Consider the following 72,089-nt stretch of genomic DNA (forward strand, 5'->3'; position numbering starts at 1 on the left):
GCAGCACTGTCATTTTGAGTTGCAGGAGCTGGCCATGGAGTAGGAGCCAGTTGAAGAATGCAAGTATCTATAGTGTAGAGAAAAATAGCATGTAATCTTATTAAGTGTAGGTGCAGCATTGAATTTGTGGGTTAAAAAGCTGTTGGATTCAGATGTTGATTTGTGTCTCTGCCTAGGCAACGTTAGCCAATCCCCGGGTTTAATATATGATGGGAGTTTTGTTTTTTTCTCACAATCCACCACAAACCCCACTCTTAAACCAATATATAGCTGAAACCCACAAGACAGTATTCCAGAGTGTATTGTTTTGAGCCTAACACGACCCTTTGCATGATGTGTTACACTGGCCACCTTCATTTGCACAAAGGCATAAACAAAGTACACGCATTAAATTAATCTATGAGCTAATATTGTTTTAGTTATTGTTTTTTTTTCCCCTTTTAACTAGGGATGTGCACCGGCGACTTTTGAGGTCTCGTGTTTTGTGTTTTGGATCCGGATTTTCGTTATTTTTGGGGTTCGGATTTGTCTCGCAAAACACTTGACGAAAGGTCTCGGTTCGGATTTAAGGTTTTGGATTCGGATTTTTTTTGAAAAAAACATAAAAAGTTTAAAAATCAAGTTTTTGGGCTTATTTTCACTCCTAGGCTATTATTAACCTCAATAACATTCAATAACAAGCATTTCCACTAATTTACAGTGTATTCTGAACACCTCACAATATAGTTATTAGTCCAAAACGTTGCAACAAGGTATCTTTCTGGACTGCGTAGAGGAGTGGGTCACCACAATATATATTAAAAACCCTGAACTTTTATGATTCGCACCAATAAATGTACCTGGACTGCGTAGAGGAGTGGGTCACCACAATATATATTAAAAACCCTGAACTTTTATGAATCGCACCAATAAATGTACCTGGACTGCGTAGAGGAGTGGGTCACCACAATATATATTAAAAACCCTGAACTTTTATGATTTGCACCAATAAATGTACCTGGGCTGCCTAGAGGAGTGGGTCACCACAATATATATTAAAAACCCTGAACTTTTATGAATCGCACCAATAAATGTACCTGGACTGCGTAGAGGAGTGGGTCACCACAATATATATAATAAGAAAACCATCAACTTGTTTGATTCGCACCAATAAATGTACCTGGACTTCGTAGAGGAGTGGGTCACCCCAATATATTAAAAACCCTGAACTTTTATGAATCGCACCAATAAATGTACCTGGACTGCGTAGAGGAGTGGGTCACCACAATATATATAATAAGAAAACCATCAACTTGTTTGATTCGCACCAATAAATGTACCTGGACTGCGTAGAGGAGTGGGTCACCACAATATATTAAAAACCCTGAACTTTTATGAATCGCACCAATAAATGTACCTGGACTGCCTAGAGGAGTGGGCACTGGGCACCACAATAAAATATATAAAAAACCTTCAACAGGTCTGCATTACACTACACATACGGCTGCTCCTCCATCCTCTCCATCATATACATGTTGGAGTTTTAGCGTGTGACAACCTCTTGTTTTTGATAATGTCAGTGCATTTTGAATATTTTTCAATTTGCCCCACACCACTGAATGAACTTTATCTATGATACGCATCTATCTATCTTGACTGCGTAGTGTGGTGGCCCCGGTACACAATTTGGTACCGAGGCCACAATATAATTAAAAAACCCTCCACGTGTCAGAATTCCACCAAACAAGTATCTGGACTGCGTAGTGGGGTGGCCCCGGTACCCAATTTGATACCGGGGCCACAAAACCTCCTCCAAACATGGTACAGACAATTCGTCATTGAGATCCCATCAAGTATGTTAAAGACAGACAGGGTCGAAGTGTTATTGGTTGACTTTGTAAACCAAAAAACTGTCCCTGTTGCACATAGTCGTGCAATGAAGACTGACTTTTTCATTTAAAGGCACCATCTTTCAAGTGTAGTGTTTGTAAGTCTAAGTCATATTATACTTTTGGTAAAATTGGTTTATTTTGTTCCTCTTTATGGTAACTACTAATAGAATTAAAGTATTAAATAGAAGCGGCAGTTCCTCTTTATGGTAATTAGTAATAGAATTAAAGTATTAAATAGAATTAAAGTATGAAATAGAATTAAAGTATTAAATAGAATTAAAGTGTTAAATAGAGTGGTATAGAGTTGTAGTGTGGTATAGATAGAGTGGTCCCCACAATATAATAATAAAACCCTCAACTGGTCTGAATTCCACCAAACAAGTATCTGGACTGCGTAGTGTGGTGGCCCCGGTACACAATTTGGTACCGAGGCCACAATATAATTAAAAAATTGGGCATCAACTGTCACCGTTGTTTAATATCTGATACACCTAAATATGGACTGCACAGTGGAGTGGCCCCGGTAGTAAATTTGGTGCCGGGGCCACAATACCTCCTCCAACTTCCAAGTGTAGTGTTTATAAAGACAGACAGCGTCGAAGTGTTATTAGTTGACTTTCTTAACCCTAAAATTGTCCCTGTTGCAAATATTCGTGCAATGGACAGTTACTTTTTTATTGAAAGACTCAAGCTTTCAAGTGTAGTGTTTATAAAATATAAACAACAATACAGTAGTTTTAGAGCACGTCAATACCTCTTGTTTTAAATTATGACACGGCATTTTACTTTTGGTTTAATTTCTTGAATTTTTTTAAATTTGGTTTTACTTTTTGAACATGGCAAACGACTGTTGATTGGTCATATAATGCAAAAAAAAAAGTTCCAAGATGGAATTGTCCTTGGGCCCTCACACCCACCCTTATGTTGTTGAAATAGGACATGCACACTTTAACAAACCAATCATTTCAGCGACAGGGCCTACCAAACAACTTTGGCTGAAATGATTGGTTTGTTTGGGCCCCCACACCAAAAAAGCTATTCATCTCTCCCTGTACAGACTAAACAGGCTCTACTGAGGCAAGATGTCGTCCTCATCCTCAACCTCTGATTCCTCTCCCCCTACAGTGTGTACTTCCTCCTCATCACACATTATCAATTCGTCCCCGCTGGACTCCACAACCACAGGTCCCTCTGTAGTATCTGGAGGGCAGTGCTGTACTTCATTGAGGAATTGATTATTCATTTTTATAAACATCATTTTTTCAACGTTATGAGGAAGCAACCTCCTTCTCCGCTCACTGACCAGGTTCCCCGCTGCACTAAAAACTCTTTCCGAGTACACACTGGAGGGGGGACAACTCAGGTAAAATAGAGCCAGTTTGTACAGGGGCTTCCAAACTGCCTTTTTTTCCTGCCAGTAACAATATGGACTGTCTGACATGTCTACTTGGATGGTGTCAGCAAAGTAATCATCCACAATTTTTTCTATTGTGACAGCATCCAATGCAGCGAGAGTAGACATGTCTGCAATGGTTGGCAGGTCCTTCAGTCCGGACCAGATGTTATCAGCATCCCCGCCAGTGCCTCTTTTGGGAAAACTGAGCTTTTTCCTCGCAGCCATAGATGTGGAAGAAAATGAGGGTGGAGCTGTTGGCATGTCACGGTCCTCTTCAGAGGACAATCTCCTGACCAGCAGGTCTTTGCACCGCTGTAGACTTGTGTCCGCCGGAAACAGAGACACAACATACGCTTTAAACCGAGGATCGAGCACGGTGGCCAGAATGTATTCCTCTGACTTTAAAAGAGTGACCACCCTCGGATCCTGGCAAAGCGTACGAAGGGCTACATCCACAAGAGCTACATGCTTGGTGTAATCGCAATGGCTTACCAGCTCCTCCCTCACTTTCTCCAGCTGCTTCTGCAACAGCCTGATCAGGGGAATGACCTGACTCAAGCTGGCAGTGTCGGAACTGACTTCTCGTGTGGCAAGTTCAAATGGCTGCAGAACCTTGCACAACACGGAAATCAGTCTCCACTGCGCTTGACTGAGGCGCATCCCCACTCCTTTGCCTATGTCGTAGGTGGCTGTGTAGGCCTGAATGGCCTTTTGCTGCTCCTCCATCCTCTGCAGCATATAGAGGGTGGAGTTCCAGCGCGTCACAACCTCTTGTTTGAGGTGATGGCAGGGCAGGTTCATGCTTTTTTGATGTGCCTCTAGTCTGCGGTAGGCACTGGCTGAATGCCGAAAGTGTCCAGCAATTTTGCGCGCCACCGCAAGCATCTCCTGCACACCCCTGTTACTCTTGAGGTAATGCTGTACCACCAAATTAATGGTGTGGGCAAAACATGGGACGTGCTGGAAATTGCCCATATTTAATGCCCGCACAATGTTACTGGCATTGTCTGACACCACAAATCCCCATGAGAGTCTAAGTGGGGTAAGCCACTGGGAGATAATTTCCCTCATTTTCTCTAATATGTTGTCAGCGTTGTGCCTCTTATTAAAGCCTGTAATACACAATGTTGCCTGCCTTTGCATGAGCAGCCATTTTGTAGATGCTGCTACTGATGCAGCTGTTGCTGTTGCTGTGGAAGGGGATGCATCTACCCAGTGGGCTGTCACAGTCATATAGTCCTTCGTTTGCCCAGAACCACTTGTCCACATGTCCGTGGTTAAGTGGACAGTGGGTACAACCGCATTTTTAAGAGCACTGAGGACACTTGATCGTACTTCTCTGTACATTTTTGGTATCGCCTGCCTAGTGAAGTGGAATCTCGACGGGATTTGGTACCGGGGACACAATACCTCCATCAACCCTCTAAATCCCACTCCACTGATGGCGGACACCGGGCGCACGTCTAACACCAACATTGCAGTTACAGCCGCAGTTATACGCTTTGCAATAGGGTGACTACTATTGTATTTTGTGGTCATGGCAAACGACTGTTGGACGGTCAATTGTTTTGTGAAAGACTTAGCGGTCTTACGACTTCCCCTCTGGGAAGATGACCGACTAACAGCAGCAACAGCAGCAGTGGCAGTAGTAGGCGTACCGCTGCAGGATTCCTCGGATGAATCCCGTATTGAGGAGGACTCAGTCTGGCTGCTGACTTGGGCTGCAGGACTGAATCTGATGGAGATTGTGGAGGAAGTTGACGAGGAGGGTGTTGCTGGTGTGTATCCAACTGGACCACGGGATTTACGTGTCCCTGTACCGATGAGGGTCCTAGCCCCAGTTCCTGAACTAACCACTGAACTATGAAGGTTATTCAGGTGACGTATAAGGGAGGATGTTCCTAGGTGGGCAAGATCCTTACCCCTGCTTATTTGAGCTTTACATAAGCTACATATGGCCATACATTGGTTGTCTGGATTTGGATAAAAATAACTCCAGACCGAAGAGGTGCATTTTTTGGTCTTCTGACCAGGCATGACGATGGGCTTTTTCATCCCATGGACATCAGCTGTTTCCCCCCCTGGTGCCTCATTTACAATAACCACATCACCATCCTCATCATCAAGTTCCTCCACAGCGCCAGCTACATCATCAATAGCCTCCTCCCGAGCCACCTCTTCCCGTACAGTGATGAGAAGGTCAGGCTTGACAACCACCAACATCCTTGGACTCGCCTTGTGGATTTGTGATAATTTCTCTTTAGAAGGCAGAGTTGTTTGCTGTTTTGTTGCTGACAGCATAACTCTCTTCAATTTTTTGTAGGGGGGGAGGAGGAGGAGGGCTAAGATCCGTGGGTGAAGCTGAACCACTAGTCATGAACACGGGCCAGGGCCTAAGCCGTTCCTTGCCACTCCGTGTCGTAAATGGCATATTGGCAACTTTACGTTTCTCCTCAGATGATTTTAAGTTTCTCTTTTTGCTACTTTTTCTTAACTTGGGCTTTTTGGATTTTACATGCCCGGTACTACGAGATTGGGCATCGGGCTTGGAAGACGACGTTGATGGCATTTCATCGTCTATGTCATGACTAGTGGCAGCAGCTTCAGCATTAGGAGGAAGTGGGTCTTGATCTTTCCCTACTTTATCCTCCAAATTTTTGGTCTCCATTATATGTAGCACAAGATACTGCAGAATGTGTGAACTTGGTAATATTGCAGTACCAATGGACTTATACTGCTGTATTGGTTTTGCAAATTTGGTTATAATTATTATATTTATTTTTTTTTTAAAATTTTTTATTTTTTTTTACTTTTTTTTTATTTTTAAAAAACTTGGGAATAATGGGGAAATAACTATGCCCTTAAAAGCACAGAGCACAGGACACATCACCACTGGACTGAACAGGACACGGCACAGGACCCAGCAGCACTACGGAACTCAGCAGGACAGAGCACAGGACACAGCACCACTGGACTGATACTGCAGAATGTGTGAACTTTGTAATATTGCAGTACCAATGGACTTATACTGCTGGATTGGTTTTGCAAATTTGGTTATAATTATTATATATTTATTTTTTTTTAAAATTTTTTATTTTTTTTTACTTTTTTTTTATTTTTTAAAAACTTGGGAATAATGGGGAAATGACTATGCCCTTAGAAGCACAGAGCACAGGACACAGCACCACTGGACTAAACAGGACACGGCACAGGACCCAGCAGCACTACGGAACTCAGCAGGACAGAGCACAGGACACAGCACCACTGGACTGATACTGCAGAATGTGTGAACTTTGTAATATTGCAGTACCAATGGACTTATACTGCTGGATTGGTTTTGCAAATTTGGTTATAATTATTATATATTTATTTTTTTTTTTTAATTTTTTTTTTTTTTTTACTTTTTTTTTATTTTTTAAAAACTTGGGAATAATGGGGAAATAACTATGCCCTTAGAAGCACAGAGCACAGGACACAGCACCACTGGACTGAACAGGACATGGCACAGGACCCAGCAGCACTACGGAACTCAGCAGGACAGAGCACAGGACACAGCACCACTGGACTGATACTGCAGAATGTGTAAACTTTGTAATATTGCAGTACCACTGGACTTTTACTGCTGAATGTGTGAACTTGGTAATATTGCAGTACCAATGGGCTTATACTGCAGGATTGGTTGTGCAAATTTTGTGGTAATTAAAAAAAATTAAAGTAGTTTTTGGTATTTTTTTAAAAAACTTTTTTTTATTTTTTTAAACACAGGGGAATATTGGGGAAATAACTATGCCCTTAGAAGCACAGAGCACAGGACACAGCACCACTGGACTGAACAGGACACAGCACAGGACCCAGCAGCACCACTGACCTCAGAAGGACAGAGCACAGCACACAGCACCACTGGACTGATACTGCAGAACACAGCACAGCACAGCACAGCACAGCACAGCACAGCACAGCACAGCACAGAACTAAACAGCACAGCACAGAACTAAACAGCACAGCACGAGATCTACCAGGACAGAGGACCACCTAACACACCCTCCCTCTACCCTGATCAATGCCCGAGTGAAGATGGCGACGACTAGCGGGGAATTTATAGGATCCGAGTATCGCGAGATCCGACAACGGGATTATGAGTCAGAGCCTCAGTTTCAGATTTGAATTTGGCGCCAATACCCGGATCTGTCTCGGATCCGACTCGGATCCGCAACGTTCGGGTGGGCTCGGATTTCATAAATCCGAGTGCGCTCATCCCTACTTTTAACAGCAAAAGATGTCAGGCAGTTTGGAATTCTGCATTTACTGTCTTATCACACATTGAAGTATTTGGAAAATGCTACAACCCTGCCTATGTGGTTCTTCACTTTGGCCTGATTTTTTTGTCATCACCCAAGGAACTTTATGTCAAATATCACTGGCCCCAGGACAATAAAACCTTTGTTTGCTCTACTTTAACAGGTGCACACCTTCATGTACCCCACAATAAGGGACAGCCAGCTCTAAATGTTGGTTTATTTGTAAGAAATGCCACAATTAAGCATCCATGATACTCACTATTAATAGTTGCAGTGTACACTTATGTTACACACTTGTCCCTGTGGCTGAAACAATTTGAGTGCCCTAAACTAGGGTTTGCTGTTTTCTATGTACCTTGGAGTTTGGCGGTATTTTCTTGTTGAGTGGGGGGATGCTTGGGTATGTGTATGATTACACTTTCCCCCAAATTACCCACAATAATACAGAGGCTTTCACTTTGCCAACACGCTGCAGAGCCATTTGTATAGGAAATATATTTGAACAAACTTGGAAATTAGTGCTTTAAGTTATGTAGACTCAGTGTACTGATGTAACAGTATACTCACAAACTGCAATATGCTAGAATTTGTCATTAAAACATATCAATTATACAATAAACGACAAGCAAACAGTTATAATTGTGATTGTAATTTTAGTAGCATTACAATAAATGTAAATTAAATTTATTCCAACAACAGAAGCATATGGAAACTTTTTTTTTGTTTTTACCCACGCTTTGGTTTGCATACAAGTGCCTGGCTTTGAGTCACCCATAATGTGGAGGGCTCGGAGCAAGCATCAGAGCTCTCTTGGTCAACAGGGTGTGACCAACGGCGTGACGAAGAGGAAGGAGGATTGGAAGGGGATAGTGGGGATGCAGAATCAGTGGCAGAATCAGTGGCACATCCGGCTGCGATTTCACCACCAGCGCTCCGTCGTCCATCTGCAACGTCGCTGGAGCTACCTACATCGACGCCAACCCCAGCTTTTGGCGGAGCTCAGAGAGGAGATAAGATGTGAGTTCTCTATTAATTCTATAAAATAAAGAAATACAAACAATTGCTTTATTCTTAAGAATAGTTTCAAAGTTTACCAGGGAGGTGCCCTTCCCCAAAGAAAAATCTGACTCCAGATTAGAAATGTTAATCCCTCTCCAATGCCATACTTAGGCCCCAATATCCTAATTTTATGGTGCAACATGTACTTTACATGTTGCCATTAATATATTGTATTCAAACACAATCGTTGGCGTGGGTGTCTTTATTAGTTTATTACAATTGCACAACATGTGGGTATTAGGACAATAAAGAATGGAGATTTCAATAAAACAATAATAACATTTAAGGTAGGGATGTGCACCGGCGACTTTTGAGGTCTCGTGTTTTGTGTTTTGGATCCGGATTTTCATTATTTTTGGGGTTCGGATTTGTCTCGCAAAACACTTGACGAAAGGTCTCAGTTCGGATTTAAGGTTTTGGATTCGGATTTTTTTTGGAAAAAACATAAAAAGTTTAAAAATCAAGTTTTTGGGCTTATTTTCACTCCTATGCTATTAGTAACCTCAATAACATTCAATAACAAGCATTTCCACTAATTTACAGTGTATTCTGAACACCTCACAATATAGTTATTAGTCCAAAACGTTGCAACGAGGTATCTTTCTGGACTGCGTAGAGGAGTGGGTCACCACAATATATATAATAAGAAAACCATCAACTTGTATGATTCGCACCAATAAATGTACCTGGACTGCGTAGAGGAGTGGGTCACCACAATATATATTAAAAACCCTGAACTTGTATGATTCGCACCAATAAATGTACCTGGACTGCGTAGAGGAGTGGGTCACCACAATATATATTAAAAACCCTGAACTTGTATGATTCGCACCAATAAATGTACCTGGACTGCGTAGAAGAGTGGGTCACCACAATATATATTAAAAACCCTGAACTTGTATGATTCGCACCAATAAATGTACCTGGACTGCGTAGAGGAGTGGGTCACCACAATATATATTAAAAACCCTGAACTTGTATGATTCGCACCAATAAATGTACCTTGACTGCGTAGAGGAGTGGGTCACCACAATATATATTAAAAACCCTGAACTTTTATGATTCGCACCAATAAATGTACCTGGACTGCGTAGAGGAGTGGGTCACCACAATATATATTAAAAACCCTGAACTTGTATGATTCGCACCAATAAATGTACCTGGACTGCGTAGAGGAGTGGGTCACCACAATATATATTAAAAACCCTGAACTTGTATGATTCGCACCAATAAATGTACCTGGACTGCGTAGAGGAGTGGGTCACCACAATATATATTAAAAACCCTGAACTTGTATGATTCGCACCAATAAATGTACCTGGACTGCGTAGAGGAGTAGGTCACCACAATATATATTAAAAACCCTGAACTTGTATGATTCGCACCAATAAATGTACCTTGACTGCGTAGAGGAGTGGGTCACCACAATATATATTAAAAACCCTGAACTTGTATGATTCGCACCAATAAATGTACCTGGACTGCGTAGAGGAGTGGGTCACCACAATATATATTAAAAACCCTGAACTTTTATGATTCGCACCAATAAATGTATCTAGACTGCGTAGAGGAGTGGGTCACCACAATATATATAATAAGAAAACCATCAACTTGTATGATTCGCACCAATAAATGTACCTGGACTGCGTAGAGGAGTGGGTCACCACAATATATATTAAAAACCCTGAACTTGTATGATTCGCACCAATAAATGTACCTGGACTGCGTAGAGGAGTGGGTCACCACAATATATATTAAAAACCCTGAACTTTTATGATTCGCACCAATAAATGTATCTGGACTGCGTAGAGGAGTGGGTCACCACAATATATATAATAAGAAAACCATCAACTTGTATGATTCGCACCAATAAATGTACCTGGACTGCGTAGAGGAGTGGGTCACCACAATATATATTAAAAACCCTGAACTTTTATGATTCGCACCAATAAATGTATCTAGACTGCGTAGAGGAGTGGGTCACCACAATATATATAATAAGAAAACCATCAACTTGTATGATTTGCACCAATAAATGTACCTGGACTGCGTAGAGGAGTGGGTCACCACAATATATATTAAAAACCCTGAACTTGTATGATTCGCACCAATAAATGTACCTGGACTGCGTAGAGGAGTGGGTCACCACAATATATATTAAAAACCCTGAACTTTTATGATTCGCACCAATAAATGTATCTGGACTGCGTAGAGGAGTGGGCACTGGGCACCACAATAAAATATATAAAAAACCTTCAACAGGTCTGCACATACGGCTGCTCCTCCATCCTCTCCATCATATACATGTTGGAGTTTTAGCGTGTGACAACCTCTTGTTTTTGATAATGTCAGTGCATTTTGAATATTTTTCAATTTGCCCCACACCACTGAATGTACTTTATCTATGATACGCATCTATCTATCTTGACTGCGTAGTGTGGTGGCCCCGGTACACAATTTGGTACCGAGGCCACAATATAATTAAAAAACCCTCCACGGGTCAGAATTCCACCAAAAAAGGGTATGGACTGCGTAGTGTGGTGGCCCCGGTACACAATTTGGTACCGAGGCCACAATATAATTAAAAAATTGGGCATCAACTGTCACCGTTGTTTAATATCTGATACACCTAAATATGGACTGCACAGTGGAGTGGCCCCGGTAGTAAATTTGGTGCCGGGGCCACAATACCTCCTCCAACTTCCAAGTGTAGTGTTTATAAAGACAGACAGCGTCGAAGTGTTATTAGTTGACTTTCTTAACCCTAAAATTGTCCCTGTTGCAAATATTCGTGCAATGGACAGTTACTTTTTTATTGAAAGACTCAAGCTTTCAAGTGTAGTGTTTATAAAATATAAACAACAATACCGTAGTTTTAGAGCACGTCAATACCTCTTGTTTTAAATTATGACAGGGCATTTTACTTTTGGTTTAATTTCTTGAATTTGTTTAAATTTGGTTTTACTTTTTGAACATGGCAAACGACTGTTGATTGGTCATATAATGCAAAAAAAAAAGTTCCAAGATGGAATTGTCCTTGGGCCCTCACACCCACCCTTATGTTGTTAAAATAGGACATGCACACTTTAACAAACCAATCATTTCAGCGACAGGGCCTACCAAACAACTTTGGCTGAAATGATTGGTTTGTTTGGGCCCCCACACCAAAAAAGCTATTCATCTCTCCCTGTACAGACTAAACAGGCTCTACTGAGGCAAGATGTCGTCCTCATCCTCAACCTCTGATTCCTCTCCCCCTACAGTGTGTACTTCCTCCTCATCACACATTATCAATTCGTCCCCGCTGGACTCCACAACCACAGGTCCCTCTGTAGTATCTGGAGGGCAGTGCTGTACTTCATTGAGGAATTGATTATTCATTTTTATAAACATCATTTTTTCAACGATATGAGGAAGCAACCTCCTTCGCCGCTCACTGACCAGGTTCCCCGCTGCACTAAAAACTCTTTCCGAGTACACACTGGAGGGGGGACAACTCAGGTAAAATAGAGCCAGTTTGTACAGGGGCTTCCAAACTGCCTTTTTTTTCCTGCCAGTAACAATATGGACTGTCTGACATGTCTACTTGGATGGTGTCAGCAAAGTAATCATCCACAATTTTTTCTATTGTGACAGCATCCAATGCAGCGAGAGTAGACATGTCTGCAATGGTTGGCAGGTCCTTCAGTCCGGACAAGATGTTATCAGCATCCCCGCCAGTGCCTCTTTTGGGAAAACTGAGCTTTTTCCTTGCAGCCATAGATGTGGAAGAAAATGAGGGTGGAGCTGTTGGCATGTCACGGTCCTCTTCAGAGGACAATCTCCTGACCAGCAGGTCTTTGCACCGCTGTAGACTTGTGTCCGCCGGAAACAGAGACACAACATACGCTTTAAACCGAGGATCGAGCACGGTGGCCAGAATGTATTCCTCTGACTTTAAAAGAGTGACCACCCTCGGACCCTGGCAAAGCGTACGAAGGGCTACATCCACAAGAGCTACATGCTTGGTGTAATCGCAATGGCTTACCAGCTCCTCCCTCACTTTCTCCAGCTGCTTCTGCAACAGCCTGATCAGGGGAATGACCTGACTCAAGCTGGCAGTGTCGGAACTGACTTCTCGTGTGGCAAGTTCAAATGGCTGCAGAACCTTGCACAACACGGAAATCAGTCTCCACTGCGCTTGACTGAGGCGCATCCCCACTCCTTTGCCTATGTCGTAGGTGGCTGTGTAGGCCTGAATGGCCTTTTGCTGCTCCTCCATCCTCTGCAGCATATAGAGGGTGGAGTTCCAGCGCGTCACAACCTCTTGTTTGAGGTGATGGCAGGGCAGGTTCATGCTTTTTTGATGTGCCTCTAGTCTGCGGTAGGCACTGGCTGAATTTTGAAAGTGTCCAGCAATTTTGCGCGCCACCGCAAGCATCTCCTGCACACCCCTGTCACTCTTGAGGTAATGCTGCACCACCAAATTAATGGTGTGGGCAAAACATGGGACGTGCTGGAAATTGCCCATATTTAATGCCCGCACAATGTTACTGGCATTGTCTGACACCACAAATCCCCATGAGAGTCTAAGTGGGGTAAGCCACTGGGAGATAATTTCCCTCATTTTCTCTAATATGTTGTCAGCGTTGTGCCTCTTATTAAAGCCTGTAATACACAATGTTGCCTGCCTTTGCACGAGCAGCCATTTTGTAGTTGCTGCTACTGATGCAGCTGTTGCTGTTGCTGCGGAAGGGGATGCATCTACCCAGTGGGCTGTCACAGTCATATAGTCCTTCGTTTGCCCAGAACCACTTGTCCACATGTCCGTGGTTAAGTGGACAGTGGGTACAACCGCATTTTTTAGAGCACTGAGGACACTTGATCGTACTTCTCTGTACATTTTTGGTATCGCCTGCCTAGTGAAGTGGAATCTCGACGGGATTTGGTACCGGGGACACAATACCTCCATCAACCCTCTAAATCCCACTCCACTGATGGCGGACACCGGGCGCACGTCTAACACCAACATTGCAGTTACAGCCGCAGTTATACGCTTTGCAATAGGGTGACTACTATCGTATTTTGTGGTCATGGCAAACGACTGTTGGACGGTCAATTGTTTTGTGAAAGACTTAGCGGTCTTACGACTTCCCCTCTGGGAAGATGACCGACTAACAGCAGCAACAGCAGCAGTGGCAGTAGTAGGCGTACCGCTGCAGGATTCCTCGGATGAATCCCGTATTGAGGAGGACTCAGTCTGGCTGCTGACTTGGGCTGCAGGACTGAATCTGATGGAGATTGTGGAGGAAGTTGACGAGGAGGGTGTTGCTGGTGTGTATCCAACTGGACCACGGGATTTAGGTGTCCCTGTACCGATGAGGGTCCTAGCCCCAGTTCCTGAACTAACCACTGAACTATGAAGGTTATTCAGGTGACGTATAAGGGAGGATGTTCCTAGGTGGGCAAGATCCTTACCCCTGCTTATTTGAGCTTTACATAAGCTACATATGGCCATACATTGGTTGTCTGGATTTGGATAAAAATAACTCCAGACCGAAGAGGTGCATTTTTTGGTCTTCTGACCAGGCATGACGATGGGCTTTTTCATCCCATGGACATCAGCTGTTTCCCCCCCTGGTGCCTCATTTACAATAACCACATCACCATCCTCATCATCAAGTTCCTCCACAGCGCCAGCTACATCATCAATAGCCTCCTCCCGAGCCACCTCTTCCCGTACAGTGATGGGAAGGTCAGGCTTGACAACCACCAACATCCTTGGACTCGCCTTGAGGATTTGTGATAATTTCTCTTTAGAAGGCAGAGTTGTTTGCTGTTTTGTTGCTGACAGCATAACTCTCTTCAATTTTTTGTAGGGGGGGGGAGGAGGAGGAGGGCTAAGATCCGTGGGTGAAGCTGAACCACTAGTCATGAACACGGGCCAGGGCCTAAGCCGTTCCTTGCCACTCCGTGTCATAAATGGCATATTGGCAACTTTACGTTTCTCCTCAGATGATTTTAAGTTTCTCTTTTTGCTACTTTTTCTTAACTTAGGCTTTTTGGATTTTACATGCCCGGTACTACGAGATTGGGCATCGGGCTTGGAAGACGACGTTGATGGCATTTCATCGTCTATGTCATGACTAGTGGCAGCAGCTTCAGCATTAGGAGGAAGTGGGTCTTGATCTTTCCCTACTTTATCATCCAAATTTTTGGTCTCCATTATATGTAGCACAAGATACTGCAGAATGTGTGAACTTGGTAATATTGCAGTACCAATGGACTTATACTGCTGGATTGGTTTTGCAAATTTGGTTATAATTATATTTATTTTTTTTAATTTTTAATTTTTAATTTTTTTTTACTTTTTTTTTATTTTTTAAAAACTTGGGAATAATGGGGAAATAACTATGCCCTTAGAAGCACAGAGCACAGGACACAGCACCACTGGACTGAACAGGACACGGCACAGGACCCAGCAGCACTACGGAACTCAGCAGGACAGAGCACAGGACACAGCACCACTGGACTGATACTGCAGAATGTGTGAACTTTATAATATTGCAGTACCAATGGACTTATACTGCTGGATTGGTTTTGCAAATTTGGTTATAATTATATATATTTTTTTTAATTTTTAATTTTTTATTTTTTTTTACTTTTTTTTTATTTTTTAAAAACTTGGGAATAATGGGGAAATAACTATGCCCTTAGAAGCACAGAGCACAGGACACAGCACCACTGGACTGAACAGGACACGGCACAGGACCCAGCAGCACTACGGAACTCAGCAGGACAGAGCACAGGACACAGCACCACTGGACTGATACTGCAGAATGTGTGAACTTTGTAATATTGCAGTACCAATGGACTTATACTGCTGGATTGGTTTTGCAAATTTGGTTATAATTATATATATTTTTTTTAATTTTTAATTTTTTATTTTTTTTTACTTTTTTTTTATTTTTTAAAAACTTGGGAATAATGGGGAAATAACTATGCCCTTAGAAGCACAGAGCACAGGACACAGCACCACTGGACTGAACAGGACACGGCACAGGACCCAGCAGCACTACGGAACTCAGCAGGACAGAGCACAGGACACAGCACCACTGGACTGATACTGCAGAATGTGTGAACTTTGTAATATTGCAGTACCACTGGACTTTTACTGCTGAATGTGTGAACTTGGTAATATTGCAGTACCAATGGGCTTATACTGCAGGATTGGTTGTGCAAATTTTGTGGCAATTAAAAAAAATTTAATTAGTTTTTGGTATTTTTTTAAATAACTTTTTTTTATTTTTTTAAACACAGGGGAATATTGGGGAAATAACTATGCCCTTAGAAGCACAGAGCACAGGACACAGCACCACTGGACTGAACAGGACACAGCACAGGACCCAGCAGCACCACTGACCTCAGAAGGACAGAGCACAGCACACAGCACCACTGGACTGATACTGCACAGCACAGCACAGCACAGCACAGCATAGAACTAAACAGCACAGCACAGAACTAAACAGCACAGCACGAGATCTACCAGGACAGAGGACCACCTAACACACCCTCCCTCTACCCTGATCAATGCCCGAGTGAAGATGGCGGCGACTAGCGGGGAATTTATAGGATCCGAGTATCGCGAGATCTGACAACGGGATTATGAGTCAGAGCCTCAGTTTCAGATTTGAATTTGGCGCCAATACCCGGATCTGTCTCGGATCCGACTCGGATCGGCAACGTTCAAGTGGGCTCGGATTTCAGAAATCCGAGTGCGCTCATCTCTAATTTAAGGTAGATTGTTTCGTTACTACTACCTCATCATTTCCACATTTATAGAGCACCACTAATTCTGCCTCACTGTACAGATAAGGCAATCTGTCCCAAAAGAACTTACAATGTAAAAGCCATAACACAGTCAGACTGGGGTCACTTTGTTAGCAGCAAATGAAGCTACTAGTATGTCTTTGGATATTGGGAGGAAAGCCACACTGACATGACATACACATAATGCAATAGGCAGGAAACAAACTCATGACCCCAGCACTGGAAGGCAGAGATGCTACACACTAAGATGCCATGCAATTGAATGCAGTGTTTTTCTTTACAAGATGAGGACATAACATACAAGCAGGAGAAGAAAATACAAGGTTGGCAGATGCTAATTGCATTTCCCAACAACAACAACCACCCCCCCTCCTCCAAAAGGTTGTTCATTCCTAGTAATATCATACACATAAGGTGCCCTGGGGGCGTGAAACATTAAAGAAGGTATATTCCAAATGGCAAACCAAATTAACACCTTCCCAAAGCCATCTTGCATTGAAGGGGGAGGTTAATGTGAAATATATGAGGACCAATTAAAATTATAAAAAAAAAACACACAAACAGGGAAGAGAACATACAAAGTCCACACATATAAGGGAATGGTTAGGAATTGAACTCATGACCCCAGTGCTGTAAGACAGTAGTGCAAGCAACTAAACCACCATGCTCCTCCACTGTGGTCTACATTAATTTTTTGTAAAGCTGAGTACATAACACATACAAGCTGTAGATTGAGAAAAAATATGGTTTCAAGACAATGTTGCATATTAGCAGGGCCTGATTAAGGGTTCTGGCCGCCCTAGGCTAATACGGCCGCAGCGCCCCCCCCCCCCCCTCCTCCGAATATATAGGTGTATAGGAACACTCCTGAATATGAATGTTCAGGTGTATTCTCCAGCATTCAAATTTAGACAGATTGTGCCATTGTCTCTTACCTGTCCTTGCTCTTCTCTCTTGCAACTTTGTTATCCTCTCGTTGGCTTCTGGAAAGTTGGCGTCCTTTTTTGAAAATGCAAAAATGTATTATAATGCAAACCCTGAATGATTAGGCCCTTTAGTTAAAACAAAACACTCCATTATGGCCAGCTAAAAGTACCCCATTGGACAGGCATATATAAGCAATATCTGAATATTTGTTGTCAATCAAATACAAACCTCTACCAGCCCCATCTCACTAATATTTAGTATTCTAGTGATTGCTGAGACCACCCATGTGACCACCACACAATCATGAGATTCTGCCCCCCAAAGCTGCTCTATTTTTTAAAAAGCCCCTGCAGCCATTTTCCTTAACCACAACCCCCCCGCACAGCCATTTTCCTTAACCCCTGCTGCAGTCATTTTCTTTACCTCCCACCCTGCATCCATCCCCCTTGCAGCTATTTTCCTTACCTCCACTCTGCTAGCTAGCTATCCCCCCCCGTCACATCAAAACTCCCCCAGTCACATATATCAGCCCCCCTCCTCTGCCCTCCTTCATACATATCAACCTCTCTACCTCCCTATAGATTTTCATGGCAGCCCCCCCTCCCACCCTATAGATTTGTATGACAGTCCCCCTCTCCCTCCCTATACATATGCATGACAGTCCCCCCTCTCCCTCCCTATAGATATGCAGGGTAGTCCCCCCCCTCCCTATAGATATGCAGGGTAGTTCCCCCCCTCCCTATAGATATGCAGGGTAGTTCCCCCCCTCCCTATAGATATGCAGGGCAGTTCCCCCTCCCTATAGATATGCAGGGCAGTTCTCCCCCTCCCTATAGATATGCAGGGCAGTTCCCCCCCCTCCCTATAGATATGCAGGGCAGTTCCCCCTCCCTATAGATATGCAGGGCAGTTCTCCCCCTCCCTATAGATATGCAGGGCAGTTCTCCCCCCTCCCTATAGATATGCAGGGCAGTTCCCCCCTTCACTTACCTGTAGTTGTGCCAGCGTCGCTCCTCTCCTCAGATCAGCAGATAGGAAGTGAAGACGTCCTGCTTCCTGTCTGCTGCACAGCAACAGGCAGCCTGGCGATTGGCTGTGTGTTGCTAACCACTGACCACCAATGCTTTTGATCGTCCAGCCCTCCACCCCCCGCGGCGATCCCCCCCCGTGGCGATCCCCAGCGGCGACCCCCCCCCCTAACCCCACCCCAAAAAAAAAATGAATGAAAAAAAAAAAAATGAAAAAAAAAAAATAATGAAAAAAAAAAAAAAATACCCACAGTGCAGCGCCCCCCGGGACCCAGCGCCCCAGGCTGCAGCCTGGTCAGCCTAGTGGTTGATCAGGCCCTGCATATTAGTCCAAGAAAGTCTCCTAAAATCAAGACAACCCTGTCTGAGTGTTAGTCCATTCAAAGTAATAGATGTCACCATGCACATAATAATGTGAATGTGACCTGTGGGGCATAATTCTTTTTTAAAGTAAAACATTGTATTAAATAAAAAATGCACTTTGCCCTAAGAAAGTTGCATTTGAGGGGAAGATACATCTAAAATCTGAGGACAGATTTATCATTGTGGTAGAGCATGTAGTAGATCACGTTTGAACGACACAGTAAAAATCAAGTTAACAAGTGTTTGTGTGAGACATGAAAACAAACCATTACTTTCCTTATTAGCTAAATACTATACTAATACTAGCCCTTGTAAAAGCAAAACATGGGCTGGTTTGGTCAAAATTCCTCGTGTTCCTTTTTATTAATGAATAAGGGCCACAAGCTGCACACAGTCGCTACGGCCATGCTTGAGGTTCAAAATCCTTTATGAAAATTTTGTGAGACAGAAGTGCTAACCACTAAGGTACCTGTGCAGATCTTAACTGGCATATATTTGTGGGTAATAAGGAAGAGTACTATTGTGTATCTCTAACATCTGCTGCACACATGCTGTATTGTTGTGCTTCCCGCTTTTGTCTACAGAATGTATTTATATTTCCAACTGAATGTTGCCTTAGTGGTTAGCCAATGTCACGGGCACTAGGAGTCTTTGCCCAGGATATCACCAGATGATGTTCTTACCAGAGTAATATAGCTGGTACTATGGTCTTCTGGTAGCAGGGTGACAACGGAACAGGAGAATCAGCAGATGGTGAGAGAATGCTCAAGGAAAGTCTATGACTAGCAGCAACTGGTAATGACTTAGATATATGTACACGAGGAACCAGATGAACAAGGAAACGTGAGGAGAGTCAGTGGTCTGCGTACAGCAAGTTGTACTACTGCTATAGTGAGGAGGAATGTCCAGGAATAGAGAGGAGGTAGTGAAAGTCAGTGGTCTGCGTATAGCAAGTTGTACCACTGTCTATAGTGAAGGAATGGATCCCAGGAGCAAGTAGGTAACGTGGAAGTCAGTGGTCCGCGTACAGCAAGTTGTACCACTGCTTATGTGAGAGGATACTTGAAACTGGTGCCAATGGGAAACAGGAGTCAGTGGTCTGCGTCAGCAAGTTGTACCACTGCTATATATATGTGAGGAGGGGCACGAGGAGATGAATGTAATGCAGAGGATACACGGGGCACACGGAACTTGATCCCACGATGATATCCACAATACAATAATAACTGACAAGCGCTGCTTGAAGTATACAAAGTCACTATAGCGATCCAGGTAATAGGAAACAAAGTCAATAGTAACAATAGCTTCAGTATATAGAAGACTCCGGAGATGAACACAACACAGTCCAGACGGATATGCAATACAATAGCAAAGTCAATGGAAAGTATGCATACCGCGGTTCAGGAGAGCAGGCTGTCAAGGAGACGTGCAGGGATACCTGCTGAACGCCGGCAGGAGGAGATACCACTGGAGGATGGAAGCGGTAATCAGGTTGGTGCAGCGCATGGAAGGTAACCTGTAATCAACGGAGCAATACTCAGGAAGCAGTAGTAAGTAAAACTGGAAACATGATGAACACGGGAGAGTAGAGGCGGTGTGGAATCCGGCAGTAGTAGTGAAGGCAGCGGAGGGGAGACACGCTGAACACAGGAGAGTAGAGACGGTCTGGAATCCGGCAGCAGTAGCAGATAGGAATCAGTGGAGAGCTGACACGATGAACACAGGAGAGTTGAGACGGTCTGGAACCCGGCAGTAGTAACGGAGGCAGCAGAGGGCAGATACGCTGAACACAGGAGAGTTGAGGCGGACTGGAATCCGGCAGCAGTAGCAGATAGGAATCAGCTGAGTGCAGACACGATGAACACAGGAAAGTTGAAGTGGTCTGGAAACCCCAATCGTAGTAGACAGGAATCAGCTGGAGCTGAATACACGAGGAAACACAGGAACACCTTCAGAGGCTCATGAGGAATGAGACTGCAAGATCAGGCAACCAGGTAATGATCACAGGTGGTTTAAATAGGGAGGGTTGCCTGATCATCCAATCAATTAAAAGCAACAGGTACTGAAGGTTTCATAAGGGCTGCACATGCGCAGACCCTCAGGATGGCGGACGGCCACGGTTCCTGAACACAGGAGAAATGGCACTCACAGTCCGGTGAGTGACAGCCAATCCACCTTCCAAGAATGTCATGAGTTCGATTCTTGACTCGTATACCTTTACCTGTGTGGAGGTTGTATGTACTCTATTATGTATCGGTTATGGAAGAGTACGCTACGCATTTTTTAACATTAATTAAATAAATTTTTATAATACACTAATATTTATTGTAATACGCATGTTTAGTTATGCTAGCGAATTATTCAAAGATGATTTTGCATACTTCAAATCTAAACTCATTATAGAAACTTTTATGGAGCTGTATTACTTTAGCAGATTAAACTGCAAAGTCATTTGTCCCAGGCTATATGTTTATATATACAATAGTACTCTACTTTTTTATTCGTTGTAACACTTACATGTTTATGTAAGTGTTACAACGAATAAAAAAGTAACAACAGTACTGCATAAACACTACGAATGTGTTTTTACATTTGTAAAAAAAACGTTCGCACCTCCCACATTAGCCGTTACATCACACTTTCTTATCTTTAATTAAGCAGTGGACCTTAAGAAGCGAATCTTAAGATGGACTAACAGCTTAAGATCCATTGCATCTTATATTCCATTGCATAAAGGACTGTGTTTTTGAACTTTCCATTTTGAAATTTCCTTAAATTGCGAATTTCTTATCTCCCAGTTTGTTCTTAAAATACACATTGCAACTTTCGCAACAGATCCGTCCGCTAATGAGTCAGGCCCATAGTGTTTAATTGAAGTGAGTTTCCAAAAAAATGTCTGTGGTTGCATGTAAACAAGAGACACTTTTTCAGTAGTAGTAGATTCAGCCGGCGGTGAGTAACCGAGTAGTAAAGAAGCAGCAATACTGGCTGCTATCTCCAACTGCTTACCTCCTGCACATGGCTAGCTGCACTTAAGGAATTAGCAGCCATAAACATAACCAGGTAAACACATTGTTTTGCACAAATACTGCTGTATAAGAGCTCAATATTCTTTTATGTGTTCCATGTTCAGTGGTATACTCTATATCCAGATGCAATACAAATATAACCACATGACTTAAAAGCTATGAGACTATTAGATGCCAGAACAGAGTCAGACCGTGCTTCTCCAGCTCCTATGGAGCAATGAGTTTAACCATATTTGCATACACTGAAACTCTACGGTGGGACTAAAAGTTCCAGCATGTCTTGCCATCCAGAAATAAACAAGGTGATGAAGTCTGTACTATACACTGTACTCTGAATGTATGTGCAGCTTCGGATAAGGCTATTGCTATAATTTATCTATAGCATTGCTAATTCACCTATAGCTGGATGAACCCAATTATCAACTGATTATGGTTACTATCCATAGGTAGTAAAGTGTACAGATGTATTTAAAGCCCAGTAGTGATTTACAAGCTTCTAAAATCATGTTATACATGCTTAGCAAATTTGGAGTGTATTACTAGGTTTCCTTAAAAGATGCAATGTGTGTACATCCAAACTATTATATTTTGTTTGCATATATTTATTTACATGACTAGTTATCCAAAATAATAGTTTATAGGTTGAATAAGATGAGAAAAAGCATGATTAGGGTTTTTGTCAGTATACAGAATTCCTCTATGATGAGTTAAGAGTAAGCTCACTCCACCCCCTGATTTACTGATATCATGATATTTTTTTGCTTTGTTAGGAAATAGTGCATTTGGAAACCTCCCTCTAGAAATCATTGTTAACATGGAGCGCTGCGGTCTAGGACAGGAAATGGGGCAGTGTCCAGCTGTCTGCATGATGCTACTGCTCATGTGGGGACGGGGAGTTTGCATTCTTGCCAGTCTGTGTGTAAACGAGAAATAGGCAGCATCAGTAGCTGCGTACTGTTATATGTGTTAAATGTTCCAGTCTGTCCCATAAGAGTTACTGCATGGAGGTGCAGTGTCACACCAAGCTTACCATTTACATATGTATATACAGAATACATCCATATCTAACACTGCTGACACCTTTTACAGACACCCAAATGGTTCTGCCAATAATCCTGTGTTTGCTACTGTAACTATCTATATACAGCTCAACCACAGCAAAACGATAAAAGGTGTAGCAATTATAATGAAGATAAATAGCATAATCTGTGAAAGGCTCCTCCACCTAAAACAGATAAAAATGTACTGACCCACTTCTGCCCCTGCAATCTACTAAAGTCAGATAATTTTTTGCACACTTACCTTGCACTTCAGCTAACATGTGGGAGCCAGCACAGATAGCTACATGTTAAACTATGACTTAACATAGGCTTCATATTTAGTATAACATTCCTCTTGTTATATTAAATTTGCAACTGGAATTTTGTTTTGCCTTTTGCCTAAGCAACATAAATAGAATTTATATAAAATGCATAGCGGGGAAGTTTTCCCGATATAACACACCATGTGACATAACCTTTTACCAAACCAAATAAAGACATGGACACCAAATTAAAGTTGGAATGAATGACGGTATTTATTAATATTAAACTAATAGGAATATAAGGCGGACGAGAGCAGGGCAGTCAGGAATGCAAAACCAATAAAGGTGGAAAGGTCAGACCATAGTACCACCAACCCAGGATCATATCTTATCTATTGGCCGGTGCTAAGATCAAGTCCAACGGCAAGACTACGCCCCCTATTAACTCCGCCAGTATAAACCATACAAAACTGGCCCAATGGTCCTCCTAACATACGGACCAACCATGGTATGACACCATAACCACAGAGGGGTAGTGACCTATGACAAGATCACCAAAGCACCATATGCCCAGTTACCGACTGCACTGCTCTCCTACTCTAACCAACTACAACACCAAAGTATTAAAGTAATCCTATCGTTTTCAAATAAGCATTGCCCAATCAATTGTATGTGTTTCCAAAGCAAAGTGATTTATTTTAGCAGATGTAAATAGTCAACAATTCAATACATTATTATATTATGATACAGTACAGTACAGCCAATACCAAAAGATAAATACATACCGATGCTATCGCATACGCTCCCTGCGCACCCACGGGACCCGGTGGACAGTATATCTGTTAGAATACTGTGATCAGTGAAGACTGAGGGCCATGGGGAGTGCAGCTATGATTATATACAGTACAGTGTTACACAGTGAACAATAGAGATGCCGTAGCTTGCTTCTATAGGTCCAGACGTTGGGTGGGTCCAGGGTAAACAGGTCATAGGCTGATTCAATCTAAGGAATCCAAAGGTGGGGGTCGTATCTCCAGGGGGTCTGCTCTTTTCATAGCCAGCATCATACAAAGGTTTATTCCCTAATATCAATAACTAAAGTATGCAATGTGCGATCTCTTTGCCGACTGCACCGGACAGCTGCTGATGAATAGGGCTTTAATATGACACTAGGCATGATACCGTTCCTATAACCTGAACCTTGAATACCACTGAAGTGTACGTATAATCATTATATATACATATATATATATATATATATATATATATATATATATATATATATATATATACACACTACTAATAAACCAAATACTATCTGTTCATAAATCACAGTGTAACGGAACCAACATGAATATGAATTATATAAATAACTAAATGTTGTAATGCGAGTGTGTGCGTGCGTATTTTACCGTGCGATCGCACCACGCCACGTGTTACGTGGCGTATGGATCGCAATAGCACGGCAAAACAATATTAAACCAATATACTTTCGTTCATCCAATTATACGACTTCGACAAAAGTTACCCAAGAAATTGCAGGGAGGGCGGGAGGAATCCGGAAGCAGGAAGAACTATATCCTGTCTGCACTGACTTATAACTGTGTATAAGTCCCAACCCCTTCCTGTTCCCATTGGCTGAAATTCCAGGAATCCACAGATCATAGGTTCTTTGGCAAGTCACTCACCCGCATGATTTTAACTGCGTTTAGTCTAATGGACACACTTCTCTAAAATGTATAGCGGGGAAGTTTTCCCCAAATAACACACCCTGTGACATAACCTTTTACCAAACCAAATAAAGACACAGACACCAAATTAAAGTTAAAAAGAATGACGGTATTTATTAATATTAAACTAATAGGAATGTAAGGCGGACAAGAGCAGGGCAGTCAGGAACGCAAAACCAATAAAGGTGGAAAGGTCAGACCATAGTAGCACCAACCCAGGATCATACCTTATCTATTGGCCGATGCGAAGATCAAGTCCAATGGCAAGATTACGCCCCCTATTAACTCCGCCAGTATAAACCATTCAAAACTGGCCCAATGGTCCTCCTAACATACGGACCAACCATGGTATGACACCATGACCACAGAGGGGTAGTGACCTATGACAAGATCACCCGAACACCATATGCCCAGTTACCGACTGCACTGTTCTCCTACCACGCCGCATGTACTTATACATGAGACCCGCCAACTACAGACCTGACCACTCCTCTTAATCTCCAACACAACTGGTCAATAAAATAACGAACCCCTTCATCCGACAGGTGAACACTGTCTAATCTGTATAAGAAAGCAAACTCTGCTTTCAACAAAGGATGCTTGATAACAGAACCACCCAAATCACGAAAGATATTGCTATCCACCTGATTTATTTTGCGGACAGCCGCCGCGATGTTAATAGCAGACATAGATGTTCTCCAATGACGTCTAGGGACAATATAAGACCAACACAATTTAAGATTAGGCCATCTACTAGAAATCACAGACATGTCTTCCTGGATTTTAATGAGCTCCAGGGTTTTAATTTGACCTACATCATTACCACCAGCGTGAACGACCAACACATCGGGAAACCCCTGTGAGACAATTTCTTCTGACAAGAAAAGGAGAAAATCTGCCCTTTTCAAAACTCTCTTCCCTATCAATCTAATGGAAACGCAATACGGTAACCAGGGACAAATACGCGATAAAGAGTGTTTGTTAGCCCAGTAAATGTAAGAGTGGCCCAACACCCAAATGGAGATCTTTGAAGAATTCAATCCTATAACGAGATAATAAATAGGGGAAATAAGCACGTAACCACATAAAACGATAAAAGAAACACTATAACCTATATCGTAATGACTCAAGACCCAATGAAATAGAGATATTAACCACAATAACAAAAGAGACACTTTTTATAAATAGCAGGAGGGGGAAGTGCGGGGAATACTGGAGATAAAACATTAATTCCAACCTTAAACCTAACAGAACGAAAGGAAAAGCAGCAACCCAGGTGAAGGTGAAAACCTGTGAGGAAAAATCCCTTCAACACCCCCGCAAATAGCGGCGAGCAGCCTAGCACCCTGGGTTAACTTGCTTAGAGGAGAAAAGAGGTAGAGAAGAGCTGCGTAAAGGAAAAAACAACATGTTAAACATCAGGACGAATATAGGATTTATAACAGTCAGACTTCCATCTTCCTAGCCTTTGTATAGAAGCTACAGAAGCCCCACTTGCCGCAGCCGCCGTGGCAGCTCCAATCCGAAACGAATGTGTCCCGAATTCTGATGCTGATAAACCTAGAGCATTTAATGTGCTGCACATAACTGAATGAAATTGGAAATTAGTAATGGGGGAGCAATCTTCATGAACCAGCCAAATCTCTGCTCCATGCGGCCTAAGTCTGGCGAAAGATTGACAAAGTTTAACCGGACATATAACTTGATCCTGGTGTTTACTAAGGGTAAACCAATGCCCTACCCATACCTGATCAGTTTTAGAGCGCCTAACTTTTACTTGAATGTTGTCGTCCGACAACACCACGTGTTTAAATAGTAAAGCAGCTTCCATCCTGTTTTTGGATTGTGAAACTAACTCACTGACTCGCATAGCGCCGTAAAAAGCCATAGAGAACGCTGCCGCAAACAGAGAGGCTTCAAAATGGTCTGATGTCACTTCAGGCAAAACCAAAATCATACAGGACAATAATACGGGATCTAAGGGCTTTCTCCTATCGTTGGGGGCGGGGTGAAGCCTTGACCATCCTTTTAAAGCTTTGTTAATGAGGAACGATTTAGTGGGATCTTGCACACCCTGCAACCTGGCCATGAATAATATACCCGCTAGAATAGCTGACATAGATGTTTTACTAACCCCCTCCTGGTAACACCCCCACATGAAGTCTACAATACCGTTAGTATCCCCCAGGGCACGAGAGGGACTGGACGACAGGAAGCTTCTACGTGGATGGATGGAGCTAGGGAAGCCTCTGCCAAGAATCTTAAACCGGACCGACCATCTGCCAAACATAAGATGGACAGGCTGTACCCACGGGTTCGGCATGAGGGACCAGGGATCTAAAACGCTCCCATTCAAAACGGGAAAGGGAGTCAGCTATGCAGTTGTCTATACCCGGAACATGTTTGGCGCGAAAATTTATGTCGCAGTCCAAGCAACGAAGCACCAGAACGCGCAGCAAGTTTACTGCCGGATTAGAGGAAGCGCTCTGACGGTTAATTGCCTGCACCACGCCTAAATTGGCCAGTTTGCACGCCTAAATTGTCACACCAAAAGGACACATTACGCCCTGACAACTGAGGGGCCCACAACTCCAGAGCTACAATTATGGGAAACAGCTCCAGTACCAAAAAATTTTTGTAAGCCCACCCTCTATCCAAGATTGCGGCCATGATGCACACCACCGACCCTGGAAGAAATCACAGAATCCTTTAGCGCCAGCTGCGTCGGTGAATAGATCTAACTCTAACGTTGAAATGGGAGGTGAAGGCCAGATCCTGGAACCGTTAAACTTCTTGAGGAATGTTACCCATATTGCCAAATCCTCCTTTATCTCGTCACTAAGTTTAATTAACGCTTGAGGTCTGTTCCTGCCTGCAGTGGCCAGTTGCAATTTCCTGCAGAAAATCCTGCCCATGGGTATGACCCTACAAGCAAAATTAAAGGATCCTAGCAAAGCTTGGATTTGTCTGAGTGTACGAGAAGGAGAGGCCAGAGTACTGGATATCAAACTCTCCAATTTTGCTATTTTATCCGCTGGCAAGCGACAACAGCCTGCCACTGAGTCTATTTCTATCCCCAGGAACGACAAACAAGATGTTGGGCCTTCAGTCTTATCCTTGGTTACCGGTACCCCCATAACCAAGAAAAGGGCCTGAGTACAGCGTATCTGCACACACTGAGGAGCTAGTCGGACCTACAAATAGAAAATCATATAGATATTGTGCGATGCCCTCGTGGCCTGTCCCCGCTTGAATTGCCCAGTGGAGAAAAGAACTAAAGGATTCAAAATAGGCACATGATAGGGAACATCCCATGGGAAGGCATCTATCGATGTAATATTTGCCTTTGATCTTAAATCCCATGAATCAAAATGATTCTGGGTGAAGGGGGAGCAACCTGAAAGCTGATTCAATATCTAATTTGGCCATAAGAGCTCCCGCCCCAAACCCCCGAATTAGCATTAAAGCCTCCTCGAATGATTGGTATACGACAGAACTTATGTCCTGGTCTATGGTGTCGTTGACCGAATTGCCTGCGGGATGTGACATATGCTGTATTTGCATGGCACTTTTTTAGGGACTATACCTACCGGGGATATAACTAAATCTGCTAGGGGTGGGAAATCAAATGGGCCAATCATGCGTTCCAGACTTATTTCACCACAAATTTTTTCATCCAGGATCTCAGGAAACACGTATGCTGAGTTTAAGTTCCTAGAGGCCCTGGCGCCAACCGATGTGTTAATGGGGAGCCTAAACCCGTGACGAAAACCTTTGCAGAAAAAGGAAGCCTGGGCCGCATTCGGATAAAGTCTAAGCCACTTTTCTAAGACCTCGTTACAAATGGGAGACTGGGCTTTAAGGAATGCTGCCATCGTTGCCGTGGTTTCTGGAGAGGCCGGGGGCACTCCTCGGACTTTCTCTGGCTGAATACGCACCGCGGCAATAGGAGCAGATGTATCTGTATCTGCAAGATTCTCCTCTACCACATGCCCCGTTGTTGAATGCAAAGCACCTGTTTTTTGCAAACTGGGGAGCTCCCCGTCTCCCCCCCTGCAGAAACTGATTCCACTGTGACCCTGAACCGAAAGCTAAGCTAGCCCGGTTCAGTTGCATCCATATCTCAACGTCCTTCACACCTAAGGGCATGTCCACCCGACCTTCTACTCTCTCCCGAAACAGTTCGTCATATTTCCGGCCGATCGTTAAGGAACATCTCGTTTATCATATGTAATTATTTCCAGACCTCCTCAGCGGCATGTGGTCTCGTCTCAATATAGCACGCTGCAAAGGAACAATAGCCTGCCAGCCAGTTAGGGAAGGTTTAATAGGCATCTTCCCCTATGACCTCTTTTGCGCGGGCCGCTTCTAACTCTTTCTTACCCGATTTTGTGATCTCAAACATGTCCACTAACCAACCATTTTAATCCTGTCTCTAATGCAAGGGCGTTCGCCCGCTAAAAGGGCGGTATTCTCACATTGCACCATGGGTGTTCTATTTGCTGTCAGTTTTGCTGCTGTACCACGTCTATTCCCTTTAGGTCTAGATCTACTAAAGTGAGTGTTAAGAATCTTAATCAACTTTCGAGGATCCTCCCCCGATGAAGAGGGGGAGTACTCGTCAGTGGATGACATTGGAGGGCTGTGTGTGAGTTTGTGTGACAAATTAATCTCTGGCAACTCACCGCCTGCACTTGTCTCCGCTTGCTGCCCGGCTCCTGTTGTCCCGGATGGCCCTGGTACCGATGACGCCTCCATGACGGCCGCCTGTTGAGATTCCTGTCCAGTCACACCTCCACGATGGCACAGATGTAGGCAAGGCCCGGCTATCCGATGTGACCACTGATCGTCCTTCGATTTCTGGCCCGCTCCTGACCGGGAGTGCTGGTTGCCCCGATGTCCCTTCTACCGGTACTTGCGTATCTGCAATCAAAGACACGTTAACACCAGAGCCAACTCGCTGATCACTAATGGGGGGAGCGAGCCACGCACCTCCTGCACCAACCCCTGTTTGACTGATCCCCGCTTCCATGAATCCTGGGGAAGGGGGTCTACCCGGGGCGAACCTAGTGACCCCCCACTAGAGAACCCTCCCTGAAATAGAGGCACCGGATAGGTGTGGGTATATAACCCCGAAGGGGTGGGATAGGGGGGAGCCACAACACCGACGCCCAAGGAGAAAACCCCCCACCGGAGGATAGGGCAAACTCCAAGCTCCCCAACTGTCCTGCCTGTTGGTCCCAACATGCGCCGGACAGTCTCACTACCCACACTCCCTGAACTTCTGAATGCGGCCCCCAATCCCCAAGGAAGGGTACCCCCAGACCGAAAATGTGAAAGGGAGCTGGCTACCGACCCCCCTCCCAAAGGAGCAAAGTACTCTGGCCCGACCTTACTTACCTCGCCTGCTGCCTCATGCCTAAGAGCGACCCCTTGACCAGGACCTGCTCTACCGGAAGACTCTCTATCCGAACCAACCCTGCTGACCTTCGGGGAAGGGAAAAACAGGTCCAAAAGCAGGGGGAATCCCACCCCCCTGATGTGCTCCCCTCAATGCGAGACTGATCCCCCCCTACCACTGGAGCTATGGGGTCCCAAATAACAGGGCCTTGCCCTCTATATGGGGAACCACTCCTCTGCCTCCCCCTGCTGGACCGGAGCTCCTCTCCACAGGCCCCCCAGCCGACTCCCAGCCCCGAAATAAATTTAAGGCCACCGCGGGAAAAAATAGAGCCTGAGAAGGAGGGGGAATGAAAGGGGCCTCCTGACCACCCACCTGCTGCTGGCCGGAACCTGACCCACCCGCTTCCAGAGGGTGCCCAGCGATCGCAGACCCCACCGACAAAGAAACCATTGCCGTAGCAACGGCGCTACGTGCTCGACGCCCGCCATGGCCAGGCCTACCACGTGGAGTCTCCGATGGAGAAGCGCTGCGGGTCCCCCTAGCGGGCACACCGCTAGAGCGTGGGGAAGAAGCAGCTTTGGGGAGAGTGGAGGAGGAGAGGGAGCTGCTTCTCTGAATCTAGCTGGGGCGCTACGAACCAGACTAGGACGGGACATCACAGACACAAGGTAGGAGAAAAAGCAATGTACAAAATAAAACAATAAAAGGCAGAGGAACAAAAAAAACTGATGAAGGAGAACAAGGAGGGAAAGAAAAACAAAATAAAGGGGGAAGGGGGGGGGTGGAGGTGGGAGAGAGGAGAGAGAGCGAATGGAGCTCTGCAATGCTGGGAGGGAAGGCTGAAGGGAGAAAACGGGGTATGAGGCAAAGGGAAAGCCAATAAAGGAAGAAAGACAGCGAAATGAAAAGGGAAATAAACACTGCAATACCACCACATGATAGCAGGAAATGCACTAAAATGCTGCAGATATCATTACTCAGCCTGACTCTCATGAATCCGGAAGCAGGAAGAACTATATGCTGTCTGCACTGACTTATAACTGTGTATAAGTCCCAATCCCTTCCTGCTCCCATTGGCTGCAAATTCCAAGAATCCACAGATCATAGGTTCTTTGGCAAGTCACTCACCCGCATGATTTTAACTGCGTTTAGTCTAATGGACACACTTCTCAAAGGTTAAACTTTATGGACCTTTGCTGTTTTTAACTTCATTAACATTTTCCGTTTGTATGGAACTTAGATAACACAGTTCAAGTTGCACACAGGTGGGTATTTAGTCAAATAATAGTTAACCAGAAGCTATCTGTACTGTCTTCTGCAGAGCCACTGCAGCCAGAGAAACCATTAGTGCATATACAAATACCCAAATTCACAGGATTGGGGGTGCAGGGCTGGGGTTAGAGATTGCTATTATTTTAAGTATTATAGGCCTGATTCATTAAGGCACACATTATGGGCCTGATTCATTAAAGAAAGTAAAGCAAAAAATAATTGAGTAACTTTGCACCTTGGCAAAACCATGTTGCATTGGAGGGGTAAGTAAATTTAAAATGTGATGTCAGATTTATAGTTGGGGTAGGGCATGTCCTTGGTCAACTTTAAATTTCAGCATAAAAATAAAGCTATCATTTGCGCCCTACATGAAAAAACAGCCAGTATTTTCCTTATGTGCAAAAAAATAAGCTAATTTGCACTCCTTGCATTGTAACATGATTTTGTCCAGGAGAACACTTGCTCACTGTTTTTCCCTACTTTCCTTAATTGATCAGGCCTCTGAGCGCAAATTGTGCTCAGTATTCTACACAGGTATCCATGAGTTCCGGACTCCTGAATTCATCAAGGAATGGAGCTCAGGATACATACGGGTGTAGGTCTCCTGTGCTCTACTACACAAGACACTGTACGATACGGCCAATGACTATGCGGAATATACATTTGCAAAAGCACACACAGGAAAAAATTATACTATTGGATTAAAGTTACCTGTTAATATAAGCATTAATGACAAAACAGATGAAGACAAAAGGTTTTTTTTTCCATGAAATACATTTATTAGGATAATCTTAATGTATACTGAATATAAAATACTTTTTACAGTATTTCCTTTGCTGGTTGTAGCAGTGTGCTGGGGAATTTTTATCTGTATTTATTCCTTGCTGGATAACCCCATCATTTCAAAGCACCTGCTATGAACCTATAAATTGATTGAGCAACTTCCACTTTTGTATTGTTTGTTCGAGAGGCATGCTATAGTGTAAGTAGCTGAAGGGGAGAGCTGGCATCATATTGCCATTTGGAGGAGTTTGTGGTACCTCTTGGTAAGTTAGCTCTCAATTTAAAAACACATATGTATGGACCAATACATGGACTCTCACTGTTTAGAGTTAGGAACATCCTATTAGCAGAAGGTCCGCGAAGTGACGGGTGGCCTTCCATACATTTGCAAATGTGTGCAACCGATATTTCTGCATTTTTATGTACAATTAAAAATAGAAGCTCCTTTGCTGGATGTAGTAGCGTGCTGGGGCATTTTTATCTGTATTTGTATCCTTGCTGGATAACCCCACCCTTTCAAATACCTGCTATGACCTATAAATTGATTGATTGATTGATTCTGTATTTGTACAGTTGCTCCTGATTGCAAACACATGTTATAGCATGCATAAGAGAGTGTGATCACTAGTACACAGGACTTCATCCGCTATTTATCTAGAGCCACTAAATCCACATCGCTGTACAGAGAACACACTCACATCAGTCCCTGCTCCATTGAAGCTTACAGTCTAAATTCCCTAGCATACACACACATTCTAGGGTCAATTCGATAGCAGCCAACCTATTAGTAAGTTTTTGGAGTGTGGGAGGAAATCAGAGCACCCGGAGGACACCACCGCAAAAACGGGGAGAATATGCAAACTCCACACAGCTAAGGCCATGGTCGGGAATCAAACTCATGACCCCAGTGCTGTGAGGCAGAAGTGCTAACCATGTAGCCACTGTACTGCCCACTTGGACTAGCCCTATAGCTGGAGCAAGATATATGGCAGGGAAAACAAGTAACTGTCACGGGCACTAGGAGTCTTTACCCAGGGATCACCAGGTGATAGGCCTACCAGAGCAGTATAGGTGGTAATATGGCACTCTGGTAGCAGGGTGATCACGGAACAGGAAATAGCAGATGATGAGATGCTCAGGAAAGTCTATGACTAGCAGCACTGGCAATATGATGGTAATAATACACGAGGAACTGTATGGACAAAGGACACGTGAAGGTAGTCAGTGGTCTGCGGTAGCAAGTTGTACCACTGCTATAGTGAGGAGGAATGTCCAACAGAAACGAGGAGGTGATGAGAGTCAGCGGTCTGCGGATAGCAAGTTGTACCGCTGTCAGAGTGAAGGAATGGAATCCAAGTGGAGGTATCCGGGGAGTCAGTGGTCTGCGATAGCAAGTTGTACCACTGCTATGTGAGAGGATACTGGAACAGGTGAAACTGGAAACAGGGATCAGTGGTCTGCCACTAGCAAGTTGTACCACTGAATATATATGTGAGGAGGTGCACGGGGAGAGACTGCAACACAAGATATACACGGGCACCTTAACTTTGATCCACAGTAATATGCACAATATATATGTATATATGACTGAACAGCACTGCCAATATAGAAAGTCTCTTGAAGTAATCCAGCACGAGATAACACAGTCAATGATGGCAATAGACTCAGCGGATAGCAAACTCCAGAGGAGAACCAACACAGTCCAGCAAGGTATGCAATACACAGCACAGTCAATGAGAAGTATGCATACCGTGGTTCAGAAGCAGGCAGTCAGACAGGAGTGCAGAGATACCTGAACGGCAGGAGGCCGGCAGGATGCAAAGTCCCTGGATGGGTGAAGCGGTGGTCTAGTAGGTGCAGCGCACAGGTAGGTAGACCAGCAGGGAACACAGGAAAGCGTGGAGAGCGGATCAGCAGTAGATGGATGAGTAGCGCTGAGGAGTAGCAGCAGCGGGTCTCTGCGGAAACACGGAGGTAGCCAATAGCAACCAGCAGGTGCAGTAACGATGGGACACGGGAGAGCAGAGTTGAACTGGAACTGTTGATCACGGAGAGTAGCGGATAGCAATAGTGGCAGCAGTCTCAAGGAAACACGGGAGAGTTGACAAGAACTGAAGACTGAAGCGCACAGAGGCAGCGGATAGGAATCAGCCAAACAGTCACGATGAAACACAGACGGGTTGCAGGTTGAAGACTGTAGTGCACGGAGGCAGCGGATAGGAATCAGCTAACAGTCACGATGATGAAACACAGACGAGTTGCAGGTTGAAGACTGTAGTGCACGGAGGCAGCGGATAGGAATCAGCTAACAGTCACGATGATGAAACACAGACGAGTTGCAGGTTGAAGACTGTAGTGCACGGAGGCAGCGGATAGGAATCAGCTAACAGTCACGATGATGAAACACAGACGAGTTGCAGGTTGAAGACTGTAGTGCACGGAGGCAGCGGATAGGCATCAGCTAACAGTCCCAATAATACATGGTAGAGTTGAAGTGGTTAGAAGACTGTAGTGCACGGAGGCAGCGGATAGGAATCAGCTCACAGTCACGATGATACACAGAAGGGTAGCTGTGGTATGGGAACCACATTAGTAGAAGTGGTTTGGAAACCACAGAGGTAGAAGTGGTTTGGAAACCACAGGGGTAGAAGTGGTTTGGAAACCACAGGAATCAGCTGGGCTGAATAAACGAGGAAACACAGGAACACCTTCAGAGACTCATGGGGAATGAGACTCCAAGATCAGGCCCCGTGGTATTGACCACAGGTGCTTAATATAGGGAGTGTTGCCTGATCTGCCAATTAAGTTAAAGGAACATACACTGAAGGATTAGAAAGGGCTGCGCATGCGCAGTCCCTCAGGATGGAGGACGGCCACGGTTCCTAAATGTCCGGGAAGAAGCACTCACAGTCCGGTGAGTGACAGTAACTTTGAGACGCCCAACGCTTGATTCCGATGCTGCTGCGTGTGCTCGAGTTTGACACACCCTTACAGTACATTGACTACAAGCGAACACTCCTTTCCCAACTGCATTCACTCCCAGAAATAGTAGGAGTGAATGCCAATGTAGATGCAGTTAACATTGCTGCATTTACTGGCATATGATCCAGTTCTAAGCCTGCGCATAGTGATTTTGTGTGTGATACGCACAAAATTGCCAGATAAGTGCCTTGATGAATCAGGACCATTGTGATTGAAGTTTACCCACATTACCCATCTTACTGAGTCTAATAGTATGTATTTACTGTCTAAAGTGTGCTCCTGCTTTACCATCATATATTAAATTGATAGTATTCACATTGAATAATTATATCTGTTTCCCCCTAACCATCCTTGATATCCAGTTAATAACATTCACATTTAATACATAAACCTATTTCCTCCCAAACATTAAATATTTAGATTTCACATATAATAAAATGTACCAAACTCAGCCCCATATTCAATTATTATCCTCCAAATCATCCCAGTGATCGCACGTTCACATGTGACATCAGGCACTATGACATCAGGTACTTCTTTATGTAAAACTGCTCATGTTTTTTCTGGTATTGAATAACTGGTTGTTTTAGTGTGTATTGTGCTTGAACAGTATTCTGTCTGGCCTTCTGCTGTGGACTGGTTTCTTCATGATCAAGATTGCAGAACCATTTCTGTCTGCCCCAAACAGGACTTGTATTTTGACTATGGACTTGTATATTAACTATGACTCTTGACTCATTCTTCTGTATGGTCAGCTATTATATGGCAGGGCTAGTTATGTGGCTGCAATATGGGTTTCCCATAGCAAAGTCAAATAATCCCTTGAGGGAATCCATGTCTTAGATCTAGCCAGCACCATTTGCTGGTAGCATAGTAGGTTTACACACAAAACTTACAGACCTAAATATAAAAGCAAACCCACAGTGCTGGTGGAAGATGGAATGTGAGGCTTTCAGAATTAGCTATAGCACTGGCGATTGTCTACTCTTAATGAGATTTGTATAAGTATGGAGTTAATGGATGCACAAATCCACCACTGCCATCCAACCCAAAACTGTAGAATAGGAAATTTAAACTTGATCATTTTGCAGTGGAGAGCAAAAAATGTGTGTTTATAAATTTAAGGTCTATAATCACATCTAAGTCCCCTAAATTTTTCAGGGTTAGAGACACTAGGAAATAGGCACTCATAAATTATTACAATTTTGCATTATTGTAAAACACCTGTGGTTGTGGATTCGATTATGGTTTAAGGCTTCTTCTCATCTTAAAGAACACACCCAAACCTATATCTGGGGAATTCTTTGGGTGGTACAAGGGTTATAACATTGAGAATATTATAATACCTCCTTTTATTATTTTATTTACTTAATTATTAATATTATCTAATTTCTATCAGTATAGGGTAGGTCAACATCAACACCTTAAAAGACTATTCCTCCTAAATGAGGGATTATAGACCATAATCGTAAAAGAGAATATAGCTGACCTTTTGTTGGATTTGTTTGTCCTAATTCATATAACAGGAAATGGATATTAAGAGAAACCTGCAAACAGAAAAGGTGCCTTCTTTTAAGAACCAACCAAAATGCAATATAAAGACAGGATTTTTATTACAATATAAAAGACAAATATATATCTATATATATGAAAACAGTGATCCTCCTTATCACTTAACACTGATAAAAAGGGTATACCCAGTAATCAAGTAATCATATTTAAGTGGAGGTGCTCTCCCCGGGATAGGTAAACTCTTATATCTCTCAATCACTATTGAGGGAGGTAACTCCAATTAGTATCAGTTATGAATAAGGAAAAAAGGTTCCAATAAACTTACCAGATGTAGCATTTCAAACTTGTATGATATTGAGTCTGTAGCTGTATAACAGTGGGATTTTTAATATGTATCCACTTATGAATATAGCGACAATAACTGTCATATCTTACTCAGAAGACCCGGGGGGGTAAATGTATTATGGTCCGATTTTTGCAACTCGACGGAAATCGGCGAGTTTACAGCTAAAATTTAAAGTGGCACTGGCTTGTAGAGGCCAGTTTGCCTTTACAAGCCAGCGCCGCTTTAAATTTTAGCTGTAAACTCGCCAATTTCCGGCGAGTTGCAAAAATCAGACCATAATACATTTACCCCCCACACCAGTTCTGTTTATATAGCAATCTGTAAGTTGTCAGACGGCTGCAGCCTTACAGCCTTCAGTGGCCTTTATTCTCCCACAAAGGATCTCTCAGCCTGCAGACATAAGTGTGATCAAAGATTCAGCTGTCATTGTGCAGCAACTTCCACTTACAGCTCTCCAGAGCGAAAGTCTTTTACTCACATGCCGGCATGTACATTTTCTTCCATAAGGTCAGCCACAATCTTATTGTTAATAACCATCTATGGAACGATATATGTATGGAGTCAGTCTAAAAAAAAGCCCTTATACAAAATAACAGTCTCTTACACGTTTCTCCACTATTGCAGGTGTGGTTTCATCAAAAAAGTATATGGATTGGAACTTTCCTTCCTTAAAAAGACCCTTGGTCCAATCAAAACATCATAACAAGCTACACATGAATCGATTATAAAAACCTGATTACATTACAAAGGGTGGCGGTCTTAAATAAGCATGAACAACACTATTAAAAAACTTGTCACATATTATTGACAATAAAAATCTTCTTATCTTCATGGCACTTGTAGTGCTTATAATTCCTCATATAGATCCATTGGATAGCTTCTAAGAAACAGAGACAACCTTCTTAAAACCTGAATAAAATCTATAAATCTAACAATATCAAAATTATAAAACAATAATTTACTAATTTTAACTAGAGATGGGCAGGCTCGGTTCCCCGAGAACTGAACCCACCCGAAGTTTGGCTATCCGAGTACCGAGCCGAGCAGGCTCGGTACTCTCCCGCCCGATCGGAATCCAAATTGAGGCCGAACGTCATTGTAACATCGTCGGATCTCGGTGCTCGGTTCTCGCGATACTTGAAGATTATAAATACACACCTCCAAAGCAATCCATCGCCATTTGACAGAGGGAGAGAGCAGGGTGTAGTCACAGGCTGATTAGAGCAGGGACAGAGAATACAATATTCTGATTCCAATTGTGCTAACAAAGATCGCTAGAGAAGAGAGCAGGATAGAGGATTGTTTTTTTTTTTCAATATTTGGCACTCAAAGTGCTTTTTGGGTGTCCCCCATTATTTTGCCTAAATATTTCTGGCTGCCAAAATTACTATCTGTCAGCAGTATCTACCAAATAATTTTTAGCACTCCTCAGTGCTTTTGGGGTGTCCCCCATAATTGTGCATAAATATTTCTGGCTGTCAAAAGTCATATTTGTCAGCAGTATCTACCAAATAATTTTTAGCACTCCCCAGCCCTTTTGGGGTGTCCCCCATAAATGTGCATAAATATTTCTGGCTGTCCAAAGTATTATCTGTCAGCAGATTTACAAAATAATTTTTAGCACTCTCAAGTGCTTTTGGGGTGTCCCCCATTCTTTTGCATTAATATTTCTGGCTGTCAAAAGTCATATTTTTCAGCAGTATCTAAAACAATTTGTAGCACTACAATTGCTTTGGGCTCAGAATAGATTCAAAGCAATCCACATATGAGCAGAATGAGCAACCAGGTTTTGTCACCAGTCCAGATGGTAGTGTTCCCAGTACGTCATCTGGGCAAGGCGATGTCAAAGTACACAGTGTTTTGAAATCAGTCAAAGAAACACACCCCACATTTTTTTTTACTGTATGGAAGCGAAAAAGAAGTGTAACTGAGGAAAAGTTAAGTGCCGATAAAAAAAAAATTGCCAATGCGTGTGTAGAATGCATGTTAGCAAAGAGAGAATGAGGCCCTCGCCTTTCTCTATTAGTGGCAGATCCAAAAATGTTACCGAGCCTACAAGTGGTGCACAACTACTGTTACGCGTCAAAGCCGAGCTGCAAGATAACAGTAAGGCATTAGAGGATAATGTTTGTTCTGAATCAAATGACACCAATCCCTGTGGAGAGTCCATCCAACAGTGGGATGTCTAATCGGGAGCATTCTGTTAGTGTACCCATAAAGAGGGGCCCTTTCAGCAGTTCTGCTGATGTGTGCCTGAACAGCCCGAGTGTAGCCGGTGATACACCTGTCAGGCGCCGTCCGCACGGCCGCCTGACTGTATGATCGCGCGTCTGGTTGCTAGGCAACCAGACGCGTCATTTCCGGATTCTCGGCCGCCTGACCTCTGCAGACAGCGCGACCCGTTGCTAGGCAACGGGACGCTATAGTGATTCCCGGCGCTGAGGATGACAGCGCTGCAGCGCTGATTCTATTGGAGCACTCCAGTATTTAAACCTTCTCTGGCCCTCCTACCAGTGCCAGAGTATCAGGTCTTCCTGCCTCCAGCGTTTCTGTGTACCAGTTGCTTTATTGTTTCTGACCTTCCTCGTGCTGCCTGTGACCCTTTTGACCCGGACCGTTTGACCACCCCTATCTGGATTCTGCCTTGTACTGCGCTCCCTGTAGATTACCGACCCGGCTTGCCTGACCATTCTTCTGGATTTCCCTTTGTACCTCCTCTACTTGAACGTTGCTGAACCGGCCTGTCTGACACTCCCTTGTATCTCGCTGTGGACTCTAGGAAGGACCGCGACCTGCGTGTCCCTGCAGCGGAGTCCATACTTCCTTGCGGGGGTTCCTGGTGAATACCAGGGGCACGTTAGACTCCGCGCCTTCCTCTGAGTTGCGCCAACAACAGCAGGTACCTTCTACCAGTCAAACACCCACTACAGTCGTGACAGTATACTCTGGCCATGACAACGGAGGGGTCTGGTGAACCGTCTGCTCGTGACCTACTCCTGCATTTGGCCCAACGTGTGGAGCAACAAGAAGCAGCCCAAGCGCATCTTCTACAATGTGTCCAAGGGATTGCTACCCGCTTCGATACATTTCAGAATGCTGCACCCGCTACACCAGCCATAACCTCTGCGGCATCCACAGCATCCAGTGTGGTTACGGTCTCTACAGCGGCCTCCGGTGTACGCATCCCGACACCCGAAAAGTTTGACGGTGATCCCAAGAAGTGCAGGGGCTTTCTGAACCAATGTGCCATCCAATTTGAGTGCAACCCAGGGGCCTTTTCTTCAGAACGCACCAAAGTAGCTTTTCTCATCTCCCTCCTCAGTGGTCAAGCCCTTGCCTGGGCCTCACCTTTATGGGAACAAGGGGGTCCACTTCTTCATAACTCCAACTCTTTCATTGAAGCTTTCAGGAAAGTCTTCGATGATCCCGGAAGAGTTGCTTCTGCAGCTACCAGCTTGTTAAACCTCCGCCAAGGTGACCTGTCCGTAGGGCAATACGCAGTTCAATTCCGAACCCTGGCTTCCGAGTTAAAATGGAATAATGAAGCACTGGTGGCAACCTTTTGGCAAGGTCTGGTGGATCGGATTAAGGATGAGTTAATTTCCAGAGAACTCCCGGCTGAGTTAGATTCTCTCATCTCCATGTGCATAAAGGTGGATTTGCGTTACCAAGAGCGCACGCAGGAACGCTCTCCTGGCAAACGGTTCATACCACGGCTAGCACCCCAGTTCCAAAATCCCATCCTGCCAGTGGACGAACCAATGCAAGTAGGACGCTCTAAATTATCCCTTGAAGAGAGGGAGAGACGCTTCAAACAACGCCTGTGTCTGTATTGTGGAGATCCGGGACACCTGCTAAGAGTTTGTCCCAAGAAACCGGGAAACTCTTCCTCCTAAATGGTGGCGGGGAGGCCGTTTTAGGAGAATCCACAGTTGCTCCCTATTCTAAAGAAAATTCTCCAGAATTTCAGATGGCTGTCATCCTGAGCACCCCCAAGGGTACCTTTTCCACCACGGCCTTTGTGGACTCCGGCTCCTCCGGGAACTTCATTTCGGCGGATCTAGCTTCGCAGCTCCAGATACCTCTGAACCCGTTGCCCCAACCGTTATCTCTGACGGCAGTCGACGGAAGTCGTGTCACTCACGGCTCCATCTCCTCCGTGACTTCTCCTGTTCGGTTGAGGGTAGGAGTACTTCACAGCGAAATTATCCAACTTTTGGTGTTGCCGAGGTCCATTAATCCCCTCATCTTGGGGTTACCATGGCTGAGAAGACATTCTCCTCAGATGGATTGGGACCACGCTCAAGTTATGTCGTGGGGTGAAGGATGTCGCTTTGAATGTTTGTCTAGAGTCTTGCCTCCTAAATGTCAAGTAATGGCTCATTCCGAGCTAACCCACCTTCCTGAGGCTTATATGGAATTCCAGGATGTATTCAGTAAAGTGGAAGCGGAGATCTTGCCTCCCCATCGTCCCTGGGATTGCGCTATTGTTTTATCTCCTGACCAACCCATCCCCAAAGGGCGGACCTACCCTTTATCTCGTCCAGAGACGTCAGCCATGTCTCAATATATTTCAGAAAACCTGAAACGGGGATTTATCCGCAAATCTACTTCCCCAGCGGGTGCAGGGTTTTTTTTTGTTAAGAAGAAGGATGGGTCTCTTCGGCCTTGTATTGATTATCGTCCTCTCAACCGCATCACTGTCAAAAATCGATATCCACTACCTCTCATCTCCGACCTCTTTGACAAACTCAGTGGATCTCAAATCTTTTCCAAACTAGATCTCCGTGGGGCCTATAATTTGATTCGCATCAAAGAAGGAGACGAATGGAAAACGGCCTTTAACACCAGAGATGGACATTTCGAGTACCTGGTGATGCCCTTCGGCCTCTGCAACGCCCCAGCCATCTTCCAAACCTTCGTTAACGATATCTTTCATGACCTGTTATACACTTCTGTGGTAGTATATCTAGACGATATATTAATATTTTCTAAAGATCTGAAGACTCATCGGGAACAAGTAAAGGAGGTCTTACGTAGACTTCGGGAACATCACCTCTATTGCAAGCTGGAGAAATGTGTGTTTGAGATTAGTCAGGTATCTTTTCTTGGTTTCATCGTGTCGGGTCAAGGTCTTTGTATGGATCCCTCCAAGGTGTCAGCTATTCTGGACTGGCCTCAGCCACAAGGCCTTAAAGCTATTCAAAGGTTCATCGGCTTTGCAAACTATTATCGCCAATTTATTCAGGGATTCTCCACCATTATAGCCCCCATTACAGCGTTAACCAGGAAGACTGCCAACCCTAGGGTCTGGTCTTCGGAGGCCATGTCTGCCTTCATAACGTTAAAGAAAGCATTCTCTTCAGCCCCAGTTCTGTCCCAGCCAGATCAAGAACGACCTTTTTTCCTAGAGGTAGATGCATCCTCAGTAGGCATTGGGGCGGTGCTTTTTCAAGAGTCTCCGGCTGGCTCACACAACCCGTGTGGGTTTTTCTCCAGACGATTTCTTCCAAGCGAATGTAATTATGGAATAGGGGACAAGGAATTACTGGCCATCAAGGCGGCTCTGGAGGAGTGGCGACATCTGTTGGAGGGGGCTATATTTCCTGTTACTGTGTTTACCGACCATCGGAATCTAGTGTTCATTCAAGAGGCTCGTTGCCTTAATCCTCGGCAAGCCCGCTGGGCATCCTTCTTTGCTCGATTTGACATGAAGCTCACATTCTGCCCGGGAGCCAAGAATGGACGTGCTGATGCATTATCTCGCTCATTTGACGATTCCGATCGTTTAAGACCATTGGTTCCGCAGCATATTATTGATCCTTCTAATATCGTAGCCCTTACTAGGACCAAAACGTCCTCTCCTCCTCCAGGCCGGTCATTTGTGGAACCCCATCTCCGATTCAAGACCTTGCAGTGGGCTCATTCATCCCGCATTGCCGGCCATGCTGGAATAAAGAAGACTACATCGCTGCTTTGCCGACGCTTCTGGTGGCCTAATGTACGTGCCGATGTTGAGAGATTTATTGCTTCCTGCACTACCTGTGCTCAACACAAAACTTGTAGAAGAGTCCCGGCAGGCCTTCTTCGTCCACTTCCTATCCCCGATGCTCCTTGGGAAAGTGTGGCCATGGATTTTATCACAGACCTACCCCTCAGTGCAGGGTTTACCACTATCTGGGTGGTTATTGATCGATTTTCGAAGATGGCACATTTTATTCCTCTAACTGGACTGCCCACGGCCAGTCGTCTGGCAGATATCTTTATCAAGGAGATATTCAGACTACATGGGTGCCCGAAGGAGATCATTTCGGACCGCGGAGTCCAATTTACATCCCAGTTTTGGAGAACCTTTTGTAAGAGAGTAAACATAGAATTGAAATTCTCTTCGGGATACCATCCGCAAACCAACGGACAGACGGAGCGAATCAATCAGGATCTCGAGACATTCCTCCGCTGTTTTACCTCCGACAACCAGAATAAATGGTCTCAATTCCTTCCTTGGGCGGAGTTCTCCCATAATCAACACATTCATGAGTCTACCGGATTCTCTCCGTTCTTTATTGTATACGGAAGTCACCCTGTGTTTCCGGATCCTTTTCCAGTGTCCTCTTCACCGGTTCCAGCCGTAGATACTCTTTATCGGGAATTTTCTCTCATTTGGGCTAAGACTAAGACGGCTTTACTCAAGGCTACTCAGCATCACAAGATCTTTGCAGATCGTCATCGGAGGGCCACTCCTCTCTTAAAGGTGGGAGACCAGGTATGGCTATCCACCCGGGACCTAAGACTAAAGGTCCCTTCTATGAAGATGGCTCCTCGATTTATTGGCCCGTACACCATCATGCAAGTCATTAATCCTGTATGCTTCAAATTGAAACTTCCTCCTTCTCTGAGATGTCATAATACTTTTCATGTCTCATTACTACGACCACTGGTACTCAATAAATTCTATCGACCTCCCGGTCGTCCCCCACCAATACAAACCTCTTCTGGAACTGAATTCGAAGTCAGTCGGATCTTGGCTTCTCGCATTCTTCGTGGCAAACAGCAATTTCTGGTCCATTGGAAAGGATTTGGCTCAGAGGAGAGATCATGGGTGGACAAACAGGACCTTCACGCTCCTAGAATTCTCAAGAAGTTCCTTCAAACAGGAGGAGGAAGAGGAGGGTATACTGTCAGGCGCCGTCCGCACGGCCGCCTGACTGTATGATCGCGCGTCTGGTTGCTAGGCAACCAGACGCGTCATTTCCGGATTCTCGGCCGCCTGACCTCTGCAGACAGCGCGACCCGTTGCTAGGCAACGGGACGCTATAGTGATTCCCGGCGCTGAGGATGACAGCGCTGCAGCGCTGATTCTATTGGAGCACTCCAGTATTTAAACCTTCTCTGGCCCTCCTACCAGTGCCAGAGTATCAGGTCTTCCTGCCTCCAGCGTTTCTGTGTACCAGTTGCTTTATTGTTTCTGACCTTCCTCGTGCTGCCTGTGACCCTTTTGACCCGGACCGTTTGACCACCCCTATCTGGATTCTGCCTTGTACTGCGCTCCCTGTAGATTACCGACCCGGCTTGCCTGACCATTCTTCTGGATTTCCCTTTGTACCTCCTCTACTTGAACGTTGCTGAACCGGCCTGTCTGACACTCCCTTGTATCTCGCTGTGGACTCTAGGAAGGACCGCGACCTGCGTGTCCCTGCAGCGGAGTCCATACTTCCTTGCGGGGGTTCCTGGTGAATACCAGGGGCACGTTAGACTCCGCGCCTTCCTCTGAGTTGCGCCAACAACAGCAGGTACCTTCTACCAGTCAAACACCCACTACAGTCGTGACAACACCAAGTGATAATGACACTTTGTCTTTAGAAGAGGATGTGGGGGAGATTTGGGTATCCGACGAGGGCGCTGATGATGATGCGGTTGATTGTGTAAGTCCTGCACCAGAGGCAGCAGTGTGGCATCGGTGGCAGCAGTTCTGGCACGTGAGGTTCTGACACCAATTTGCACTTTCCAAACACAAGCAGGGATGACGCAGGTGGCAGACCACAAACAGTTTGACATCTGGGCTGCTTTGAAGGATTTGTCAAAAAAATCTGTGACCTTGACCATAACTCCAACCAATCCTACTATTAACATGCAAAGGATGGTAGAGGGCCTATCAGGGATTAAACTGTATTTTTCCTAATTTTCACTAATATTGTTTGGGTGTAATATATCAATTGCTAAGAGTCATTGATGAAGAGGAAGACAAGCAGGCTTGTCTGTAGATTTTGCAGGCAAATTGTGCTGCGTTATATAGGTAACATATATATAGGTAACACCCAAAGAGAAGATCTCCATTGCTTCATTGCTAACTGTAATTGCTGAAATAGAAATAATAGGGCTGACGGTCTTAGTCTAAATCTGCAGTTACATTTTATTGTACCATAGCTCACTGTGAAACAGGAGAGGTGGCAGGGTTTAGTGATACTCTTCCTCAAACAATACTAATTCATCCCACCATCATAGAAGTCTGTGTAGTATGATGTAATTGCCGATAATGGCCTTCCAATGGGAATGACTAGTTGATTTTAGGGCAGAGCTGTCACGATTTTTGGGCAATTCTTTCACAGCAGAGCAAATATCAAAATGTTGTGCGGACTCATCTGCATCACCACTAGGTATCTTGGGAAAGCAATTTTTTTTCCAACAAGCAGTTGCCAGAGAAACTGAAGGAGAAGTCGTCCAAACAAGATGTTGATAAGTTTGGGATCCTTGCAAAGAAAATTAAGTATTTAATCGACAATTAAAATATAGTTAGCACATTTTCTTTGTTTTATTTCACACTATAATTTTTTGTAGCACCTTTTCAAAATGTATTATTAAGGCAATCACTTGACTCAAGCTAAACGTGTCTGCACTTTCTTCACAGGTAACTACTTCGCTGGACTAAAGTATATTACCCTCAAATGCTAGTCTTCTTGCAGCTGCTGCATTCTCTTACATTCTGTTGCAGAAACCAGATATTGACCCTAAATATTTCTGGACACAAACAGCATCTCCTGCATGTTTTTTTTTAAAAAGTTCTGTAACACCAAGTTTATAGTGTGTGCAAAACAGGAAATGTGATGGAATTCAACCCCGCTGTATACAACCATACGCTGTATATCATGCACTATATGACAATGTGGGAGCCCAAAATCAGAGGTTAAAGCTAACATTTCGAGTACAGTAACTTTTAATTTGAAGATTGTCTACAAAATATAGCAATAAATTGAGTAAAAACATTAGTCTAATTACCAAGAAGCCACATGTCTCCCACTTGTCTCTGTTGGAATCTGCTACACATCCACTGTAGACTCCAATTATGAACCCTATACTTCCAAACAAGTCAGCTGGTTATTTCTAAGTACAGTCATAAACTATTAAAATATAATGATAAAAAACAATTGCCACACTTAGGAAATATCCCCAGCTTAAAGTCCCAAAATCCAAAGTGGGCCCAAACCAACAATAAAAAGTTAAACAATTGCAAGGCCTATTTTTATTTTTGGGATTTTTTTAATTATTAGGATACATGACTGCATTTCCATATCCCACATTCTAAAATGTGCATGTACAAATGCTTTCTGTCTGTAATATTTCAAAGTATTGACATGATTTAAAACTAAAAAAGGAAATAACATAAACATTGTTATGAGAGAAGTTGCTGCTCAGCTTTTCATTCTATGCAATTTCATTCACATTTTGTTTTCCCCACTTGAACATTGGCGTAGCTGTTAGACAATCCACCTTTGAACAGTTGATTCTTGAGTTCAAATCCTCACCAACACTCTTATCTCTGTGGGATCAATAATATTCTTCACAGAAATGTATTTAGGTCAAAAGTGTCTCGGGTGTAAAAGTACGCTTGTTTTAAATTTGCTCAAATCATCCGTGAAAATGTCAGTTTTTTGGGGGCTTATTATTAGTAGTGTTTGTCAGATGTTGGGTAACAAACACTAGCAAAGAACTGTTGACACATAAGCCATTTTACATAGCAATTTATTAAAATATATGGAGATTAATAAAATTTTGGGTTTTTGGTTTATACCCAAATAAAAAATGTTTGAACTCCATATAAAATATAAGTTTATTCCGGATGCTGAAATGGGTCTGCCGGTCCCTTTGCCATCCATTCCGGCAGCCGGAATGGATGGGGAATGCACTCAGCACTCCATTCCGGCAGATGGAATGGATGGGGAATGCACTCAGCACTCCATTCCGGCAGCCGGAATGGTGTTTACAATACCCTATCCATCCATTCCGGCAGCCAGAATGGATGGGAAATGCACTCAGCACTCCATTCCGGGGGTGGAATCCACTCAGAAATCCATTCCGGCTGCCAGAGTGGATGGGGAATACACTCAGCATTCCATGCTGGATGTGGAATGCCCTCAGCAATCCATTCCGACATACATTAAGGCAGTTAGAACAGATAACAGGAATATATAGGTGGGATCTCCAATTTATCTATGCAATATTCTAATATGTGCAAAAGTTGATCCACATATTCCAGAGAATATAGATATGTTCATAACATAGCATACAAAAATGCACTATACAGGCATAGAAAACACAGCAAGCTTTACTCAAGACACGCCAAGCATCAGAGGGTGCTATATTAAGCTGACTCATTCCGGCATTCTGGTATTCCGGCGTTCTGACATTCCGGCAGTTCCGGATTTAACCCAAACCCAAAAATACCAGCATCCTACCTGTTGACACATTAACCACTTTACAGTGGCATTTATTACAAAGGTGGCTGTAAGGAAAAGAGGCTTACTTTACACAAACGTAGCCAATGTTTAATGTTTTATATATATCCACAAATAAATTTGAAACCCCCCCCCAAAAAAAAAAAAGTATTGAGATGTATGTATGTTGTGCCTATTTATTTGGGAGTTTTTTAAACGAACGATGTATCTTAAACAGTTTAATTTTGTGGTTTTAGCTAACTGTTTTGGATTTAAATATGACCCGGAGCTGCATTAACTTTGAGCAAGGAGTTGAGACACGACTGTACTCAACTATCCTACATGGATTGAGGGAACGCCTACTCTTCTCAAGTCCTAAGAAATAACACCAACTCTTCTCAACTTATTTACGATCACCCATTCCCCTCCCATTTCCCTCCTATTCACTGCCCTTTTGTCTCAAGCCAACTTCGCAAATGCATTTGCGTTGGAGTTTCAGACACGGATTACTTTCCGCAACAGATATTCTAAGTTCGCGCAATGGATTGTTATGCTTTCCGCAGTGCAACTCCTGGTTTCGTGCATGCGCAGACACGATTATCATATTATCCGCAAGATGCGTAAAATGCGTAGCTTGATGAATCAGGACGCAAAGCAGTGATAGCGTTTGTGATGGCACTTTGTAAAGCCTGCTGTTTGCTAAGACATTACATATTGATTACTCTTTGCTTGACCTTTTGGCTTGATGCTCCTTTTCTGCTGCTCATCTTGACCTTTGGCTTGCCTTTGGATCATCCTTATTATAAACAGGAAATGACCTGTTGGACAATAGATACCACTTTTAGAAGGCGTATTCTTACATGTATGTAATCCAGGTTCAAGTATATTAGTTGATGACAGATGTATCTTTGTTCTGAAAGCATCTCTACGCTCTTTTAGGTTGCAAATATTTTTGCAAGGATACATGCAATTACAAACATGACACATATTTGCTCATATGCAACACATGCACCTTTATTTGCAATAGTAAATGAGGCATTTGGGTCTCCAGTAGCTCAGAACGATTTTCAGCAAATTACAAAATCGTATTTTGCTAAACCAAGCGTCTGTGAATTTGAATTGCAAGAGTTTTGCTCCCCTCAAGTAAAAGTAAAACATAATTTTATCATGTAGAAGTATATTTTAAAATACAATATTAATTTGTAATAGGGATGTGCACCGGCGACTTTTGAGGTCTCGTGTTTTGTGTTTTGGATCCGGATTTTCGTTATTTTTGAGGTTCGGATTTGTCTCGCAAAACACTTGACGAAAGGTCTCGGTTCGGATTTAAGGTATTGGATTCGGATTTTTTTTGAAAAAAACATAAAAAGTTTAAAAATCAAGTTTTTGGGCTTATTTTCACTCCTAGGCTATTATTAACCTCAATAACATTCAATAACAAGCATTTCCACTAATTTACAGTGTATTCTGAACACCTCACAATATAGTTATTAGTCCAAAACGTTGCAACAAGGTATCTTTCTGGACTGCGTAGAGGAGTGGGTCACCACAATATATATTAAAAACCCTGAACTTTTATGATTCGCACCAATAATTGTACCTGGACTGCGTAGAGGAGTGGGTCACCACAATATCTTAAAAACCCTGAACTTTTATGAATCGCACCAATAAATGTACCTGGACTGCGTAGAGGAGTGGGTCACCACAATATATTAAAAACCCTGAACTTTTATGAATCGCACCAATAAATGTACCTGGACTGCGTAGAGGAGTGGGTCACCACAATATATATAATAAGAAAACCATCAACTTGTTTGATTCGCACCAATAAATGTACCTGGACTGCGTAGAGGAGTGGGTCACCACAATATATTAAAAACCCTGAACTTTTATGAATCGCACCAATAAATGTACCTGGACTGCGTAGAGGAGTGGGTCACCACAATATATATAATAAGAAAACCATCAACTTGTTTGATTCGCACCAATAAATGTACCTGGACTGCGTAGAGGAGTGGGTCACCACAATATATTAAAAACCCTGAACTTTTATGAATCGCACCAATAAATGTACCTGGACTGCGTAGAGGAGTGGGTCACCACAATATATATAATAAGAAAACCATCAACTTGTTTGATTCGCACCAATAAATGTACCTGGACTGCGTAGAGGAGTGGGTCACCACAATATATTAAAAACCCTGAACTTTTATGAATCGCACCAATAAATGTACCTGGACTGCGTAGAGGAGTGGGTCACCACAATATATATAATAAGAAAACCATCAACTGGTTTGATTCGCACCAATAAATGTACCTGGACTGCGTAGAGGAGTGGGTCACCACAATATATTAAAAACCCTGAACTTTTATGAATCGCACCAATAAATGTACCTGGACTGCGTAGAGGAGTGGGTCACCACAATATATATAATAAGAAAACCATCAACTTGTTTGATTCGCACCAATAAATGTACCTGGACTGCGTAGAGGAGTGGGTCACCACAATATATTAAAAACCCTGAACTTTTATGAATCGCACCAATAAATGTACCTGGACTGCGTAGAGGAGTGGGTCACCACTATATATAATAAGAAAACCATCAACTGGTTTGATTCGCACCAATAAATGTACCTGGACTGCGTAGAGGAGTGGGTCACCACAATATATTAAAAACCCTGAACTTTTATGAATCGCACCAATAAATGTACCTGGACTGCGTAGAGGAGTGGGCACTGGGCACCACAATAAAATATATAAAAAACCTTCAACAGGTCTGCATTACACTACACATACGGCTGCTCCTCCATCCTCTCCATCATATACATGTTGGAGTTTTAGCGTGTGACAACCTCTTGTTTTTGATAATGTCAGTGCATTTGGAATATTTTTCAATTTGCCCCACACCACTGAATGTACTTTATCTATGATACGCATCTATCTATCTTGACTGCGTAGTGTGGTGGCCCCGGTACACAATTTGGTACCGAGGCCACAATATAATTTAAAAACCCTCCACGTGTCGGAATTCCACCAAACAAGTATCTGGACTGCATAGTGGGGTGGCCCCGGTACCCAATTTGATACCGGGGCCACAATAAAATAAATACACCCTCCACGTGTCAGAATTCCACCAAACAAGTATCTGGACTGCGTAGTGGGGTGGCCCCGGTACCCAATTTGATACCGGGGCCACAATACCTCCTCCAAACATGCTACAGGCAATTCGTCATTGACAGACCCCAGACAGACAGGGTCGTAGTGTTATTGTTTGACTTTGTAAACCCAAAAAAATGTCCCTGTTGCACTTGCACATAGTCGTGCAATGAAGACTGACTTTTTCATTTAAAGGCACGATCTTTCAAGTGTAGTGTTTGTAAGTCTAAGTCATATTATACTTTTGGTAAAATTGGTTTTTTTTGTTCCTCTTTATGGTAATTAATTAGTAATAGAATTAAAGTAGGAAATAGAATTAAATAGAATTAAAGTAGGAAATAGAGTGGTATAGAGTTGTAGTGTGGTATAGATAGAGTGGTCCACACAATATAATAATAAAACCCTCAACTGGTCTGAATTCCACCAAACAAGTATCTTGACTGCGTAGTGTGGTGGCCCCGGTACACAATTTGGTACCGAGGCCACAATATAATTTAAAAACCCTCCACGTGTCGGAATTCCACCAAACAAGTATCTGGACTGCATAGTGGGGTGGCCCCGGTACCCAATTTGATACCGGGGCCACATTACCTCCTCCAATTTCCAAGTGTAGTGTTTATAACATCTTAACACTACACTAATTCTAGCACGTCAAAACCTCTTGTTTTAAATAATGACAGGGCATTTAACTTTTGATTTAATTTATTGAATTTGTTGGCATTTTCTTTTACTTTTTGAACATGGCAAACGACTGTTGAATGGTCACATAATGCCAAAAAAAAAGTTGCAAGATGGAATTGTCCTTGGGCCCTCCCACCCACCCTTATGTTGTTGAAATAGGACATGCACACTTTAACAAACCAATCATTTCAGCGACAGGGCCTACCAAACAACTGTGGCTGAAATGATTGGTTTGTTTGGGCCCCCACACCAATAAAACAATTCATCTCTCCCTGTACAAACTAAACAGGCTCTACTGAGGAAAGATGTCGTCCTTATCCTCAACCTCTGATTCCTCTCCCCCTACAGTGTGTACTTCCTCCTCCTCACACATTATCAATTCGTCCCCGCTGGACTCCACAACCACAGTCCCTCTGTACTGACTGGAGGGCAGTGCTGTACTTCATTGAGGAATTGATTATTCATTTTTATAAACATCATTTTTTCAACGTTGTGAGGAAGCAACCTCCTTCGCCGCTCACTGACCAGGTTCCCCGCTGCACTAAAAACTCTTTCCGAGTACACACTGGAGGGGGGACAACTCAGTTAAAAAATAGAGCCAGTTTGTACAGGGGCTTCCAAACTGCCTTTTGGAGTTCTACCACGTCACTACCTCTAGTTAATTTAGATTGCAAGGCTTGTAAATATAAATACTTTGAAGATAAAAAAAAGCAGGCTGCACAGACTGTGGAGCTAGAAAGTGAAATTAAATGGACCACGTTACTTTGGTGGCTATCTATGCCCCCCCCCCGCCCTACACTTGTAGTTGAATATAAATAAAGCAGCCTGCATAGACTGTAGAACTAGCAATTCAAATATACAAAGAAATGAACAAAGGCAGTTTGGTATCTGTCTGCATCAGATCCCCTCTCCACTAGGAGTAAAACAGAAAACTTTTCAGCCGTTATATAATCTAGAATATAAATAGAAATTGAGAAATGCAATTTGGTATCTGTCTGCATCATAATCATCAACATCCTCCTCAGCGCCAGCTACATCAATATCCTCCTCCCAGTGCACAACATTCACACCTTCATTAGCCAAATCTGTAACTGGACTGTGGGTGATCCTTCCAGCATATGCAGAGGGCGTGCTGCAAATGCTGGATGGAGTCACCTCTTCCCGTACAGTGATGGGAAGGTCAGGGTTCACAACCAACAACACCCTTGGACTCGCCTTGGGGATTTGTGATGTCATCTGTTTAGAAGGCAGAGTTCTTTGCTGTTTTGTTGTTGTTGCTGACAGCATAACTCTCTTAAATTTTTTGTAGGGGGGGGGAGGAGGGCTTTGATCCTTGGGTGAAGTTGGACCACTAGTCATGAACACGGGACAGGGCCTAAGCCGTTCCTTGCCACTACTTGTCGTAATTGGCATATTGCCAACTTTACGTTTCTCCTCAGATGATTTTAAGTTTCTTTTTTTGCTGTTTTTTGAGAACTTGGGCTTTTTGGATTTTACATGCCCTGTACTAGGAGATTGGGCATCGTGCTTGCCAGACGACGTTGATGGCATTTCATCGTCTATGTCATGACTAGTGGCAGCAGCTTCAGCATTAGGAGGAAGTGGGTCTTGATCTTTCCCTACTTTATCCTCCAAATTTTTGCTCTCCATTATATGTAGCACAAGATACTGCAGAATGTGTGAACTTGGTAATATTGCAGTACCAATGGGCTTATACTGCAGAATTGGTTTTGCAAATTTTTGTTGTAATTAAAAAAAATTTAAATTATTTTTTTGTATTTTTTTTTATAACTTTTTTTTAATTTTTTAAACACTTGGGAATAGTGGGGAAATAACTATGCCCTTAGAAGCACAGAGCACAGGACACAGCACCACTGGACTGAACAGGACACGGCACAGGACCCAGCAGCACTACGGAACTCAGCAGGACAGAGCACAGGACACAGCACCACTGGACTGATACTGCAGAATGTGTGAACTTGATAATATTGCAGTACCAATGGACTTATACTGCTGGATTGGTTTTGCAAATTTGGTTATAATTATTATATATTTTTTTTTTTTTAAATTTTTTATTATTTTTTACTTTTTTTTTATTTTTTAAAAACTTGGGAATAATGGGGAAATAACTATGCCCTTAGAAGCACAGAGCACAGGACACAGCACCACTGGACTGAACAGGACACGGCACAGGACCCAGCAGCACTACGGAACTCAGCAGGACAGAGCACAGGACACAGCACCACTGGACTGATACTGCAGAATGTGTGAACTTGGTAATATTGCAGTACCAATGGACTTATAATGCTGGATTGGTTTTGCAAATTTGGTTATAATTATTATATATTTTTTTTTTTTTAAATTTTACATTATTTTTTACTTTTTTTTTATTTTTTAAAAACTTGGGAATAATGGGGAAATAACTATGCCCTTAGAAGCACAGAGCACAGGACACAGCACCACTGGACTGAACAGGACACGCACAGGACCCAGAAGCACTACGGAACTCAGCAGGACAGAGCACAGGACACAGCACCACTGGACTGATACTGCAGAATGTGTAAACTTTGTAATATTGCAGTACCACTGGACTTTTACTGCTGAATGTGTGAACTTGGTAATATTGCAGTACCAATGGGCTTATACTGCAGGATTGGTTGTGAAAATTTTGTGGTAATTAAAAAATATTAAAGTAGTTTTTGGTATTTTTTAAAAAAACTTTTTTTTATTTTTTTAAACACAGGGGAATATTGGGGAAATAACTATGCCCTTAGAAGCACAGAGCACAGGACACAGCACCACTGGACTGAACAGGACACAGCACAGGACCCAGCAGCACCACTGACCTCAGAAGGACAGAGCACAGCACACAGCACCACTGGACTGATACTGCAGAACACAGCACAGCACAGCACAGCACAGCACAGCACTAAACAGCACTAAACAGCACAGCACAGCACAGCACTAAACAGCACAGAACTAAACAGCACAGAACTAAACAGCACAGAACTAAACAGCACAGAACTAAACAGCACAGAACTAAACAGCACAGAACTAAACAGCACAGAGGACCACCTAACACACCCTCCCTCTACCCTGATCAATGCCCGAGTGAAGATGGCGGCGACTAGCGGGGAATTTATAGGATCCGAGTATCGCGAGATCCGACAACGGGATTATGAGTCAGAGCCTCAGTTTCACTTTTGAATTTGGCGCCAATACCCGGATCTGTCTCGGATCCGACTCGGATCCGCAACGTTCGGGTGGGCTCGGATTTCAGAAATCCGAGCGCGCTCATCCCTAATTTGTAATACAGAAAGGAAATCTGTTGTTGTTACAGAAAAATCTACTTTATAAAAGAAAAAGGCATGATTTTGTAAAATGAAATAATTTGTGTTACAAAACTAAATCATCACAGTGGATAGTTTGTTTTATAGCCCAATGACTAAAGTTAATACTTAATTATGACAAATAACTAACAAATGGCAGTCCATAAATGTTAAGGAGATAGCAATAAATACATTACTCCTAACAGAGGCATTTAATGAAATATACTGCATTAAGTGAAAAATTTGTGCAAAACAGATGTACAGCTATTGCTCAAATAAAAAGGTCTTAAACCACATATTCTAATGTGATTCCAAGTATTTACTTATTTTGCTTCCTTTCTAGAGATGAATCAGATAGACTTTCCGTTCTGCATTTTTTTAGCTTATGAGTATGATGTCTTATTTAAATTGAAGCAATTGAATATTACAATGGCAGGGACATTTTGTGAATTTAGAGGGCATCTCTGCAACACTATGCTTAGACTCCCCATATATAAGAATGGTTATGAAATATATGAAACATATGCCCTCCCCATTATCATGTGTGTCCCCAAGTCCACTCTCCCAGTTCCTACCAGCTGCAGTGTCCAGTAAAGGAGGGCTCTAGTACTCGCAGCAGCTAATGTCTCTATTTCTCCATGTGGGAAAAGTGATGTCACACAAGGATCTGTGCGGCATCACTGGCACTCTGTACAGATGAACCACATCATTTAGCAGAAGCATGAGTTATATAGTGCAGTGCAAACTTTGTCCTCTAGTCCACTTAACCCTGCTGTATATCTATTGAGATTGGTACTATTGATGTCTTGGAAAGATGAGCAACGAGTGAACACCCCTTTTCCCTAACCTGCCCCAAAGGTTGCAGAAGCTGGGATGACATTGAAAGATTTAATTGCAGGATAAACAGGTAAAGCACTGCAAATGATTACAGACTACAGAAGTTATGGTTCAAAGCATGGATCTCAATGGCTGGGAGTCAGACTGATCTGGTGCAGAAGTGAGTGATGAAGCTGTAAATGTGACTTAGGTAAACCAGGCATGAGCAGGACGGAAGTCACAAGATTATTTGAAGATATATACATTGGCGGCAAAGTCACAGTACCTGAAAATTACACACTGTTGACAAAGTCACAGTAGCTGAAAAATACACACTGGTGGCAAAGTCACAGTAGCTGCAGAGTCTAGCAATGATCCTTAATAAACAGTGCATGTTACAGGGCTGAAATCAGGTCCTTAAATAAATTATATATAACTAAACCCTGAGGTCCATCAATAAAGAGAAAGAGTCAATTTAGAATATTGAGATTCCAAATGTGATAGATATGCTTCAGATGTGCGCACACCTTATTGATAATAATTCCAATAGCTAGCAGGTATTTGTCAATTTCAATATGACCAGAGCACAGATCACTCACGTAACTGGTTTATTCACCGGCCAACTCCAGATAAGCAATCGATCAGCCCAACATATTTATGTCTGTGACTGTTCTTAAATGTTGAATAACTCTTCAGAGTAATACAAAATAATTCAGAGAGAAGCAAATATAGCAGCCCAACAGATCACAAATAATATAGTAGAGATGCTCACTGACCCCTGTGTTTTGGTTTTGGTTTTGGATCAGGATTACCTTTGTGTTTTGGTTTTGGTTTTTTCAAAACCTCCTTTGCATTTTTTGGTTTTGTTTTGTTTGGTTTTGTTTTGCTATTGTTTTAAAAATTCCTATTTTTGGGCTAAAATATCATAATTTAGGTATTATTTTGTACTAATTTCCAGTCATTTTCATTAAATTTTGACCACCTCATAGGTAGCAATATTATTTTCATACACTTTCAAACAAAGATTGGAGCAGTTCTTGCCAGGGATAAGAAAAAGGCCATTGTTATGCCTGGGCATAAGACCAAAAATCCATCTTTTAAGTGTGGAATTATTTTTACACAAATCCTAACAACAGTTGTCTAGCCATCTGTAGCGTTTTTAAAGCCACACTCAGTAGAGATAGGGACCTCAAACATCTGGGATCCTCATTCATGTTACGGCATTTGAAGTGAGTTCATGGAAAGCTGTTGGGAAAATCAGAAACTTATGTTAAAAAAAATAACAACAAGCAGTCCAGCGTCATCTACCTCCCTTCTCTCATCTAGATCCCAGCACCTGCAATCTACACCCCCAATACCTTCGTCATCAATATCCGCAGAAGCAACAATTGACTCTTAAACAATCGTTTGCAAGAGGAAGCAAGTATGAAAGCTGTCACCTAGTCGCAAAGCGGATCACACACGCCATGGGGACTATGCTAGTATTAGATCTGCGTCCAATGTCCACTATTAATGCAGCTGGTTTTAGACAGTTACTTGAGGTCTTCTGTCCCTATTACCAAATTCCATCATGACATCATTTTACTAGAAAAGCTATTCCTCACCTCTACCAGAAGGTTCTTAAAAATGTAATTATTGGGATACAAAATGCCATTCTACCCACTGTACACTTAACCACAGATATGGGGACAAGCGGAACTGGAGATTATATGACTGTGACAGCCCACTGGGTTGGTGATTCGCCTTCACCAGCAGGAACAGCAGCAGCATGTACCCAAGTACATCACATTTTTCAGAAGTGGGCTACTCTGTGTATCAGCGGCTTCAGTAAGAGGCATACAGCTGACAATCTGTTACAAAAGTAAGGGATGTCATTGCAACATGGCTAATCCTACTTGGACTCTCCTGAGGATATGTCATTTCTGATAACGACACCAATATTGTTTGAGCATTACAGTGGGGGGGAATTACATCACATTTCCTGTTTTGGTCATACAATCAACTTGGTGTTACAGAACTTTTAAAAAATGACAATGACATGCAGGAGATGCTGTTTTTGTCCCGAAAAATTTAGGGTCATTTTCGGGATTCTGCAACAGCATGTAGGAGAATTCAGCAGCTGCAAGAAGACTAGCATTTGAGGGGAATCTACTTTAGTCCAGCGAAGTAGTCACCTGTGAAGAGAGTGCAGACACGGTTACCTTGAGTCAAGTGATTGCCTTAATTATACATTTTGAGAAGGAGCTACATAAATTTAACGGATGAAATAAAACAAGGTAAAACTGCTAACTATGTTGTAATTGTGGATTAAGTACTTAATTCGCTTTGCCAGGATCCAACAGCTATCAACATCTTGTAATGACGTGTACTCCTTCAGTTTCTTTGGCAACTGCTTGTTGGAAAAAAGTAGCTTTCCCAAGAAACCCAGTGGTGATAAAGATGAGTCAGAACAACATTTTGGTATTTGCTCTGCTCTAAAAGAATTGCACAAAAATAGTGACAGCTCTGCCATAAAATGAACTACTAATTCCATTCGGAGGCCATTATCGACAATTACATCATAGTACACAGACTTCTATGATGGTGGATTACAGTGGGGATGAATTAGTCTTGTTTGAGGAAGATTAGCACTGAACCCTGCCATCTCTCTTGGTTCTGAGTGAGCTATGGTACAATAAAATGTAAGTGCAGATTTAGACCAAGCCAGGCAGGCATATAATTTGTGTTTCAGCAATTACAATTAGCAATGGAGCAATGGAGCTCTTCTCTTTGGGTGTTACCTATAAAACACAGTAGAATTTGCCTGCAAATTCTACAGACAAGCCTGCTTGTCTTCCTCTTCATCAATGACTCTTAGCAATTGAGCACTCGTCTTTGGGTGTATATCACACCCAAACCTTATTAGTGCAAATTAGGAAAAATAAAGTTTAATCCCTACTAGGCCCTCCACCATCCTTTGCATGTTAATAGCAGCATTGGTTGGAGTTATGGGCAAGGTCGCACATTTTTTGGTAAAATCTTTCAAACCAGCCCAGATGTCAAACTGTTGTGGTCTGCAACCTGTGTCATCCCTGCTTCTGTTTGGAAAATGCAATTTGGTGCCAGAACCTCACGTGCCAGAACTGTTGCCACTGGTGCCACTGGTGCAGGACTTAAACAACCTCATCCTCATCAGTGCCCTCGTCGGCTACACAAATCTCCCCCCTCATCCTCTTCTAATTTCAAAGTGTCATCCTCACTTGGTGTATCACCGGCTACACTCAGGCTGTTCAGACACACATCAGCAGAAATGCTGAAAGGGCCCTTCTTTATGGGTACACTATCAGAATGGTCATGCTTACACATACCACTCGTGGATGGACTCACCTCACTGATTGGTGTAATTTCTGATTCTGAGCATACATTTTCCTCTAATGTCTTACTGTTTTCTTGCAGCTCAGCTTTCACATGTAACAGTAGTTGTGCACCACTTTTGGACTCCGAATTACTTGGTCTTGCTTGGTTATGAGTGACCTTACAAGAAGAAGGCTCAGTAACATTTTTAGATCTCGCACTAATAGAGAAAGGCGAAGGCCTCATTCTTTCTTTGCCACTGTGTGTGTAGAATAGCATGTTGGCAATTTTTTTTTTCTCGCCAGTTAACTTTTCATCAGTTACAGCTCTTTTTCCCTTCAACACGGTAAAAGGTTTTTTTCTGTTTTTTTCCCTGACTTAAAAATACTATGTACTTTTACATAGGCTTTACCAGATGACGTACAGGGAAGACTACCATCAGGACTGGAGCCAGCAGCTGCTTGCTGATCCTGCTCATATGTGGACTGCTGTGAATCCATTTTAATGAGACCCCAAACACTTGTAGTGAAAATTCAGAAATATATAGTGCTGGTATCTAATAACTTCAGCACCACAAAATTGCTTTTTTCAAAGAGGGGAATATCCGACACCCCAAACACTTGTAGTGCAAATTCAGAAATATATACTGCTGGTATATAATAATAATTTCAACACCAGAAAATAGATTTTTTTTTTAGAACAGGGGAATATCTGACACCCCAAACACTTGTAGTGCAATATTTGCTAGTATATAATAATTTCAACACCAGAAAATAGATTTTTGGGCAATGTGGAAAATGTCACACCACAAGCACTTGTAGTGCAAATTCAAAAATATATACTGCTGATATATGATAATAATTTAAACACCAGAAAATAGATTGTTTAGAACATGGGAATATCTGACACCCCAAACGCTTGTAGTGCAAAATCAGAAATATATAGTGCTGGTATATAATTATTTCAGCACCAGAAAATAGCTTTTTACTACAGGGGAATATGTGACACCCAACACTTGTAGTGCAAATTCAGAAATAAATTGTGCTGGTAAATTACAATTTCTACAGACAGAAAATAGTTTCTTTAGGAGTGAATATGACACCCCAAACAGTTTGTAATGTTTGCAAAAATGCCTCCTCTATACTCCTCTATTCCTGCTCTAATAACTGCTCTCTTCCCGCTGTAATAAGTGCTGTAATAACTGCTGTAATAACTGTTCTCTCCCTGCTCTAATCCTGCGACCTAACCCTTCTCTCTCCCTCTGTCAAATGGCAATGGATTGCTGTGGAGGCGGATAGTTATGCATTTGAAACAATGCGAGAACCAAGCTCCGAGATCCGACAATATCACAATGACGTTTTGAATCATTTTCAATTCCAAATAGGCGGGAGAGTACCGAGCCTGCTCGGCTCGGTATTCGGATACCTGAAGTTTGGGCGGGTTCGGTACTTGTGGAACTGAGCCCGCCATCTCTATAATAAAGTATCCGCTTTATAGGTATTTGAAAGTAACTGGTATCTTACCAGAGTCCTGGATATATTCCCGCTGAGGTCTAGAGACACTCAGGGGTATATTTACTAAATTTCGGGTTTTAAAAAGTGGAGATGTTGCCTATATCAACCAGATTCTAGCTGTCATTTTATGGAATGTAATAAATAAATATCTAGAATCTGATTGGTTGCTATAGGCAACATCTTCACTTTTTCGAACCCGCAGTTTAGTAAATATACCCCTCAATCTCCTTACATCAATGACTTCCATGTACTCGGGTGACGCAATAGAAACAGGTTCCCCTGGGGAACCTGTTCACACAGATTGGTTCCTTTCAGAAAAGTAGGTAAGCGCTCATCAAAATATGCAGCTCCTATAGTAAAAATATTGTAAATAGTGGACGGGCGCAATGATAATAAATAGACTTACAGACAACGGGAAATGTTTATAGCTCTTTTCGGGTAGAAGTAGAAACACCGTGTCGGAACTCCGCGAGGAGAGAGGATAAAAATAGAGAATAAAAATCTTACCCTAGTAATCCCTATTCGTAGTATGAATCCTCAGGATGTGGCGATACATACAGTCCGGGTGTAGAGATGAGGCATCAATCCACTTTAGAGAGAATCTCCGTGCTGGCTTGATAAACTCGTGTTGCTGCGTTTGACATGCGGAAATCCATCACTTCCGTGTGTCAAACGCGGCAACACGAGTTTATCAAGCCAGCACGGAGATTCTCTCTAAAGCGGATTGATGCCTCATCTCTACACCCGGACTGTATGTATCCCCACATCCTGAGTATTCATACTACGAATAGGGATTACTAGGGTAAGATTTTTATTCTCTATTTTTATCCTCTCTCCTCGCGGAGTTCCGACACGGTCTTTCTACTTCTACCCTAAAAGAGCTATAAACATTTCCCGTTGTCTGTAAGTCTATTTATTATCATTGTGCCCTTCCACTATTTACAGATTTGTTCCTGTCGCTTCTCAGGGTTTGGGCTCCTGTATTGTTCACATCGGAGTAGATGCGGCTTGTAAACGTGAGTGTGGTCAAAAGGTCAGAAATCAGCAAATAGACTTTTTCTCTCAGCAAATCTTGAAATAATCACCATATATGTCGCAATGAACAGAGTCAGACACGTTTCATCGATAGTATGCAATTTCCTCAGAGACATGAATAAACTGTTCACCAGCTTCCTTTTATATGTAGTGAGTCAGTAATCAATTTTTCGATACCTTTTAAAAACGTAACCCTTCTCTATAGCTAGGGCTCAAATATAGGTATAACCCATGCATCATGCAAAGGAAACATACTAGGAAGGAAAGAAGTGTATTTAGGGAGGGGCACCCCAAAAAATCAATGGATAAAACATAAAGTTTATTGGGTATGCATTAAAATAATCTGGTCAGATAGAGAGCGAAATATTAAAAATACATGTGAAAGAAAAAACAGTGTTGAGGTGAGTTAAAATGCAAAAATAATTTGCATTGCCTCTGCTACAAGTCATAAAACACCTTTATAAGTGCAAAGCTTATTCAAAAATTATTCCAAAGTTGGATTAGGTTCCATATAGGGTAAAAGGAGCCCAAGGTATTATTAGCAATCTTTAGGCGATATAACCCAATAATATTGGCATCACGGAAATAGAAGCAAGCTATATCAATGATCTCCCTATGATCGCGGGTATATGTGAAAACCCTGCCTAGTAAGTAACTGGGGAGCGATCAGGAGAAAAATTATGCTAAAAGTAAGCTGCAAGTAGATTGCTGGTAGTATGCTGGAAGTAGTGAGGCAAAACGCCAACGCGCTTTTCGCTCTGTGGCTTTTTCAAGGCTGCAGCGGGGGGGGGGGGGGGGATAATGACAGATCTTAAATAGCGAAGAAAGTAGGTGTGTTTGATGACACATATCCGGAAAGGTCCAATCAGAGTAGGAGGGCGGATCAAACCGTTGATTGGCATTGATATTGGCCAACAGAGGGCGTGTAGTGTTGAGAACAAAGAAGTCTATGCGATCGTGATTCTATTTACTGATCGCAGATATCTATTAACTGTATGGTCTCATTAATAGAAGCGCAAAATAGACGGTTTGGCCCTGAGTTAAGATAACATATTATTTAGAGAAAAAAACAAACTATAAATGGATACTAGTATTTATATTTATGGAAATCATTTATCCAAGATCCAGTTAAGACCCAAGTAAAATCTGGGCTAGTAAACATAGGGAAGTGTTTGCTATTTGAATTGCCTGTCCTTATACTGATTATATATAAGAGTGAAAAACACTCTGTTGTATATGTAAAAACAAAAGTTCATGACAAGACTATTGAAATCCAATAAACGAAAACTTAGTGGACCTGTAACAAAGGTATGTTGAGAGGTTAATTAAACCTAAATGCTGCTGTTATATTATTTCCCACAAGGGGAAATCCCATGTGATAGTGGGGTTTGTTTTTCCTCTACCTGTATATGTGTATAGGCAGGTAAAGAATGCTCTGTTATGCATGGGTTGGCGAGTATTGGGATCTAAATTGTGTGTTTGGCAATAAACTGGATTGAATAAAGAGATGTTTAATATTTTTATAAAAAGGCCATGCAACTATTGTAGTCATTGAGACCATTGGGGACCATACTTCCCATAAGGAAGATTTTCTTGGTTTCCCTTTTTAGTAGTTCCTTTTGGATGTCACCACCTCTTATCCCCATGCTAACTTTTTCCATGGCATATGCTTTGATGAATTTCGGATTGCTATTATGATGAAGCATGAAATGTTTTGCAACCGTGGTGAGGGTTCTGAAATTTCCTTGGGTCTCTAACACTATTTTTGATATTAGATATGTGTTCTGAGATGCGTTTTTTGAGAGGCCGAGTGGTCATTCCAATGTATGTTTTTGGACATGGGCACGTGAGACAATAAATGACCCCAGTTCAATTGCAATGTCTTGCCATATTGGTCTTGATACGTTTTAGTGGGGGCCATATACTGACATGTCTTACATGTGCCACATTTAAAAAAGCCTTTTGGCCTTTCCAAAGTCATAGTTTTTCTTTGTAAGTGGCTATGGACAAATCTGTCTTTTAAATTCTTGGCTCTTCTCCAGCTGAAAGAAATATATTTGTCAAGGTTGTTCTCCAAATCTTTATTAGTGAGTAGTACATATCAATGTTTTTGGACTATCGTTTTAAGTTCTCGCCATTGATTGCAAAATGTACCAACCATCCTAATCTTGGGATCTTTAATTACTAGATTTCTTGTTAGGTAAACAAGGGATTCCCTACTCCTCTTTGATAGAGATGTTTTGGGTTCACGTAGCATTTTGTTACTGAAGCTTCTGTTTTTAATCTTTTTGTTAATTCATCTGCCCTTTTAGTATATGTTATAGCATCTGAACAGTTTCGTTTCACTCTCAGGTATTCTCCTTTGGGAATACCCTTGATGACAGGTGGGAAATGTGCACTCTTGTCATGCAAAATGGTATTCGTGGCCATCTTTAAGTTTTATTCATTGACCTTTTGAAGTGCCTCTCAGTAAATACACTTCTTTCCTTTCATTTTGTTCCACTTACCAAATCAAGTGTTATGGGAGCACCCCCTAGGAGATCTCTAGGTATTTGCATTAATTAATGCTATACATTAGGTCTTTATATATATCTGGTGCGGTCTCCATACCTTCTTGTGTGTCTTAAAGGAAACATACTATCAACCAAAAATATATATAAATTCTTATTGTATCACGGCCATAATACAAAAGAATAGGATAAAAAAAGGAGACAATCTAAATATTAATAATTCCTAATAGAGCAACTAGAAAACTTTATGTGGGGACTCTATATACCTCATGTGACAGATTGAACTGCCTATGCCACCCTGTCTGTTATTGCTGAGAACCTACTGGGCTTACTTTGCCATCGTCCCCTTTCATTAATACGAATATACTTGTCCTGCCGAAGTAGGAGGAGTCTGCTGCCACAACTGGGCTCCTTTATGGCGCCCAGAACCAAGTTCCTTCTGGGTAACCGTCACTGCTAGTGTACTCGCGTGCTGGTACCCCTGACCGCTTACTATGGATCAGGGTGCTGTGGATCAGGGTGCTGTGGATGGATCCCCCCTGGCCTATCACACTGGCCAAAGTTGCTGGGCAGCGGCAGAATGGTGGTACTAGAGAGCTTGTTCCAAACCTCAGAAACAGCCGGAGAACGGATTAGATTTAGGGTCTAATCTGCAGGTCACAGAATTACAGCAATATTGAAGAAGTTGTCAAGCAGGGTCTTGAAGCAGAGAGTGATGTTTATTTCGCTCAAGGACAGTTACACTTTTTTAAGGTATCAGTGGTTAGGTCAGATGGAACATCAGAATGATACATTACATGCTCAAACAGCTTACCTTTTATACAGTTTGGACACAGCCTCAAAGGGTATGCCAGCCCCCTTGAGGTCTGAGCTATTTTTTTTTTTTTTTACTTTTTATTTATAACAACAGGTAATCGAGTACCGAAAATATGAAATACTCCGAATCAGAGAAAAAAAGAGATAAACAGAAAAACAAATAGTGCAAAAATGTAACTCTCGCAATGTGGTACATTCCAAGTGGTAGCTGGGAATTGAAGACCTGAAGGGCGAATAAGACAAAAAGTGAATATGTTTCCCATACCAAAGATAGACTATGTAAGGTTGGGAGTATATATCAAGTAGGGTAAGCTGCTGGACTTTTTTTATTTATTTTGTTAAGGGGAACAAGGGAAGGGACCTGGAGGGAGAGGGAAGTAGAATTCCAAAATGAGGATACGTCTCTGACTGTGAACCCTACAAGCCTGGGTGGTGATGAAAAAGAGAGAGATAGATGGAGAAGAGGAAATAAAAAATAGTCAAAGGAGAAAAAGGAAGTAGAGAGACACAGAAACAGATACCTAGGAAACACAAAAAGGAAGGGAATTAAAGAAAAAGAAGGGGGGAGAGAGCCTATAAGGCTTATAAGAGGCCTGGCATAGTGCTATCATTAAAACTATACCAAGGGCCCAACACTTTGTGGAAAGCGGGAACTGTGTCATGGAGAAGACTTGTTATATATTCCATGGAGGCAATGTGCCAGGTTCTATTTATAACAGCCTCTCTAGAGGGTTGTGTAGCTTTCTTCCAATCACTAGCTATCTGTAGTTTAGCTGCATTGTATATGTGACGAACCAGTTTATACGATGACTTCGAGTTCCCTTTCATAGGTTTATACAGTAACACCGATAGCGGGTCCTTAGGAATTTTGATTGAGGTAACCTGTTGAACTAGTAATAATACCTCATCCCAAAATCTGGACATAAGCGGGCAGTCCCACCATATGTGGAGGAAAGAACCCACATATCCACAGTTACGCCAACATAGGTCTGAGGCATGGGGGAAGATAGAGTGTAGTCTCGCAGGAACCATGTACCACCTTGCATATACCTTGTATGTGTTTTCACGAATGGCTGTGTTGATGGAAGATTTTGAAATCTTTTGTCGAATGAGCGACCATCCCTCCTCGTCCTTAGTTACTCCAAGATCCTGTTCCCATGCCCGTTCAAACGGTTCTGTGGAAGGAGATGAGGAGGACATGAGAGAACGGCACAGGATCAATATGTAGCCACGGCCGCCCAGGTTGTAAATACAATGCCTTTCAAAGGGTGTTGGGGAACGTAACTTGGACGATTGTGTCTGGGCTTGAATAAAACTTTTTACTTGCATATAGTGAAAATACAGATTACTTGGGAGAGCGTGTCTCTCACTCAGATCTGTGAAGGAACATGGTGCGTGTTCACCCATCAGATGAAAAAATCGATCTATTTCCACTTTCCTCCAATGGTAAGCAAATGCCTTAATACAGCCTTGTGGGAAACAAGGGTGTCTCCGCAGTTGAGTGAGTGGAGAGGGGTAGGGGGCTAGTGCGTATTGTTTATTCAGTTTGTCCCAAATCTCCAACATGAAACGGATGGAGGGGGTAACAGAGGCTGAGGCTGGTCTGATACTCCCAAGGATCCAGGGTAAAAAGCACACTCCTATAGCTGGGGACAGCAATTCTTCAATATCTACCCATTTTTTGAGTCCTACAGGCGAAAGCCAAGAAATGAGATGGGTCAATTGTGTGGCTTGATAATAATTGTCAAATAAGGGAAGGCCCAAGCCCCCGTTATATTTAGATTTCGCTAAGCAAAGCATGCTACGTCTGGGTCTCCCACCCTGCCAAACAAACTTGCTGCAGAGAGATTGAATAGATCTCAGAAAAGAATCTGGTACTTTAACCGGGAGGGTTTGAAATAGGTATAGCAACCTATGTAAGATGTTCATTTTAATAGTATTGATCCTCCCGAACCATGAGATGCAAAGAGAGCTCCAGGTCAGCAAATCTTGTTTTATTGTGGATAGCAAAGTGGGATAGTTAGCCTAAAACAAAGTTTCATAGGAAGTTGTGATAAAAACTCCCAGGTAACGAATTGCTCGGGGGCGCCACTGAAACTCAAAATTAAGTTCCAATAATTTCTTTACGGGTGGGTTTGAGGTGAGGATAGAGTGAGGAGGACATCGGGCCTGATTCATTAAGGAACTTAAATTAAGAAGTTTCTTATTTAGGTCTCCTGGACAAAACCATGTTACAATGCAAGGGGTGAAAATTAGTTTTCTGTTTTGCACATAAGTTAATAAGTTAAATACTGACTGTTTTTTCATGTAGCACACAAATATCAATGTTAAATTTCAGTGTACAAATAAGCTAACAAGTATTTGTGAGCTACATGAAAAAACATTGAGTATTTAACTTATGTGCAAAACAGAAAAACTAATTTTCACCCCTTGCATTGTAACATGGTTTTGTCCAGGAGACTTAAATAAGAAACTTCTTAATTTAAGTTCCTTAATGAATCAGGCCCATCGTCTGCAAACAATGAAATATTATATTCTCTACTACTAACCTGGATTCCCTTCACATCTGGGTTCAGTCGAATCCGAGCAGCAAGTGGTTCAATACATAGTGCGTAAATAAGAGGGGAGAGAGGGCACCCTTGTCTCGTCCCATTGTTAATACCAAACACGGATGAACTCAAGCCATTTGTTGATACCGAGGAGGACGGGTTGTGATATAAAGCTGGAATACCTTAAAGAAAATGACCACAGAATCCGAAGGATTGAAGGGTTTGAAACATGAATGGCCAAGAGAGCCTATCAAAGGCTTTTTCTGCGTCTAAAGCTAAAATTACCGAAGGAAGTTTGGTTTGGTTTATATAGGAAATCAAGTCTATAGTCCTCCTGGTATTATCCAGGGCTTGTCTGTTAGGGACAAACTCGACTTGATCTGGGTCTATAAGTTGTGACAGATGATTATTCAACCTGTTTGCCAGGATCTTAGCAAATAGCTTGATGTCCGTGTTTAGCAAAGAAATGGGCCGATAATTGATACAAATTGTGGGATCTTTGTTGGGCTTGGGTATAACTATAATATTGGAATGTGTGGTGTCTCTATGAAACTTCTCCCCTCGGAGGATCGAATTGAAAGTGGAGAGTAAGTGCAGAGTCAGAATATGTGCAAAAGTTTTATAGTATGAAATGGTATCCGGACTAGTTTTGGAAGGTTACAAGTCTTTAAAAATTGCTTAATAATAGTCGGTGAGTCAGGTGGAGGGGTCCCCTCGTTATTTAGATTATATAAGGATTTATAAAGTCTGTGAAAAGAGTCGTTAATGACTTTTGGGTCGTAATTCAACATCCCCTTTTTGTCTCTTATTGCCATAATTGCCCGTGCTGCACGTTTGGCTTTCAATTTATTTGCTAACATCGTGTCAGAATTGTTGCTTTTTTCATAAAATTTTTGATTGAGCCAGCGAAGGGCTCGTTCAGTCTTTTCCGCTAACAGAGATTGAATTTCACCCCTAGTAGAGAGAATTTGCTTATAAACTGAATTTGAGTGGTTTTGTTTATGGATACCCTCAAGCTGTTGCAATCGGGCTGTAAGAGAATTTAGTTTCAAGGTTTGATGTTTTTTACGAAAAGAAGCAAATTTAATAATAGCCCCTCTAATGACTGATTTGTGCGCTTCCCATACCGTGGAGAGAGAGGAGTCAGGAGTCAGATTAAGGTGAAAATATTCTTGAAGGTGAGAACCCATATGTTCCTTAAACAGGGGTAGTTTAAGCAAAGATTAATTTAATCTCCAAGACGAATTGCTTTTAGATGTTTTCATGAGATCAAACGAAGCCTTAACTACCGAGTGATCCGACCAAGGGTTAGGAAGTATGTCTGTGCGGGTGAGAAGTAGTATAGCTTTACTACAGCCCATTATCATGTCAATTCTGGAGTAGGATGTGTGGATGGGAGTAGAAGGTATAGTCATGGGAAGAGGAATTATGGGCCCTCAAGGAGTCGAACAGACCAACCCCATCCATATGTTTAATTAACGCTTTTGTTCATGTGGTAGGTGGGGGGACGTGCCGCACACCGGACCAATCCAGTTCTTCAGACAGAATAGTATTAAAGTCCCCGCCTATCAAGAGCAGGCCTCTCTGTATTTTGTTTAATTCAAGAAAAAATTTGTTAAAGAAGCTAGTCTGCCCTGTATTGGGAGCGTACAAATATGCCAGAGTGATAGTTTGATACCTGACCCACCAATATAATGAAACGGCCCTCACGATATAGACTAGATGTTGTATTCTGAAAGGGTACGAAATTTCTAATCATGACGGCTACTCCACATCTCTTGACAGGCAGGGAGGCATATTCCACAGTGGGAAATCTACGAGAGGTCAAGGAGGGATGGGCGCCTTGTTTAAAATGCGTTTCCTGTAAAAATACAAAGTCAGCTTTTAAATCCTTTACAGTTCTGTGTAGGAGTGACCTCTTTTGTGGAGTGTTAAGCCCCTTAACAATGATGGATACAAAAGTGAGGGACATGGCTCTCTTTGGGATCACTACGTCAGTCGCAATTCACAAGACCAATATGTATCCTCCAGATTCCTTCCACAGGTCTTCCAGCTATATCAGTTAAGAGACTAGAGACAAGGATTCTAGCAAACAGTGTCCACTGCATCGGAGTCTACATCCTCTCGTGAAATGCAGAACCTTCAGAGAGAAGTCCCTGGAGAACCACCAAGCCTTCCTATGAGAAAATGACATCTGCTACATGGGCTGGTCTTAAACATCCCATTTTGTAAAGGACTGTAAGGTCAGTGTCAACTACACAGAGTGCAACAGCACAGATCACAACACAGCTATACACCCTGGGCCTCCTCCATGGACTTTACTACACAGTCACAGTGACACTGAGCATGGCGGGGAGCACAGTGGAGACTAAAGAAACACTACTTCACTTACACAAGAGTTTACTTCACAATGTACCGAAGTATGCAAAGAAGCCATAACAGGCAGAACTTGTTCCAAAATCTGTTTAGTCACAGTCTACCCAACAGGGCAACCAGACAAAGCTGTCCAAATTTATGCAATCCTAGATGATCAATGTAACAAGTCTCTAGCCAGATCAACATTTTTTGAGATCTGTAGTATTAAAGACCCCAACACTTCTTACTCCCTAAACACTTGCGCAGGGAGTTTAGAGACAACAGGGAGGAGAGCTACAGGCTATCAAGTTGAATCCATGGATGGAAAGACATGCTTTCCTTTACCAACTATCACTGAATGCAACCAGGGGGTAAATGTATCAAAGTGCGAGTTTGCCAGCGTGTTTAAATCGAGGCAAATCGCGAGTTTTGAAAAAAAAACATGAAATGTATCAAGCTGCGATTTTGACACTGATGTTCAAAATCGCTGGTCATCTCTGGCGATTTTGTGCGCTGTAAACACTCCCGAGTTTAGCTAACTCTCCTGTGTTTGGCAAACTCTCCTGTGTTGTAACAGTGAGTTGTAAACACATCACTGTTAAACTGACCTGTCATACAGCTGCCGGAGCTCCGGCAGCTGTCAAAATGGTAAAGAACAGATAAAAATTGAAAAAAAAAAAGCGTGAGGTCCCCCCCACTATTCATGCTTAACCCTAGTGCTGCCTGACTAGTGCTGGTCCCGTGAAAATCGGGGGAAAATTTTGCGTGGGGTCCCCCTGATTTTCACTTTACCAGCACTAGGCAAACCAGCCAGGGTTGGCGGCACTATAGCAGGGGGACACACGGCAGGGGTCCCCCTGCCATAATGACTAACCAACCCTAGACTGTTCAGCGCTGGGCTGGATTCCCTAGGGAGTGGGGTCCGCCGAAAAAAACGAGCGGGCCCCCCCCCCCCCTAGAAAGAACCAGCCCAGTGCTGATAGCACTAGGGCTCTTCCTACTACCCCTGGGCTGTGGGTAGTAAGGTAATACGGCGAAAAAGTATGAAAAAATAAACGGACGCCATTTTGTTTTGTGGAACTACAAGTCCCAGCCAGCCAGGTTGCCAAAAACAGTGTGGCCATGCTGGTGCTTGTATAACTACAAGCACCAGCATACCCACGGCAGCCAGGGCATGTTGGCACTTGGAGAACCACAAGTGCCAACATGTCCTGACATCCCTGGCTTTTTTTTTTGTGGTACTACAGGTCCCAACCTGTAGTACCACAAAAAAAAAAGTTAAATAAATAACAACACTCTTGTAAATACCACACATTTATTAAAATTAAAAACACCACAATAAATACACTAACCACCCTCATTAAAACCACATCTATTTAGTAAAACTAAAAACACCCCAATTACTCACCAAAGATGTCTTCTTTCTTCTTTCAATAGTCTGTGCTTGCTGCAGTCCCAGCAAATTAAACTTCCAAAAATGATGGCTTATCAAATATCTTCATTGCTTCGGCCAGGAGGGCCCCATATTTGTAAGATCCCGAATCTTTGTTCATGATTGTAGAAAAAAAAAAGTCTTTACCCAACGCAAACACCTCCTACTAGGTAGGAGGTCCTAACCGCAATGAACTTACATTCATTGCGTAAGCTATAACTACAGTATTATGTGATTTTCCCACGCTAGTGGGGGAATCACCTAATACTGTACCTGGAGCTTACGCAAGTAAAGTAGCTCATTGCGCATGCGCAACGCTACTTGCGTAAGCTGTAATACAGTAAATACATGCCCTTGCTGCCGTGGGTATGCTGGTGCTTGTAGTTATACAAGCACCAGCATGGCTACACTGTTTTTGGCAACCTGGCTGGCTGGGACTTGTAGTTCCACAAAACAAAATGGCGTCTGTTTATTTTTTTTCATACTTTTTCGCCGTATTACCTTACTACCCACAGCCCAGGGGTAGTAGGAAGAGCCCTAGTGCTATCAGCACTGGGCTGGTTCTTTCTAGGGGAGGGCCCGCTCTTTTTTTTGGCGGACCCCACTCCCTAGGGAATCCAGCCCAGTGCTGAACAGTCTAGGGTTGGTTAGTCATTATGGCAGGGGGACCCCTGCTATAGTGCTGCCAACCCTGGCTGGTTTGCCTAGTGCTGGTAAAGTGAAAATCGGGGGGGACCCCAC

Source organism: Mixophyes fleayi, chromosome 4 (assembly GCF_038048845.1).
Source record: "Mixophyes fleayi isolate aMixFle1 chromosome 4, aMixFle1.hap1, whole genome shotgun sequence".
Classification (NCBI taxonomy): domain Eukaryota; kingdom Metazoa; phylum Chordata; class Amphibia; order Anura; family Limnodynastidae; genus Mixophyes; species Mixophyes fleayi.